Source organism: Nerophis ophidion, linkage group LG03 (assembly GCF_033978795.1).
Source record: "Nerophis ophidion isolate RoL-2023_Sa linkage group LG03, RoL_Noph_v1.0, whole genome shotgun sequence".
Taxonomy (NCBI): domain Eukaryota; kingdom Metazoa; phylum Chordata; class Actinopteri; order Syngnathiformes; family Syngnathidae; genus Nerophis; species Nerophis ophidion.
Window position 1 is genome coordinate 73662147 of NC_084613.1, and position 72089 is coordinate 73734235.

Sequence of the window (72089 nt, forward strand, 5' to 3'; positions counted from 1 at the left end):
GTGACATCATCGTTTGCGACTTCCGGTAAAGGCAACGCTTTTTTCATCAGCAGCAAAAGTTGCGAACTTTATCGTCGATGTTCTCTACTAAAATCCTTTCAGCAAAAACATGGCAATATCACGAAATGATCAAGTATGACACATAAAATGGACCTGCTATCCCCGTTTGAATAAGAAAATCTCATTTCAGTAGGCCTTTAATAATGTTGACAAAATAATAGAATGGAAAATGACACAATATGTTACTGCTTACGTCAGGAGCTAAATTAAAAGTCTTTGTTTGTTTACTAACAAATAAAAGACAAGTTGTCTTGTACTGTATGTTCACTATTTTATTTAAGGACAAACTTGCAATAAGAAACATATGTTTAATGTACCCTAAGATTTTTTGTTAAAATAAAGCCAATAATGGCATTTTTTTTGGTTCTCTTTATTTAGAAAAGTACCGAAAAGTATCGAAATCCAAATCCAAAATTGGCATCGAGACAACACTAATTTACACGCAAATAAACAAGTGCAGTTACAAGATATTATTAGTGGTTGTCTTGCCAAAGGTTGTAATTCAGCAGCGATAATTTGCTTCCTCAGGCCTCGAATGATCAGACGTGTTCGCCGCTCCGACCCTTTTTATAATGTAGCGTACAATTTCCCTGAGCGGGGAGAGTGGGCAGGGGAGGATGGGTGTTTGTCAAGCGGTGCAATGGAAGTGAAAACATACACGCGCAACAAAAAAAAGGAGGGTGAAAATAGAACGTTTGAAGGCGGCTGACTCTGGTGACATTAGCCGGGATGTAATGATTAGGTAGGAGCGTCCGTCGTCATTGAGCTTTTCAGGAGTGAATGGAGGTGCGCCCGTCATTACACGCGCTCCGTAGCTGTCCACTTCCTGCTGGGAAGAGGTCCCCTCTGCTTTCACATTAAGCGGAGTAGTTCAGCAAATAACAGCATAGCAAGAGTTTGTCTCCCCCCAACCACCCTCACTTCTCTTTTGACATGGAGCGCCTCTGGAAAAAGGACACGCCTCCATTTCAACTTAAAAGCGGGCATGTGATGCTCGCTGCTAACAAGGGAAGTCATAATAGCGGCGCTAAAAGACAGAAAGGCGGAGGGGAAAAAAAAAAAAAAAAAAAAAAAAGGGTGTCATCATACATGAAAAATGCACAATTACGTGAATTCGATCTTTGGCGAAAATAAGCTCAAGGTTTGCATGAACTAACGGGATGTTACGCACGATGTTGACCGAAGCTGAAGTAAGTCGGAAATTGAGCAACAGTATAACCTTTTCCGGAAAAATGGCACAACGTAAGAAAACGTTTGGCAAATCCATCCATTAATTTATAATAGTAATAATAATGGATTAGATTCTACACGTACAGACACTTGTGGAAATCACACGGGAATACCTTAAGAGAAGAAAACGCGCGATTGCAGCTATTTCAGATGCAACACATCTCAGACGGCAAGAGAACTGTGATTCTACTTAGTGGAAAAACTTTGTCCATTTGTCGAAGGAGAGACGACGAGAATGCGTGCTCTCGTGAATTTGATAACAAAGGTAGTGTTTGCTTTGTATTACCTGGCCTACGAGGGAAAACTACGGAAAACACGGAATGCATTTGGACTGGCAAAGCAGACTATCAGTTATTGACCGCCACGTATGTCGTCCATTCAACGTCTAAGTCCAGAGTATATAAAGTCACCAAAAAAGAATGGACAATGAAGGTGAAGGCAAAAGAGTGAGGAGTGTGCTGACCAGATATCTAGACCCCTAGATTGATTGATGTAAAATGTTTTTTATCACATGGTTTATGTGTCTAATGAAGATTTGATTAACTTATGATGGCTCAGGTGTGATTCACTACAATAGGGCCCCACAGCACACTGGTTTCCAGTTAAGTGAAATATCACAACACCGGATATTGTTCAGATAAGTTACATTTAAAAACTTGCACACAAAGCAACACTGGAGGTGACTATGACGTGCGCATTTTTTGCGCATGCATACTAGGTCGCATTGTGTCGGCGAACGGAGGGGTAGAGAGGGTCTTAAACGGTGGCATTGTTGTGTGTGGACATGGATAAGGTTAGGTGCGATTTACCCTGAATAACCTTATCCGGCTTAGTGTAAACGGGGCCTTAGGGGCAATGAAGGTGTCAAAGAACAATGTGTTCGAAGCAAAGGACCTAACACTGCAGGTTTCGCATATCATTTGTTCGAGGGGAGGAGCCACTGCCACACGTTACCACAGCTATATGCACTTTACTGCGTACCTCTTGCATGGCCCCAAAAGAGTTGTTAGTGCGACACCCAGTGGACACATTTATTTCTTTAAACAATTTCAGCTCAATTTTATACGTGGCATGCCGCATAAAACCTGTCCGCGGGCCTGATCCGGCCCACGGGCCGTAGGTTTTACACCACCGGTCATACTGGCCAACCCTCCCGGTTTTCCTGGGAGACTCCCGAATTTCAGTGCCCCTCCTGAATATCTCCCGGGGCAACCATAATCCCGAATTTCTCCCGATTTCCCCCCAGACAATAATATTTGGGGCGTGCCTTAAAGGCACTGCCTTTAGCGTCCTCTCTCACCTGAAAAGGAGACTGTTATATATGTCTCCGTTATCAATAGGTTTATCTATAACCCATAAAGTAACCGGCACGTTAATACACTGACACACAACATCCGGATTCCCATCATGCATTGGTTCAAAACTAAGGCAAGTAGTAATGTCCAAAAACATAACATAGACGAAGCAGAAGAATGAAGAAGAGACAGCCATGCGACGACGAGTAAGAAGAAGTACGCTTGCAAATGATTGGAAAAAAAACAATTCAGTTCATCCAAGACAGCTTGAAGGAGAAGGGGTATGTTTGCTGCCTGCAAATTATGTAAATCAGACTTCTGCATTGAACACGGTGGTGGAACGGATATACTCATTCATGAACGGATTTTATATATATATTAGAGATGCGCTGTTTGCGGTCTCATCCGCGGAGTCCGCGGATAAACCGCGGGTCGGGCGGGTGACATGACGAAAAATTTGATTTTAAATAGATTCGGGCGGGTGGCTGTTGAACCATTCGGAATTATTTGATATTCATGGTTCAGGGATCAGCAACCTTTAACACTTAAAGGGCTATTTTGACCCGTATCACAAAGTAAAAAAACAACAGGAGCTACAAACAATCTTGCGAATATCTGCTTGCAGTCACCCATTTAACAAGAATTAGGGCGTGCTATAAAGTCATTGCCTTTTTGACGCCTTCTACAATATGTATAAACTGTATGCCAGCCCAGCAACATGTTATGTGTGGCTTCCGCGGACACACGTACACGACTTAGAGGCATACTGGGTGACGCAGAGTACACTGATGGTTGTGATATAAACCATTTTAACACTCTTACAAATATGAGCCACGCTGTGAAGCCACACCAAACAAGAATGACAAACACATTTCGGGAGAACATCCTCACTGTAACACAACATAAATGCAACACAACAAATACCCAGAATCCTTTGCATCCATGAGTATTCCTGACTATATTATACACCCCGCTAGCACCAAACCCCGCCCCTCCCCCCACCTCCCCGTGCGTTGGTAAGGTGGGCGGGGTTTGGTGCTAGCGGGGTGTATAATATAGTCAGGAAGACTCATGGATGCAAAGGATTCTGGGTATTTGTTGTGTTAAAATTGTTTATATCACAACCGTCACCCAGTATGCCTTTCAATCTTGTACGTGTGTCTGCGGAAGCTGCACACAACATGTTAATGGACTGGCAAACAGTTTGTACATGTTGAAAAAGGTGTCAAAGTCAATGGCTTCATAGCACGCCTTTAATCTTGTTATCTGAATAAGCACCAACAAACAGTCGTGAAATTGTTTGCGGTTCTCACTATCTTTTATTCTCTTTGAAACGGGTCAATATAGATCTATGAATGGTAAAAGCTGCCGACCCCTGATATATAACAACGGGCGAGTGGCGGGCGGTTGCGGTGTTGATAAAATGTTTGTTCGGGTGGATAACGACTTTAGTGATGCGGTTGTGGATTATATAATTGCATATCCGCGCATCTCTAATATATATATATATATATATATATATATGCAAGTATGTACTACAAACCAACGTCTTTGGCTCTCTGTGACCTTGTTTCAGGCTTCCCAGCTCATCATCCATTTGTATTTTTTCTTCTCATCAAGGGTCTTACTCACTTCAGAGGCTGAACAGATTAGCGATCCACTCGGGGTGCGATGGCTTCACGTCCAATTTCGAGTGTCTCAGAGCGTACTTGTCGTGAGTGTTTACTCCCGACCGTTTTTCAGCCGGCCGGCTAGACTGAGCGAGCGTGACACTAAAGACAAATAAAAACCGCATCAGCCGCGTTGATCTTTTCTAAAGCTGCGCCAGAAACCTGGGGCCGACATTTAATCTTGGCCGACAGCGGTTTGCCAAAGTTATGGATGGACCGCCTCGCTGACACTATTATTTACAAAATGGCTCAAATGTCATCGCTCCTTTGTAGCTCTCGGCTTTTTCCGACCCGCTACTCCGTGCCGTGAAAGGGTGCACTTTGTGGAGGTGAGCCGGCGGAGAAAATATTTCTATCGCATTCGCCGTCGGATCAATAGAGATGTGTTTACTTGTCGAACGGCACAATGTTCACTCAGTAATGATGATTATTAAACAGCCTGTTGACTGAGAGCTTTTGTCTGCTCGCCACTGGAGGGTCTCACACACACACACACATACACACACACACACAAACACACACACACACAAACACACACATACACACACACACACACACTTCAACTGTCAGGTAAGCGGTCAAAGTGGAGGCTGAGCCCCTCCTATCCCCTTTTTCTGGCGGACAAAAAGGGACAAGGCGGGTCAATGAGATTCACAGTAATTAAACTGAAAGGGGTCATTTTCCGAGCAAACCCAGAAGCCCCCTCGGGTTAAGGGGCTAAGTTAGAGCGGTTTGGCCCCGAGAGGTGACGGGAAAAGCTCATGTTTATGACAGGGGACATTTAAAAAAATATATATATATTCGGGGGTCATGTTTGAAATAAGAAGATTTTTTTCCCGATGCTTTTAAAGCGTGTGGCGACAATAGCAATAGATTGCAATACCACATGACCTCTGAACTTGTTTCAGAATAGAATAGAAAGTTCTTTATTGATCCCTGGGGGAAATTCAGCACCACAGTTCGCTCACAATAAACAATAATAATAATAAATAATATATGACGTATATAATATTTGAATGATATAAATATATTCTACATATATTCTACGGTTTAGCTCAGTTGGTAGAGTGGCCGTGCCAGCAACTTGAGGGTTGCAGGTTCAATTCTCGCTTCTGCCAACCTAGTCACTGCCGTTGTGTCCTTGGGCAAGACACTTTACCCACCTGCTTCCAGTGCCACCCACACTGGTTTGATTGTAACTTAGATATTGGGTTTCACTATGTAAAGTGCTTTGAGTCACTAGAGAAAAAGCGCTATATAAATATAATTCACTTCACTTCACATTTAAGTGCAGTCAAGAAGGAACATATGCATTATAATTTTGCATACTTTCTACATATTCACAGGGGTTTTAAAGTAGGGATGGCTTATTTGCCGGTATCCGATATTCCATGGCAGTTTTATTAGAGTAAGCCAGCGTTTGTGGGTGTTATTGCTGCTTCAGGTACAAATACAGAAAGGTAAGATACACTCACAATACTTGATTCATTTTGTTAAAAGAAAATGGGACCAAATATCATTCAATATTGTTTGTCATGACAGTTAGGGAGGTAGTTGAATACATTGTTTTGACGACAGTGGTACCTCAGGATTAGGGTAGCAAAGGGGTGGAAACTTTCCGGAAATATACCACGGGAAGTCAAAGGGGAACATTATCACAATTTCAAAAGGGTTAAAAACAATACAAATCAGTTTCCAGTGGGTTGTTTTATTTTTCCAAGTTTTTTTCTAAATTTTACACCTCCCGGAATATCCCTAAAAAAAGATCTAAAGTTCTATTTGCGATGCGACTGTCCATTTCCCTTTGACGTCATACAGGGCTGCCAATACAAACAACATGGCGGTTACCACAGCAAGATATAGCGACATTAGCTCGGATTCAGACTCGGATTTCAGCGGCTTAAGCGATTCAACAGATTACGCATGTATTGAAACAGATGGTTGGAGTATGGAGGCAGATAGCGAAAACGAAATTGAAGAAGAAATTAAAGCTATTGAGCGAATAGCTATTGACGCTATTCGGCCATAGCATGGGTGTACCTAATGAAATGGTCCATAGCATGGCTGCCTTATTAGCATCGCTGGTAAAATGTGCAGACCAAACGATCAGGACTTTCGCATCTCGTGACACTGGAGCAACTTAAATCCGTCAATTGGTAAGTGTTTGTTTCGCATTAAATGTGGGTATGTAGTTTCAAATGTACATACAGCTAGCGTAAATAGCATGTTAACATCGATTAGCGTAGCATGTTAGCATTGATTAGCTGGCTGTCATGCCGTGACCAAATATGTCTGATTAGCACATAAGTCAACAACATCAACAAAACTCACCTTTGTGATTTCGTTGACTTAATCGTTGCAAATGCACCTGCAGGTTATCCATACATCTCTGTGCCATGTCTGTCTTAGCATCGCCGGTCAAATGTGAAGACACTTTGGTACATTCACTGGGGGTCTGGCGGCAGATTTTTTGCCAGTGGTGCAACTTGAATCCCTCCCTGTTAGTGTTGTTACACCCTCCGACAACACACCGACGAGGCATGATGTCTCCAATGTTCCAAAAAATAGTCGAAAAAACGGAAAATAACAGAGCTGAGAACCGGTGTTTGTAATGTGAAAATTAGAATGGCGGCTGTGTTACCTCGGTGACGTCACGTTCTGACGTCATCGCTAAAAGACCGATGAACAGAAAGGCGTTTAATTTGCCAAAATTCACCCATTTAGAGTTCGGAAATCGGTTAAAAAAATACATGGTCTTTTTTCTGTAACATCAAGGTATATATTGACGCTTGCATAGGTTTGGTGATAATGTTTCCCTTTAATGACAAATTTGTCATATACTTTTTGGACCAATTTGTCAAACCATGATATCATTATGATAACATTTTGACGAAAGCAAATTACTCCCTTCATTTTCCTGTTATTCTAATGTGCAACCTTAATCAACAATGGTTAGAACTGCTCATATGAATTTAAGTTAAAAAAAAAAGAAGAAATAAAAAAACTCCAAAAGTATCTATGCCTCACCTGGTGTACAGTTCACCACACGTCACTGACGTTATCATCTTTAACAATTTACAATGAAAAACACGGATGAAAACGGTCTGTAAAATGTTGGAATGTACATTCTAAGCACCTTTCCGTGGCAGAACAAAACATGCAGCATTTGCTTTAGTTAACACCTTAGAACAGGGGTCGGGAACCTTTTTGGCTGAGAGAGCCATGAAAGCCAAATATTTCAAAATGTGAGAGCCATATCATATTTTTTAACACTGAATACAGCTAAATGCGTGCGTTTTTACGTAAGACCAACATTTTTAGAGTATAATAAGTCTCCTATTCTTTTTAATAACATTGTTATTCTAAAGCTAACCAATAATAGATATAATACTTCTTCCCATTATTGCAACTTCTTGAATAGGTGGGATAGAAAATGGATGGTTGGATTAAAATGAATGACAATGTTATATAATTTGAACGTAATTTTTAACACTGTGACTACCAGCGGAATTATTCATTACTTATTGTGTTAAGCAATGTCAGCTAAGATTTATCTGAGAGCCAGATGCAGTCATCAAAAGAGCCACATCTGGTTCTAGAGCCATAGGTTCCCTGCCCCTGCCTTAGAAAATAAAATAAAACCAGAAACCTGCGGGCAACAATCAGACAATGTCGGTATCCGGTCTTTCTTTGGCTTACGCCCAAACACAGAGAATAACACTCGTTACCTACGCACGTAATCACACACACACACACACACGCACAAACTTAAAGTTAGAGGACAACACATGTAAACATATTCACTTATTAATTAAAGACCTAATTTCTAAAGAAAAACTAACAAAATTTCGGTCAGATCGTCCGACCGAGACTCACAGGACTACAGGAGCTCAGGAGGGACAAAAAGATATCAAACCGCCCTCTCACAGGCGAGTTTGAAGACAAAATTCACATCCAAAATATAATAAATAACAAAGACGAATCAAAACTCTGTAACGCCTACATAAAAGAAACTTGGTTTTATTTATATTTTCTACCGCTTGTCCCACTCGGGGTTGCGGGGGGTGGTGGAGCTTATCTCAGCTGAATTACCATGAATTGATGAACATGGACCCTGACTTAAACATGTTGAAAAACTTATTCGGGTGTTACCATTTAGTGGTCAATTGTACGGAATATGTACTGAACTGTGCAATCTACTAATACAAGTTTCAATCAATCAATCAATCAATCAATCAATCAATCAATCAATCAATCCAATCAATCAATCAATCAATCAATTCGGGTGGTAGGCGGGGCACACCTGACCCTATAGGTTAATTGGCAACACTAAATTGGCCCTGGTGTGTGAACGCGAGTGTGAATGTTGTCTGGTTTTATCCAAGCATTTAATAAAAGTCAAACACAAATAAGGCAACAAGAGAAGTATCCCACACTTGTATTTTGTAAAGTAAAATTTGTACAGCAGATCCTTCTTCTCTCTGGCACTCATCGAGGGTGGACGCTCCCCTTTCCTCTCCCTTATCTCTCCTGCTTGCTTCTTTGTTTGGTCTGGTCTTAACTTTCTTGTTGCCTCTTTTTGCACTGCTCTCCAAATCTAAACATTGGAACTATTTAACTGGCCTCAACAAAATTGACAAGATCTTGGGTTTGGGGGAACCTGCTGTCGTGACGAAGCGGTTGTTGCGGGACACACGACGAACTCTTGGGAGAAGAAGGAGTGCCGTGTGCCTGGTGACCCTTTTCTGTCGAGGACGTGAAGATACCCACCTATTCGGAAACATGACAACAGGAAATCTGCTGATTGGAGTAAACGTTGCTCTGGTTTGTCGACAGATTGGAAATTGCTGGCAGTCTTCAAAGTACCCCAAAGATGCCACGAATGATTGGAGGATGCGGGAAGAACTGTGGATTACATCGGACTGTCTACCCCGCAGTTTTTGAGGACCAGTCATACTGTAGACAATTTAGAGTGAAAAGCAAATTTTATTTTCACCTGCATACAAAACTTTCCAACTTGGATTGTTTCCCTGGCTTCGAGACTCTCCCGAAGGACAGTGCACCGAAGACGCGACAAACTCCCTATTTGTCTCTCATGGACACACACCTGTTGTTGTTGACTTTGGACTAGCGACTGCAATACATCAAGGTCGCGGAACAGAGACACACTACGGGCTTACACACACACACGACCACAAAAATATACATCACACATACACACCCCATCGCCCCCAACCCAACACCCTCGACGCAAATCCCATAGGGGTGATGAATGGATGGTCAGCGCCTGAGAGCTGCAGCCTACCACCATGACCTTGAACTACCTTCCCTCTGTTGCTAGATATCTCGAGATGTATGTTGTAATATGTATATGTGCTTTGCTATGGAGGTTTTTTCCCACTCCAGTCTGGGCCCCCTTAGGAGCCCAGTCTAGATTGTATTTTTTTACTCATCCTTCCCCAGCGTTTACCTTTTTCCCATCTTTTACGTGGCGCCTTATGGCGACCCATCAACGTTCTCGCTGATGGGTCTGTACACTGTTTGTACACTGTTTGTTTGTCTAATCTTGAACAGGTTTGTGCTGAAAACAAAGTTTCGTTGTACTTGTGCAATGACAATAAATACCTATGCTATCCTAGATATAGATAATCTACATCAACAATATGATTTGACTGAGTGGCTAGACAGAACAGATTAAAAAAATATATGTATATATATATTTTTTCTTTTAGCATCCCGTTTATTTATATATATAAAAAAAAAAAAGGTTTTTAAAGAAATCAATACAGTGTAAAAATGAGGAAGTCGGGATGAATGGTTTTGTAGTGCACAACTTTTCAAAGCGGGGTTTGAAAGCACGGAACTGCATAATACTGATTAAGCACAGCCCCCAAGATTACATCGCGCCCCCCAAGGGGCCCCGATTTAAGAATAAGTGAATTAAGGACACATGTCTAGCTTGTGTGCTATTGTGTGCTTAGCTGTTGTGTAGCTGCTTACATCCGAGTAGCCTATTGCGTGTTTACCTTTAATAAATAACTCCAACAAATACAAAAAATGATTAACCTTGTGTGCTTGTTGGAGGAAATTTAGATGTTACTTTGCGCAAGAATCGAAGCTTATATCAGAGATTTTTGATTAAAGCCGATATTATCCGACAGCGATTTATTTTCTGAAATTGGACTGATATTCAATATCGATATCTGCTCAAGACACCCCTAAAAAATACAAGGAACAATATCACAAACACGTAATAATAAACAGACTAGTTTTTTTATGCGCAGACAAGATACAAAAATCATACTTTTGGGGAAAAAACATGGTCATACCAAATCATACGAAAAGCGTGGCGTACAAAACTGAGGTTTACTTATAAAAGTATTTGTATTTACTGATAATTTTACCCATAATCGATCAAGGAAATATAGCTTTTAGTGTGTTTTTGTCGCGTTTGGAACGCATTGCTGCAGCGGACCAGGACAAGGCAGGATTGCAGGTAGGAGCTTGTTTAATACCACCCATCCATCCATTTTTTACCGCTTATTCCCTTTTGGGGTCGAGGGGGGTGCTGGCGCCTATCTCAGCTACAATCGGGCGAAAGGCGGGGTACACCCTGGACAAGTCGCCACCTCATCGCAGGGCCAACACAGATAGACAGACAACATTCACACTCACATTCACACACTAGGGCCAATTTAGTGTTGCCAATCAACCTATCCCCAGGTGCATGTCTTTGGAAGTGGGAGGAAGCCAGAGTACCCGGAGAGAACCCACGCAGTCACGGGGAGAACATGCAAGCTCCACACAGAAAGATCCCGAGTCTGGGATTGAACCTTAATACAAAAAGGTAAAATAACACTGCAACAAAAGGAAAAGAAACGGCGTGCCCACGCACAGGAAGCTAATGCTAAACCTTAGCATGCAGTTACCAGAGTCCGAGAGTTGTGTGCAGAATGCACGGAAGCTAAGGCGGAACTTAGCAAGCAGTACAAAAAAATAGCGTGTCGAGCGCACGGAAGCTAAGACGTGACTTAGCAAGGTAAATACAAATCTGAGAAACAAACATTACTTTTGCTTGTAGCAAACAAACCATCCCAGACAGAACTAAGGTAGCAGGCAGGTTTAAATACTCAGGCAGACAATAACTAACAGGTGTGCGTAGAAACAATAGCAGGTGGGACAAATCAGAAACCATGGCGACAAGATAAACAAAGAAGTGCACAAACTAAGGGATCAGAAGAGTCCAAAAATAATCTAGACTCAAGAACAAAAACTATGTCAGATCCGGGAGGCGGATCGTGACAGTTTTAATGATATAGAAGGCCAAATGCCTTGTAGTTAGAGCAGGGGTCGAGAACCTTATTGGCTGAGAGAGCCAAGAAGCCAAATATTTTAAAATGTATTTCCGTAAGAGCCATATAATATTTTTTAACACTGAACACAACTAAACGCGTGCATTTTTTTTGTAAGATTAACATTTCTAGATTATAAAAGGTCTCTTATAAACGCCGTTTCTTTGCTTTCTGTCAAGTGTTCTTTTTCGTCGTTTTTATATTAAAACAAGTTCTTACCTGCTATCCTGCCTTGTCCGAGTCCTGCAGCATCTTGGGCTGTCAACTCGCGCATTCAAAATGTGTCCCAAACGTAACATATATATTTTTGCAAAAGTAAAACAAAGAACCAATATAATATAACACATCAGTGTACCCAAGACAAACAATAAGTGACGGAAAAGTACCATCCATCCATTTTCTACTGCTTGTCCCATAATCAATAAAATAGTCAATAAAAAAAAAAAAAAAATCATGACATTAAGTACAATCTAGAATAATCTCTTCCCGCAATACCTCTCCTCTGTCTGTTCTTAAAACCACTCTGCTGGTGATTGATAGCAGATATTGTGGAAGTCGATTCCAGTAAGTGATTGCCCTGTACATAACCCCGTTTTGGGTTTAAGGGGCGGTATAGCTCGGTTGGTAGAGTGGCCGTGCCAGCAACTTGAGGGTTCCAGGTTCGATCCCCGCTTCCGCCATCCTAGTCACTGCCGTTGTGTCCTTGGGCAAGCAAGACACTCTACCCACCTGCTCCAAGTGCCACCCACACTGGTTTAAATGTAAATTAAATATTCGGTTTCTATAAAAAAGCGCTATATAAATATAATTCACTTTACTTCAAGATGGGTGAAAGTACCTCTTAGGGCTAGCCGAGTCCCATAGTTGTGATTGTCACCAGCAGGCAATACCTGAGAATATAGATAATAAGAGATTGTATTAACAATATTCTCCATAAGTAATAAAAATATAAAAAATAATTGGTGAAGTAAGTTATATTTCATATGGTGAGATGACTGAGATTATCTAGAAAATTAATGAATGGCTGAAATAAATTCAGAATGTTTATCATGTTTTTTTCTTTTTTGTACTTTGTAAACACTCTAAGTTGGAAGAGTTTCTTAAACTGGATTATATTAGTACATTGTTTGATTTCTTTGCTTAATCCATTCCATGATTTAATTCCACATATATATAAATATATACTAAAGGTCATAAAGACCTACTGAAATGAGATTTTCTTATTTAAACGGGAATAGCAGGTCCATTCTATGTGTCATACTTGATAATTTTGCGATATTGCCATATTTTTGCTGAAAGGATTTAGTAGAGAACATCCACGATAAAGTTCGCAACTTTTGGTGCTGATAAAAAAGCCTTGCCTTCACCGAATGTCGCAGAGAATGACGTCACAAGGGTGAGGGCTCCTCACGTCCTCACATTGTTTATAATGGGAGCCTCCAGCAGCAAGAGGTATTTGGACCGAGAAAACGACAATTTCCCCATTAATTTGGGCAAGGATGAAAGATTTGTGGATGATGATATTGATAGCGAAGGACTAGAAAAAAATATATATATATAAAAAATAAGTTAAAAAAATGTTTCAGATGTTTTTAGACACATTTACTAGGATAATTCTGGGGAATCCCTTATCTTTCTATTGTGTTGCTAGTGTTTTAGTGAGATTAAATGGTACCTGATAGTCGGAGGGGTTTTTACAACGGGTGTCTTGACGCCAGTCTCTGAGGGAAGTCAACGGCAGCTGCATGGACGGTGCAAGCTCAGCTGATCTCCGGTAAAAGGCGACTTTTTACCACAATTTTTTCACCGAAACCTGCCGGTTGACAAGTGGTCGGGAACCATGTTTGTTTGACCTCTCTGATCCATAGTAAAGCTTCACCTCCGGGAATTTTAAACAAGGAATCACCGTGTGTTTGTGTGGCTAAAGGCTAAAGCTTCCCAACTCCATCTTTCTACTTTGATTTCTCCATTATTAATTGAAATAATTGCAAAAGATTCAGCAACAAAGATGTCCAGAATACTCTTTAATTAAGAGACGACTTTTAGCCGCAAATGGTGCCGCGCTAATATGTCCCCTGCAACCAGGGACGTCCCGCGCACGCGTCATCATTCCGCTACGTTTTTAACAAGAAACTCCGCGGGAAATTTAAAATTGTAATTTAGTCAACTAAACCGGCCGTATTGGCATGTGTTGCAATGTTGATATTTCATCATTGATATATAAACTATCAGACTGCGTGGTCGGTTGAGTGGGTTTCAGTAGGCCTTTAAGTGTTAAGTTCTCCTCTTTTGTTGTGATCTGTTTTAGTATGGAAGCCTATAGTGGACTTGTCTGCCTCTCCCTTCTGCTGGGTGGATGACAGCAGAACTGAGATGCTGAGCGGGAGAAAGCCTTATATTTCAAAGTTGTCGGCGTCTCAAATCCGCACAAACTACTGGTGTGTATTTTTCCCATTCTTTCAGGTGAATGAACAGCGGCCTTTAGCTTTAATGGATTTGGTGGCTGTGAGTGACAGGGTTTGAATGGGCTGCAGCAAATGGGGAGGTAAAATGGGGGCATTAGGAGTCGCCAAAGAGAGGGGGGTTGGCTCAACGACTGACACCCTCTTCTGAATGTGACAGATGCACTACACGCGCGCACCCACATTTGCAACGACATCGCAAGCGTGTGTTTATATTTCTCAACACCCATGGCCTAAAAAAAGCCTGTTTCGTTTTTTTTTTTGTTTTCAAGGTCCACCACGACCAAAACATCTGCAAAAATTGTTGAATCTCAGTAATCCGGTAGGACTAAGACAAGGAAAAACATTTTAACACTCTCTCAAACTAGATTCCTGGCAAAGAACAGATTTGAAACATGTTGAATTTGATCATTTAAAAGAAAAAAAAAAGTCACATTTTAACAAAACATTTGATAAAGTATGTTTTTTGTTTTTTTCATTCGAATAGATTTATGACTGACTAATACTGACTACATGGACAAAGATAATACCTTCTAGGGGAAAGTTCTGTGGTCAGATGAAACAAAAATTGAGCTTTTTGGCCACAATACCCAGCAATATGTTTGGAGGAGAAAAGGTGGGGCCTTTAATCCCAGGAACACCACACCTACCGTCAAGCATGGTGGTGGTAGTATTATGCTCTGGGCCTGTTTTGCTGTAAATGGAACTGGTGATTTACAGAGAGTAAATGGGACAATAAAAAAGGATGATTACCTCCAAATTCTTCAGGACAACCTAAAATCATCAGCCGGGACGTTGGGTCTTGGGCGCAGTTGGGTGTTCCAACAGGACAATGACCCCAAACTAGAGATGAACGATAATGGCTTTTTTGCTGATATTCCAATATTGTCCAACTCTTAATTACCGATTCCGATATCAACCGATACCGATACATACAGTCGTGCAATTAACACATTATTATGCCTAATTTTGTTGTAATGCCCCGCTGGAACAATGTAACCAGGTTTTCCGAAATAAATCAATTTAAGTTACGGAAAACAATGCCAACATGGCACTGCCATATTTGTTATTGAAGTCACAAAGTGCATTATTTTTAAAAAAATGCTTCAAAAGAGCAGCTTGGAATTTGGGACATGCTCTCACTGAGAGAGCTTGAGGATGTTGAGGTGGGCGGGGTTGGTGGAAGGCGGGGGATGTATATTTTAGTGCAAGGGGTTCTGGGTATTTGTTGTTGTGTTTATGTTGTGTTACGGTGCAGATGTTCTCCCGAAATGTGTTTGTCATTCTTGTTTGGTGTGGGTTCACAGTGTGGCGCATATTTGTAACAGTGTTAAAGTTGTATATACGTTAGGGGTGTAACGGTACACAAACATTTTGGTTCGGTACGTACCTCGGTTTAGAGGTCACGGTTCGGTTCATTTTCGGTACAGTAAGAAAACAACAAAATATAAATGTTTTGGTTATTTATTTACCAAATTTGTAAACAATGGCTTTGGGAAGACTATAATAATTCCTCCTACGTTAATCCACATTAAACTGCCTCAAGTTGTTGCTTTGATTAAATAAAATGACAAAACCTTTCATCTACATATAAAAAGTGCAACATTAAACAGTTTCAAGTCAACTCATCATGCTTAATTTATTACAGCATTTGTAGTTGACTTTTATCACACACACACACACACACACACACACACACACACACACACACACACACACACACACACACACACACACACACACACACACACACACACACACACACACACACACACACACACACAGCAAAATGAGCTAACCTAACGCTAAAAGCTAATTAGCCTTCACCTCAACCCAGAACTATGAGAGAGCTGAGCTGCGGTTTAAGTTTCTAGAAGGTCAACGGGCTCATAGTGATGTTTGTAATAGTTGTGACTGGGAAGTGTTTTTTAATAATTTGGGGAGTGTACGATGTCAGCTGCTCACCTGCTAAACACATATCTGCTCATCTCGACGCCGGAGCACTGACTCCATGCTTTCTGAATACACACTGCTGATTGGCTGTTACATCGCTCTGAATACGCCCTGCTGATTGGCTTTGTATGTAACCAATCAGATGGTTGTGTGGGCGGGACAAAGCTGGGTGCTCACTGCTCAGACAGAGGCAGAAAGCAGAGCAGCTTGTTAAGACTTTAGATTACAAACTCGTTCGACACACCCTCGTACCGAACCGAAACCCCCGTACCGAAACGGTTCAATACAAATACACGTACCGTAACACCCCTATTATACGGCCACCGTAAGTGTGACTTTGCTGTTGACCAATATTAAGTGATTGGGCCAGCACGCAAAGGCAGTACCTTTAAGGTTTATTGGCACTCTGTACTTCTCCCTACGTCCGTGTACCACTCCGTACAGCTGCGTGTTAAAAAGACATACATTTTACTTTTTTAAAACTGATACCGATAATTTCCGATACTACATTTTAAAGCATTTATCGTCTGATAATATCGGCAGTCCGATATTTTCGGACATTTCTACCCCAAACACACATCAAAAGTGGTAAAGAAATGGATAAATCAGGCTAGAATTAAAGTTTTAGAATGGCCCTCTCAAAGTCCAGACTTAAATGTGTGGACAATGCTGAAGAAACAAGTCCATGTCAGAAAACCAACAAATTTAGCTGAACTGCACCAATGTTGTCCAGAGGAGTGGTCAAAAATTCAACCAGAAGCTTGTGCATGGCTATCAAAAGTGCCTTACTGCAGTGAAACTTGCCAAGGGACATGTAACCAAATATGTATGTATACTTTTGACACATTCTCAGTAGACCCATAATAAATTTATTAAAGAACTAAACTTCATGAATGTTTTTTGGGACCAACAAGTATGTGCTCCAATCACTCTATCACAAAAAAACAAGAGTTTTAGAAATTATTGGACACTCAAGACAGCCATGACATTATGTTTTTTACAAGGGTATGTAAACTTTTGACTTAATCAAGGGTGAGTTGGATGGTGGAGCCTATCCCAGCTGCACTTGGGTGGAAGGCAAGGAACACCCCTGGACAAGACGCCACCTCATCTCAGGGCTAACACAAGCTTTATCTCCATTTAAAAAAAAAAAAAACATTTCACGTCGTATGCACAAGTGTTTAGGACCAGGCAGACGTCTGGATCCCTAAACGCTAAACAGACAGGCCGGGATAAGCGAAAGGCCTTCCATTGTTATTATGATGCAATTATTAATTTGTTAATTCACGTTTGTTTGCTTCCTGGCTGGATTATCACGCTGAACACACAAATCCAAATTCCAGGGTAAACATTTGCAGTTAATCTCCCTCGCCGGCTCAAACAACCGTTTTACATAAAGCTGATCAAATTAAGATGCTTGCGTCCGCCCGATCCTGTCGTCACTTGGTGTGGTAATACGGCATAGGAGGTGATGATGATGATGAAGTGATGGTTATAGTAACTAACCATCATCACCATGAGGGTTTATTTAATCCTCTTGCATGTCTGGGCTCTGAACTGGAATGAGTGTGCACAACAGCAAACAGCCAGTATACGACAATAATCCTTTAATTGCGCCATGGTTAGAAGAAAAAAAAAAGTCCATACCATATTAAGCGATTCAATACAGCCAGTTAATGGGAAAGCAGAAGGGGTATCAGGTTTTGCATAAAACCCTTAAAGCCACTGCTATGCCAAATGTGCTCTGGTTTGATCACAGTGACATAGTCACATCCGGGATAATCCCCCTACCTTTTCCTGGGCTTGCAGTCGGGATCATTGCAACAAAAAAAGGCTGGTCTGCAAACTAATTCTGTCACAATCCTATTTCTTGCCAGACTAATGCTACTTTTGCTGTAGTTGTTTGTTTATCCCAAACAAATCCTTTAAATTACCAACTCGATGCATCGTAACTTCTTTCTAAGGGAGTTTTCCTGGCCTCTGTCACCAAAGTTCTTGATTATGTTGGTATTCTTTAAAGCGCAGCTACACTTTTTAAAATTCCATCCCCATCCAGTCCATCCAATTTCTACCGCTTATTCCCTTTGGGGTCGCGGAGGGTGCTGGTGCCTATCTCAGCTAAAATCGGGCGGAAGGCGGGATACACCCAGGACAAGTAAACAAAACAATACACAACAATACCATAATATTGCAATTGCAATTCCAAAACTGAACCCGACCCAGTAACATTCAGATTAGCAAGAAACAGAGCAATTGAGGAGACACATAAACATGACACAAAACAATCCAAAAACAGTCAAACAAAAATGAATACTATCAACAACAAAATTCAGAATAGCAGTCGACAGAGCAATTGAGGAGACACACAAAAATGACACAAAACAATACAAAAACAGTAAAACAAAAATTAATAATATCAACAACATCATCAATATTAATAATAATTCGAGCATAGCAGTGATTAGAAATCCCACATTGACATTATCCTCACAGCCATTCATAAACAAAAAAAAAAAAAACAAAAAAAAAAACAATAGTATATATTTTTTTACTCCGTCCCCATCAATCTGGATGGGAATTTATACGATATTTCCGTTTTTTTAAAATTAATCAATTCAACAAAACAATACACAACAATACCACAGTATTGCAATTGCAATTCCAAAACCGAACCCGACCCAGCAACATTCAGAATACCAGTCAACAGAGCAATTGAGGAGACACACAAACATGACACAAAACAATCCAAAAACAGTCAAACAAAAATGAATATTATCAACAACAATATTCAGAATAGCAGTCAACAGAGCAATTGAGGAGACACACAAAAATGACACAAAACAATCCAAAACAGTAAAAGAAATTAATATCAACAACATTATCAATATTAATAATAATTCCAGCGTAGCAGTGATTAGAAATCCCTCATTGACATTATCCTCACATCCATTCATAAACAAAACAAAAAAAACAAAAAACAAAAATAAACAATAGTATATATTTTTTTATTCTGTCCCCATCCATCGAGATGGGAATTTATACCATTTTTTCATTTATTTTTTATTTTTTATTAATCAATTCAACAAAACAATACACAGCAATACCATAATATTGCAGTTCCAATTCCAAAACGGAACCCGACCCAGCAACATTCAGAATACCAGTCAACAGAGCAATTGAGGAGACACACAAACATGACAAAAAAAACTATCCAAAAACAGTCAAACAAAAATGAATATTATCAACAACAATATTCAGAATAGCAGTCAACAGAGCAATTGAGGAGACACAGAAACATGACACAAAACAATACAAAAACAGTCAAACAAAAATGAATGTTATCAACAACAATATTCATAATAGCAGTCAACAGAGCAATTGAGGAGACACAAAAATGACACAAAACAATCCAAAAACAGTCAAACAAAAATTTATAATATCAACAACAGTATCAATGTTAATAATTATTCCAACATAGCAGTGATTAAAAATCCCTCATTGACATTATCCTCACAGCCATTCATAAACAAACAAAAAACAAATGAAAAAAAAAACAATAGTATATCATTTTTCATTCTGTCCCCATCAATCGGGATGGAAATGTATAAAATTTTTCCGGTTCTTTTTATTTTATTTTATTTTTTTAATTAATCAATCCACCAAAACAATACACAACATTACCATAATATTGCAATTCCAATTCCAATTCCAAAACCGAACCCGACCCAGCAACATTCAGAATAGGAAGAAACATAGCAATTGAGGGGACACACAAACATGACACAAAACAATTAAAAAACATTATTGTAGTGAACAGGTTCAAAGAACAATGAAATTGGAGCAGATCCCCTGGGATGGGAATTTATACAATTTTTCAGATTCTTTTTTTAGTTTTTTTATTAATAAATCCAACAAAACAATACACAACAATACCATAATATTGCAATTCCAATTCCAAAACCGAACCCGACCCAGCAACATTCAGAATAGCAAGAAACAGAACAATTGAGGGGACACACAAACATGACACAAAACAATCCAAAAGTAGTCACATACAAATGAATGGCGTGAAATAAGGGGATGGGTCAAATGCAGAAAGTAATTTCACCACACCTAGTGTGTGTGTGACAAACATTGGTACTTTAACTTTAATAAGACACGGGCATCCCTGCGATGAGGTGGCGACTTGTCCAAGGTGTACCCCGCCTTCCGCCCGATTGTAGCTGAGATAGGCGCCAGCGCCCCCCGCGACCCCAAAAGGGAATAAGCGGTCGGAAATGGATGGATGGAAGACACGGGCACAGGGAAAGCGCAGAGAGAGCAAGTACGTAGAGGGAAGCCAGAGACGGGATGCTTGCTACGAAGAGTGAACTACATTCCGGCACTGGATCATCTTGTCCGCTGTTCTTTATGATGTTTCCTCTTATTGGTCCAGGTGCGCTGATTGATGATTGCCTGTAGCCATGCGGGAAGAGCGAGCAGGGGCGTGTCCCGGTGCACTTCTAGCGGAAGTGCCGGCTGCGCTTGTAGCTGATGACATGCGGGATTGCGCATGCGCCGTGACAGCTGGCTTGTGTTGCTAATAATCTTGTTGGTGACCTGCCATAAAATAAAGAAGGAGCTTGAGTTAAGAAAAGTTAATGCTAGGATATACAATAAATGTATATTGTTTGGACCCTTTTTAATCATGTTTCACCTTTTCCTGGACTTCCTTCCTCCACTCATCTTATTGTACTATTTTTTTTTTTGCTCGTAACTTATAAAAAATTTTGATAGACATCCACCGGATTTTCTACCACGTCAGTCTGACTAGTGATAGCCTACCTAAGGGACTTTTGGCAATTTAGAAACCCTGGTTGCTACTGCCCTTACTGGGCTCTTTTGTTTTTCCATTGAGGGTTACTGACAAAAAACATGAATCTACTGTATGAAGATTTTATTTTCTTTTTTCAATAAAAACATCTTACCCGCATCTGCATAGCTGTCATAATGAAAGATTGGACAACATTCAAAGAAGAAATGATGGAAAGCGGTAAAGCGTGTGTGACTGTTTGAAGACGGGTGTGCTGGTCCTCTCCTGGGAGAAGGCTGCTGTCATGGTGGACCTTCATTCACAGGCAAATAAATTGGCCCGGAATATTTTGCAACTATCTTTTGTTTTTAAACGTATGCTCATGCGATGCATAATGAGCTCCAATTAAAGAGGACCTCGCCTCACATTGCTATATAAAAAACTACTAGAGTTGGTACAACTGCGATACGTACTAAATTTTATTTGCAAAACTTTACAGTATGAAATTCATACCTAAAATCCAGTACTGGCTTATTGACCATTGTCAAGGTGACCAGCCTGCATTGATCTTCAGTCAAACTTGGCCTTGTCAATGGAAGTCCTGCAGGTTAGTGAGGGTCACTGCTATGGGCGAAGTGGTCCTAAGCCAAGGTCAGTGTGTCTCACTTAGGGGGTTTCTACCCTTAAAGGCCTACTGAAACCCACTACTACCGACCACGCAGTCTGATAGTTTATATATCAATGATGAAATATTAACATTGCAACACATGCCAATACGGCCGGTTTAGTTTACTAAATTGCAATTTTAAATTTCCCGCGGAGTTTCTTGTTGAAAACGTGTGCGCGTGACGTCACGGACTGTCAGGACATATAAACGCAGCACCGTTTGCGGCTAAAATTCGTCTCTTTTCATCGCGCAATTAAACAGTATCTTTTGCAATTTGTTCAATTAATAATGGAGAAGTCAAAGTAGAAAGATGGAGTTGGGAAGCTTTAGCCTTTAGCCACACAAACACACGGTGATTCCTTGTTGAAAATTCCCGGAGGTGAAGCTTTACTATGGATCAGAGCGGTCAAGCGAACATGGATCCCGACCACTTGTCAACCGGCAGGTTTCGGTGAGAAATTTGTGGTAAAAAGTCGCCTCTTACCGGAGATCAGCTGAGCTTGCGCCGTCCATGCAGCTGCCGTCGACTTCCTTCAGAGACTGGCCTCGAGACTGTCACAATTATTTGTTGATGAACCCCAAGATGCAGAGACGGAGGCAGGCATTGGATAAGAAGACATGATTTAATATAAATAATAGAACAAGAACAAACAAAAAGCACGCACGTGGGCGGAATAACAAACTAAGGGAGCTAGCACTGGAAGCTAGAAAACAAAAAGGAACTTTAGCATGGAAGCTAGTGGATAGCAAACAGAAAAATTTGAAATAACTAACGGCTAACAAAAACAGCTTACCGCTACGGCGACCAGTACAAAATGTAGCACGACAGGTAATAGCTGAAAAGAATCACATCGACACGACAAGAACAAATGGCAACGACAAGTCCGGATGACAATACAATGATCCAGCAACTGACACAAGACGAAGAGGGTACAAATAGGAGCGGGCTGATTGGCAACGGGTGTGGCCAGGTGCCAATCAGCCGCAGCGGAGGAGGAAGACAGCACTCAGGGAACAAGACAGGAAGCTGACAAAATAAGAGCACTAGACAGGAACTAAAGACAGGAGATACTAAACACAGAGGAAACAGACAAATGCAGAGGAAAACTAAAACATAGACAAACTGTCAGGGGAAAGCCTGACAAAGACACTCGTGGACACACCCCTCCGACTATCAGGTACTATTTAATCTCACTAAAACACTAGCAACACAATAGAAAGATAAGGGATTTCCCAGAATTATCCTAGTAAATGTGTCTAAAAACATCTGAATCCGTCCCAATGCAATCGCCTTTTTTGTTTTTTTAACTTTATTTATTTATTTTTTTCTAGTCCTTCGCTATCAATATCATCATCCACGAGTCTTTCATCCTCGCTCAAATTAATGGGGAAATTTTCGTTTTCTCGGTCCGAATAGCTCTTGCTGCTGGAGGCTCCCATTAAAAACAATGTGAGGACGTGAGGAGCCCTCACACTTGTGACGTCATCGTCTGCGACTTCCGGTAAAGGCAAGGCTTTATTTATCATACAAAAAGTTGCAAACTTTATCGTGGATGTTCTCTATTAAATCCTTTCAGCAAACATATGGCAATATCGCGAAATGATCAAGTATGACGCAGAGAATGGACCTGCTATCCCTGTTTAAATAAGAAAATCTCATTTCAGTAGGCCTTTAACTAAAGGTTGCAAATGCAGAGACTCATGGGTCGGATTGTTGTCTGCTCTTTTTTTCCCTTTTGGGATTTCAAATCAGCCAAAAATGTTTTTCAGCAAAGTCGTGCGAGGGTCATAATATCCGATTTAAGTAAATGGAATTATTTGGAGTTGAATATTGAGTGACCGTATCTTAGAGCAGTACTTTGCTGCGACCAGCAGAGGCGCTGTTGATCAAGTCTAAACCAGTTTGCTGTCTAAAGAAGTAGAGAATGACGTCAGCTGCATTCTGTCAGTTCTGCAGAATTTCTATGTGTAAAAGGGATTTTGACCCAATTTAATAGGACGTTAGCCGCAAAATAAGCAGGAGAAACATTAATGCGAGAAAGATCAATTGTCTGTGTTTTCAGTCGCTCAAACAGAGAAACAATTACTGATTGGTTAAAGGGGAACATTATCACCAGACCTATATAAGCGTCAATATATACCTTGATGGTGCAGAAAAAAGACCATATCATTTTTTTACCGATTTCCGAACTCTAAATGGGTGAATTTTGGCGAATTAAACGCCTTTCTTTTTATTGCTCTGGTTGCGATGAGGTCAGAACGTGACGTCACCGAGGTAATACAGCCGCCATTTTCATGTTCTACACATTACAAACACCGGGTCTCAGCTCTGTTATTTTCCGTTTTTTCGACATTTTTTTGGAACCTTGGAGACATCACGCCTCGTCGGTGTGTTGTCGGAGGGTGTAACAACACTAACAGGGAGGGATTCAAGTTGCACCACTGGCCCGAAGACATTTTTCCGGCGATTACAGACAAGACACAGAGATGTATGGATAACCTGCAGATGCATTTGCAACGATAAAGTCAACTAAATCACAAAGGTCAGTTTTGTTGTTGACTTATGTGCTAATCAGACATATTTAGTTGCGGTGTGACTGCCAGCTAATCGATGCTAACATGCTACGCTAATCGATGCTAACATGCTATTTACCGGCAATGACAGACATGACACAGAGATGTATGGATAATCTGCAGATGCGTTTGTAACGATAAAGTCAACAAAATCACAAAGGTGAGTTTTGTTGATGTTGACTTATGTGCTAATCAGACATATTTGGTCGCGGCGTGACTGCCAGCTAATCGATGCTAACATGCTATGCTAATAGATGCTAACATGCTATTTACCGGTGTTGCTAAAGCAGACATGGCACGGAGATGTATGGATAACCTGCAGATGCGTTTGCGACTTTTATATTACGTTTCCTGCCACCCACATTTAATGCGAAAAAAACACTTACCAATTTACGGATTTAAGTTGCTCCAGTGTCAATAGATCCGAAAGTCTTGATCGTTTGATCCGCACATTTTACCGGCAATGCTAGCGCAGCTATTCGGCCATGCTATGGCTATGAATAGCGTCAATAGCTATTCACTCAATAGCTTCAGTTTCTTCTTCAATACTTTCATACTCCAACCATCCGTTTCAATACATGCGTAATCTGTTGAATCTCTTTAGCCGCTGAAATCCGAGTCTGAATCCGAGCTAATGTCGCTATATATTGCTGTGGTATTCCCATTGTTTGTTTACATTGGCAGCACTGTATGACGTCACAGGAAAATGGATTGTGGTTTCGAAGATAGCGAAAATAAGGCACTTTAAACCTTTATTTAGGGATATTCCGGGACCGGTAAAAATTTGAAAAAAAAATCAAAAAATACAGCAAGCCACTGAGAACAAATTTTTATTTTTTTTTAACCCTTTTGAAATTGTGATAAAGTTCCCCTTTAACAATTGCCTGGATTGTGGGGAGTTGATGGATTAATTGCAAATTTAATCAATTGCACAATTGTGTACAGTTCACACTTTCCATTGGTTTTTGTTTCTTATACATTTCCATGATCAGAAAGGAGCAGATGGAAGAATAATATTTCTATATTTATCTGCCCCCTTTTTTTAACACAAATGATTTTAAATGACTTCATCACTGTTCCCTCCACCAACACCCGAACGCCAACATATTTCGTACAAGCATTTTCGCAATGACACGTCCAATCAAAATCAAAAATCAGTTTGATATAATTTCAGTTGTCTCATTTTGTAACTCTTTTTAAATTCAAAAATATTCTTGAAACTTTTTAAGTCTTTCTTTGGAGAATTCCACACTTTCAACAACAGGCAAGCACATTTGTTTAAAATGTGTTTATGCTCTTGGATGTTTGAAGTCATACGGCCTTCTGTGGTTCTCGTCTTCAGACGTGAACATGAATAACTTTTGTAAGTCCTACGGAATAACTTTATTTCTTGCTTTGCACATCACTAATAATGGACTCTGACAGAAAACAAGCACCTAAATTCAACCTCAACACTACTACGCAACAAAGGACGACTAAAAAAGAAGACCTAGATTCAGGACTGCATCCATCTACACTTATGGAAATTATTGAAATGACATCAAAGATTGTTGAGCAAGGAAATATGGAACAACAAAACTTCTGCAACAAAGAGCACAAAAACCAGGATTTGGAAAACGATATAGATCCAGATCCCACATTAGTAATAATTGTCTTTATTACACAGATGAGCAATACAATAGCATCATTAAAAGTGACAACAAATTGCCAATTATTCATTTTAATAGCAGAAGCTCGTATGCAAACTACAACAACATTAAGAACTTTTTGGAACACATCAACGAACCCTTCAAAGTGATCGCAGTGAAATTGCAAACAGCTAAAATTATACACAAAGCAAACTACAATCTGCTTCCCAAGAATATACAACAATTCTTCTCAACAAAAGAAGAGAAATATAATCTTAGAGAAAAATGTAATTTAAAACATTTGTACGCACGTACAACACTTAAGACCTTCAGTATGTCAGTATGTGGAATTAAATTATGGAATGGATTAAGCAAAGCAATCAAACAATGTACTAATATGATCCACTTCGAGAAACTCTTCAAACTTGAAGTGTTTACAAAGTACAAAAAAGAAGAACCATGATAAACATTCTGATTTTATTCACCCATTCATTCTCAAAATAATCTTACTTATCTATTTGTATGGAATAAAACTTACTTCACCAATTATTTATTTATTTATTTTTATTGTGATTACTTATTACTTATGGAGTATACGTTGTGAATACATTGAGAACAGGATGTGAACAAAAGTTTTAGCAACTGTTATGTAAAAGAAAAGGGGTAGGATTAAATAAGCTCTGCTTCTTCCTACTCCTTTTCGAACATGTTGAAAAGAGAAACTGGAAATTGTGATGACTAATGTTGTATGCTTGCATGTTCCAAATAAACTCAAACTCAAACTAATAGGGTATGCAATTCTTGTAATATCTTTTATTTTAAATAATCCTGCCCTAATTAAGAGTGGATTTGTGTGGTCTCTGTATTCTACCTAAAAAATAATACAAATTGCTCTTTTCTGTAAATGAAATAAAGGCATTATGTTGCTGTGATATTGTTTCCCCAAATTTCTGCACAATAATTGAAATAAGGTAGAATAATTGAGCAATATAACATTCTCATTGTGTTATGCGGGAAACTGTATTTAACCTTGTTCAAAATAAATAAGCTTTTAGATTCCTTATTTTTCACATGCAATATATGAGCTTTCCATGTCAACTTTTCATCTAGGATGATGTTGTGTGGTGTTGTCCTCTAATCTAATTTATAAATCATCAAGCGGGCACAATGCGTTTTTTTTTTTTATTCATGTTTTTATCAGGCTTCACGGTGGCAGAGGGGTTAGTGCGTCTGCCTCACAATACGAAGTTCCTGCAGTTCTGGGTTCAAATCCAGGCTCGGGATCTTTCTGTGTGGAGTTTGCATGTTCTCCCCGTGAATGCGTGGGTTCCCTCCGGGTACTCCGGCTTCCTCCCACTTCCACAGACATGCACCTGGGGATAGGTTGATTGGCAACACTAAATTGGCCCTAGTGTGTGAATGTGAGTGTGAATGTTGTCTGTCTATCTGTGTTGGCCCTGCGATGAGGTGGCGACTTGTCCAGGGTGTACCCTGCCTTCCGCCCGATTGTAGCTGAGATAGGCGCCGGCGCCCCCCGCAACCCCGAAAGGGAATAAGCGGTAGAAAATGGATGGATGTTTTTATCATAGTAGTGTTTTCTGTTTTAATATACACTTTATAATATAGCGAGTAGGTGTCGGTCACGGAGAGGAATATCATTTCTTATTTGAGGTGAATACATGTTTATTTTGCATAATGAGCCAATTTTATTTAAAAAAAAACAGACCCCATATAATCTCCACTGCAGATAACTCTGGTTATCAGAAGGATGGAGCAACTTTTTGCTCTGAGCAAAACTCCAATAAGGAACAACGAAGAACAGTTAGTGATGCTACCTCAGTAGAAGCATTTAAGTCCCATCTTAAAACTCATTTGTATACTATAGCCTTTAAATAAACCCCATTTTTAGACCATTTGATCTGCTGTTTCTTTTATTTTCTGCTCTGCCCCCCTCTCCCTTGTGGAGAGGGGGGCAGAGTCGGGACCCGGAGTGTCCAGAGTCGGGACCCGGAGTGGACCGCTCGTCTGTGCATCGGTTTGGGACATCTCTGCGCTGCTGAGCTGTCTCCGCTCAGGATGATCTCCTGCTGGCCTCGTTATGGACTGGACTCTCACTATTATGAGGACCAACACCCACCCTGGGGGTGGGGGTTGGTCCTCTCCAAACTTTTTCATTGTCATCCCACTGGGTTGAGTTTTTCCTTGGCCTGATGTGGGATCTGTGTTATGATCCGCTGCCCGGATCATATCACGTTCTGGTTTTGATTCGTTTTTGTATTGTATTCTTTTAGTGTTTGACTTCCTTAGTTCCTGGTTTGTTCTGTTTCCATAGTCACTCATTAGATTCACCTGCCTCTGACTTTTAACGCGCACCTGCCTCTTGATTACTGTCTTTATTTAAGCCTGCCTTTTCTGTTCATTCAGTCTTGCCTCCTAGTTTGTGTTTTCACAACAGTGACGACCCTGATTCCCGATTCTGGTAACCAGTTTTGTACTCGCTAGCTTTTGCGCTATGCTTTTGTTTTTTTCTAGCTCCCATGCTAGGTTTGTTTGCGTTGCCTTTTAATTTAGTTTATTAAGGATCCCCATTAGTCTACACCGCAGTGGAGACTATTCTTCCTGGGGTCCAGGCAAAAAACATCACACAACCACAAAACAAAAGATTAAAATGCAGTACAACATGATCCAATAATAAATTGTCATAATACAAAAATAGCAACAACAAAGAACCAAAAAATACTAATAACTTTTGTTAAATAATAATTTTCATACCAAAGATAAGAATAGCAATATAAAAATAGATATACTGTATACATTTTTGCAAAAATAAAACAAAGAACCAATGGCCTAAAATATACACATTAGTGTACCAAAGACAAACAATAAGTGACATAAAAAGTATCATCCATCCATTTTCTACTGCTTATCCCATAATCAATAGAATACTCAATAGTCAATAAAAACAGTCATGACATTAGGTACAATCTAGAATAATCTCTTTACGCAATACTTCTCCTTTTAGTCTATTCTTAAAGCCCACTATGCTGGTGATTGATAGCAGATATTGTGGAAGTCGATTCCAGTAAGTGATTGGCCGATACATTAGTCTTTTTCAAAACATCACTTTTGGTTTGTGCCTAGTACCAGTTTTTCTGTTTCATAGTCTGTTTTATTTATTAAATAAATATTTGGTTATCTTCAAGCTGTGTCAGTAGCTTAAATGCATCAAGAAAGAACGAACCCGCCTCACGATGCCCCGCATTCATCACAATCTGAACGGAGGATGTCGTCGTGGCTTGTGCAGCCCTTTGAGACACTTGCGATTTAGGGTTATATGAATAAAAATTGATTTATGATTGATTGAAGGCCACGAGGACAATGCGTACAGGTGATGGTGTGCCGTAGCTGGCGACTGTGCTCAGGCTGGACAATGAGCAAGATTCATTGGGTCATTTTTTTACTTGCGTCTGTCAGGACCTGGAATGAAATGTTGAATGTTTGATGGGCGGAGAAAAGGGCAGAATTTGTCTTTGTGTCCGCCGTTGAAGTCCAAGGAGCCTCAGAAAGACCCCCAACAAGGGAAATTAGAGAACAAACTGAGAGCAAGACGGTCTTTGACGGGAAGGAATGAGTCAAAAAGAAAATAAGAAAAAACAGAGACGGCATGGCTGGGTATGTTTTTAGGGGCTGTCTGATGGATGAGGGGTGTAGTGGGCTGGTGGGGGCGGCGTCTCCTGAATGATGATGGCCTAATATCATCATCCCCCTGTCAGGCCTAATAGGCTTTCCTTGGTAGGAATCACTCACACAGAGCCGCCATAATGCCCGGACCCCCTGACAGCATCATCCATCCGCTCAAGCCAAGCCAAGTCTCCAAACTAATAAGGAAATACATGCTTCAAGGAGATGTGAAAAATTAAACAGGTAGCTCACGGACAATTTATTTCTCCGGGATCTTTATTATATTTACCCCGTGTCTTCTCTTTCTTCCCATTGGAGACAATAGAAGGTGATTTGCTGACACGGCAGCTCTGCAACGTACGCGATAAACACTCTCCTCTCTTTCACATAGTCGTACTTTCGTAACTCCATTCAGACCAACCTAGAGTATGACCGTAAATAACATTAGTAACGCCACCTATGGGTTGTGTTCCAAGTGCCTTGGAAGACGTGATAGCATCTGAGTACAGTAGATCCTGCAATTAGCGGAGGTTATACTTTTCGAGGATACTCGGCAATGTCCACCAAAATGTCTATTTTTGGCACACGGCTCCCTCGTACCCTCCAAACCCTTCTGCTAGCTCGACGTTGACTCTCTCCTCTCACTTCAGCTCAAAATAGTGACATTTTAATCATTAGAACAGAGTTAGCGCTAGGCCGCTCATTGTCACTCTTCAATTGCCACTATTAACTGATGATGAAGAATGCTAACAAGCTAAAGCTACATGCATTGAATCCAAGTTGAAGCCCTATTATATGTTTAATCAGCTTCAGTTGACATCTACAATATAAGTACAGTAGAGTAGCAAAAAACATTAAATGTGTAAAAATAAAGAAATAAAATATTTGAACTCAATTTGTAGAACCCTTTCGACGCCGTATAAGCAAATGATTCGAGTGGAAATTGCAGGTATTTCCCCATTTCATCGCCGACATCGTCTCACAAGATGTAATTTCGCTTTAAATATCCTTCTTGAAAATGGCCTTGCAAATATATGTGTTGTCTTGCAGACAAGTTTTTAAAGTTTACTCCACAGCGTGCTCATCAATAACATCCAGCTGGCTACATTCAACAACCTAAACGGGGGCTACTGCGCATGCTCTTCACTACTGTGGCATGCTGGGTAATGGAGTTCTTATTTTACCTACATACCCTGTTTCCATATGAGTTGGGAAATTGTGTTAGATGTAAATATAAACGGAATACAATGATGGGCATATCATTTTCAACCCATATTCAGTTGAATATGCTACAAAGACAACATATTTGATGTTCAAACTGATAACATTTTTTTTTTGCAAATAATCATTAACTTTAGAATTTGATGCCAGCAACACGTGACAAAGAAGTTGGGAAAGGTGGCAATAAATACTGATAAAGTTGAGGAATGCTCATCAAACACTTAATTGGAACATCCCGCAGGTGTGCAGGCTATTTGGGAACAGGTGGGTGACATGATTGGGTATAAAAGCAGCTTCCATGAAATGCTAAGTAATTCACAAACAAGGATGGGGTGAGGGGGACCACTTTGTAAGCAAATTGTCGAACAGTTTTAGAACAGCATTTGTCAATGAGCTATTGCAAGGAATTTAGGGATTTTACCGTCTACGGTCCGTAGAATCATCAAACATTTCAGAAAATCTTGAGAAATCACTGCACTTAAGCGATGATATTACGGATTTTTTATTCCTCAGGCGGTACTGCATCAAAAAACCGACATCAGTGTGTGAGGGATATCACCACATGGGCTCAGGAACACTTCATAAAACCACTGTCAGTAACTACAGTTGGTAGCTACATCGGTAAGTGCAAGTTAAAACTCTACTATGCAAAGCCAAACCCATTTATAAACAATATCCTGAAACGCCGCCGGCTTGGCTGGGCCCGAGCTCACCTAAGATGGACTGATGCAAAGTGGAAAGGTGTTCTGTGGTCTGACGAGTCCACATTTCAAATTATATTTGGAAACAAAGGGCGTGGTGTCCCCCAGAACAAAGAGGAAAATAACCATCTGGATTGTTATAGGCGCAAAGTTCAAAAGCCAGCATCTGTGATGGTATGGGGGTGTATTAGTGCCCAAGGCATGGGTAACTTACACATCTGTGAAGGCACCATTAATGTTAAATCGTTCATACAGGATTTGGAGCAACATATCTTGTCATCCAAGCAATGTTATCATGGACGCCCCTGCTTATTTCAGCAAGACAATTGTTACAACAGCGTGGCTGCGTAAAAAAAGAGTGCAGGGACTTTCCTGGCCCGCCTGGGACCTCACGGTAGGCTTTGTAAGGTCATGTCACCTCTAAACTAAACAATTAATTCCAATTCTCCTTTTTTTTTTTTTTTTAAATTGAAATGATCCGTTGTGGTGAAGAAGGAGCTGAGCCGGAAGGCAAAGCTCTCAATTCACCGGTCGATCTACATTCCCATCCTCACCTATGGTCATGAGCTTTGGGTTATGACCGAAAGGACAAGATCACGGGTACAAGCGGGCAAAATGAGTTTCCTCCGCCGGGTGGCGGAGCTCTCCCTTAGAGATAGGGTGAGAAGCTCTGTCATCCGGGAGGAGCTCAAAGTAAAGCCGTTGGTCCTCTACTTTGAGCCAGATGAGGTTTTTCGGGCATTTGGTCAGGAGGCCAAACGTACGCCTCCCTAGGGAGGTGTTTCGGGCACATCCGACCGGTAGGAATCCACGGGGAAGACCCAGGACACGTTGGGAAGACTATGTCTCCCGGCTAGCCTGGGAACGCCTCGGGATTCCCCGGGAGGAGCTGGACCAAGTGGCTGGGGAGAGGGAAGTCTGGGCTTCTCTATTTAGGCTTCTGCCCCCACGACCTGAACCTCGGATAAGCGGAAGAAGATGGATAGATGGATGGAAGAGAACCGTTACGGAACAAAATCGTCAAGCAGACTTGAATGTTGAATCAAAACACGAAAAATCGTATTAATTCCCATCCCAAAATCGCATCGCAGTCAAAATGGCATCACATGTGAGAGATGACGACAGCTGTGTAAGTTGGATAGTAAATGTTTCTATGAATTAAAAGCCTACTGAAATGAGATTTTCTTTTTTAAACGGGGATAGAAGGTCCATTCTATGTGTCATATTTGATCATTTTGCGATATTGCCATAGTTTTGCTGAAAGGATTTAGTAGAGAACATCGACGATAAAGTTTGCAACTTTGGGTCGCTAATAAAAAAGCCTTGCCTTTACCGGAAGTAGCAGACGATGTGTGCGTGACGTCACGGGTTGTAGAGCTCCTCACATCTGAACATTGTTTATAATCATAGCCTCCAGAAGCAAGAGCTATTCGGACCGAGAAAGCGACGATTTCCCCATTAATTTAAGCGAGGATGAAAGATTTGTGGATGAGGAAAGTTAGAGTGAGGCACTAAAAAAAAAAAAAAAAAGGTGACGGCTCTAGGCGGCGGCAGTGTGAGCGTTTCAGATGTAATTAGACTCTCGCTGCTGTGTTGGATCCGCTTTGGACTGGACTCTCGCGGCTGTGTTGGATCCATTATGGATTGAACTTTCACAGTATCATGTTAGACCCGCTCGACATTCATTGCTTTCCTCCTCTCCAAGGTTCTCATAGTCATCATTGTCACCGACGTCCCACTGGGTGTGAGTTTTCCTTGCCCTTATGTGGGCCTACCGAGGATGTCGTAGTGATTTGTGTTGTGGTTTGTGCAGCCCTTTGAGACACTAGTGATTTAGGGCTATATAAGTAAACATTGCTTGATTGATTGATATACTAGGATAATTCTGGAAGATCCCAGATCTGCTTATTGTTTTAATAGTTTTTTAGTGAGATTGTAAAGTCATACCTGGAAGTCGGATGGCTGCGGTGAACGCCAGTGTCTCTGAGAGAATCCAATGGAGGAGCCAAGATCACAGCTGCCTTTTTGAGCTGTAGGATGAGGTAGCATAATCCACTGAAGTCTCCGGTAAGAGCCGACTTAATATCACAATTTTCCCATCCAAAAATTTGCTGGTTGTCGTAGAGAAACATGTTCGCTTGATCGCTGTTTGTTAAAGCTTCACAACAAACAAATAAACAAAGGCTGTGTCTCGGTGCTAAAGGCAGCTGCAATCCACCGCTTTCCACCAACAGCATTCTTATTTATAGTCTCCATTATTAATTGACCAAATTGCAAAAGATTCAGCAACAGAGACGTCCAAAATACTGTGTAATTATGCGATGAAAAGAGGCGACTTTTAGCCGTAAGTGGTGCAGGGCTAATATGTCCGCTACAACCCGAGACGTCACAAACACTTGTCATTATACCGCGACGTTTTCAACAAGAAACTCCGCGGGAAATTTAAAATTGTAATTTAGTAAACTAAAAAGGCCGTATTGGCATGTGTTGCAATGTTAATATTTCATCATTGATTTATAAACTATCAGACTGCGTGGTGGGTAGTAGTGGGTTTCAGTAGGCCTTTAAAGGTTCACAGAAGATTCCATAGGAACTGGTTGAGGTTACGTTCGACCCCACTTGTGCAAGAGTGGGTAGTGATACAGGAACTGCAATTTTCTAAAATTACTGAAAAAAATTATAAAAATGCAAATGGCCTCATGTCACAAACATGTTTTATGAGGAATACCTGGAATATACAAATATTACTCTTTTTTTTTTTTTTTTCAACATTTTGAAGAATAACGACCCAGTTTATTGCAAAAGGCGTGGATTTTATTGGGGTCATCTTTGCACTGACCCTGCAGCCGTGTGCGTCTGTGTCAGAGAGCACGTCCTTCCCACTCATGCGACATAAAACACAAAACAGTGCCGGCAAAACAGTGAGAAATGTTGATGAGTCGCATTGCACGTGCGGAATGATTATGTTTGCGCTTTCTCCATCCAGTATTGTCATCGTTCTGTTGATCAGCATACATTTTGGAGACGGAGGCGCAAAATGGTTTGCATGCCTTATTCTGCTCACTTAACAGATGCAATCCATTTTGCACATGTTTAGTACAGGGGTCGGCAACCCAAAATGATGAAAATACACAAACAAATCTAGTTGGAGCTGCAAAAAGTTAAAAGCCTTATATAAGTCTTATAATGAAGGCAACACATGATGTAAGTGTCTATACCAGGGGTAGGGAACCTATGGCTCTCGAGACAGATGTGGCTCTTTTGATGACCGCATCTGGCTCTCAGATAAATCTTACCTGACGTTGCTTAACACGATAAGTAATGAATAATTCCGCTGGTAATCACAGTGTTAAAAATAACGTTCAAAATATAAAACAGTCTCATGCATTTTAATCCATCCGTCCGTTTCTATCGCACCTGTTCATGAAGTCGCATTAATGTTCAAAAGTATTTTATTTGTTATTGGTTACCTTCAGAATAACAATGTTATTAAAAAGAATAAGAGTTGCACGCATTTAGTTGTTGTATTTAGGGAAATTCCAAATAAAAGAGGAGGTATAGAATTCTCTTGTCAGAGCATGGGACGACACTATACAAGAGTACAGGTCTACACGTTTCTCCTCATTGAACTAAATTTAATTCAGTCTCTGTTTAATTCCTTGCTTCTAGTCTGTTTAATAGATGTCATCGGGGTTTGAACCTGACAGTTGTATTCAGTGTTAAAAATATTATACGGCTCTCACGGAAATACATTTTAAAATAATTGGCTTTCATGGCTCTTTCAGCCAAAAAGGTTCCCGACCGGGCTTCACGGTGGCAGAGGGGTTAGTGCGTCTGCCTCACAATACGAAGTTCCTGTAGTCCTGGGTTCAAATCCAGGCTCGGGATCTTTCTGTGTGGAGTTTGCATGTTCTCCCCGTGAATGCGTGGGTTCCCTCCGGGTACTCCGGCTTCCTCCCACTTCCAAAGACATGCACCTGGGGATAGGTTCATTGGCAACACTAAATTGGCCCTAGTGTGTGAATGTGAGTGTGAATGTTGTCTGTCTATCTGTGTCGGCCCTGCGATGAGGTGGCGACTTGTCCAGGGTGTACCCCGCCTTCCGCCCGATTGAAGCTGAGATAGGCGCCAGCGCCCCCCGCGACCCCGTAAGGGACAAGCGGTAGAAAATGGATGGATGGATGGAAGGTTCCCGACCCCTGGTCTATACCATGGGTGTCGAACTCTGGCCCACGGCCCATATTTGGCCCGCCGTGTAATTTACTTTGGCCTTTGGGGCAATATCAAATTAACATTACAGCTGGCAGTGCCGCTGTAACACCGCATTCACCGCTTATACTTCCCGGTAGACTCCTGAAGTTCGGTGCCTCTCCCGAAAATCTGGCGGGGCAACCATTCTTCCCAAATTTCTCCAGATTTCCACTTGGACAACAATATCGGGGGCGTGCCTCAAAGGCACTGCCTTTAGCGTCCTCTACAACCTGTCGTCACGTCCGCTTTTCCTCCATACAAACTGCGTGCCGGCAAAGCCACGTAATATATGCAGCTTTTACACACACATAATTGAATGCAACGCATACTTAGTCAACAGCAATACAGGTCACACTGAGGGTGGCCGTATAAACAACTTTAACACTGTTACCAATATGCGCCACACTGTGAACCCACACCAAACAGGACTGACAGACACATTCGCACCGAACACAACATACAGAATAAATACCCGGAATCCCTTGCATCACTAACTCTTCGGGGACGCTACAATATACACACCCCGCCCCCCCAACCCTGCCCACCTCATTGTTATTTTATTTTTTAAATTTATTAGCCTGTGAAAACATTAATGTTGATGATATTTACCTCAGAGGGCTGCAAATGGAAAAGAGGCATTATTTTATTTATTTTATTTAATGTACCATTGATGTTTTTTCGTTTGTTTAATGATGGTTGCTTTTGCATGATTAAGTTATGTAATCGTTGCTTGTTCCATATTCAGTGTTAAAGCAAATCAGTGTAGAAAACTGAGCAATAATTAACGTTTTATTCATGCACTTTCTCTTGCTACTTCAAGGCTTGATTGTTTAAATCGTTGTTATTTCATTTTCAAATTTATTATGAGCCTGTGGAAAAAGTTTATTTTTGGTATGTACCTCCGAAGGCTGCAAATAGAAAAGAAACACAACATTTTTATTTAAATTTTGTTTGATATGCCATTGATATTTTTAAATTATTATTATTATTTGAGACTCGATGTTGCATGTCACTATAAAGTTATATAAGCCTTGCTTGTTCAATATTCAACGCAAAACTTGTTTGGGTCCCAATTAATAATTTGTCCAACCTTGGCCCGCGGCTTTGTTCACTTTTAAATTTTGTCCCACTCTGTATTTGAGTTTGACACCCCTGTTTTACGGTAATGTGTTAATAATTTCACACATAAATCGCACCCCCGGCCAGACTATGAAAAAAACTGCGACTTATAGTCCGAAAAATACGGTAGGTTTGCCTTTCCGGCCGTGTGTGTGTGTGTGTGTTGAACATACTGTAGCAACTAAATGGCCATAAATTATTGACCGTTTGTCTAATGACTATCAAACATGTACGCCAGCATGGCTCCCGCTCTTTTTCTGTCCCCCCCCATGTGGATTAGCAGCATATACAAGCAGAGGAAGGGGGAGGGTCATCATCATCATCATCATCATCAGGATTAAAAATAGATGATCTAACGGGCGCGCCTTCTTCTTCTAACGTATTCTAATTTTAGTGCCGTTAGGAGTCGCCCCATCGCTGTTTTCCTTTCCCCGCGCCCATCTACAATACACCTGTCACTGCTTTCTCCGGCGCAATGGCTGATCACAGCACACTTTAAACATGCTTACTCTCCTCTTATCTCTTCCCATACCCTGCTCGATCCCGCTATCTCCCATCGTCGCTTTAATCATGTGACACCTTCTAAACCAAACCCCCCCTGTCCGCCTCCCTGCCTCCACACACACACACACACACACACACACACACACACACACACACACACACACACACACACACACACACACACACACACACACACACACACACACACACACACACGCACAAAACAATATAACTGCCTCCATCAATATCTCTGACAACATTTTCTGCTTTCAAAAGCCTCCGTCCCGTCGAAATTGTCATATTTCATTAAGTATCGTGTACGGCGCACATTAGGCCATCGCTGTGTTTCTGCTTTTAAAAGCTACTTTAAATAAATACACAGACATAAGAAGCCAGCCATGCATTTCCATCACATGCCCCGCTCTGTCTTTTCTTATGCATATACAGTAATTACTAGAGTAGCCAGCAGTCAGTCTTTCAGACAGTCCATATTTGAAGTGGGGATGGAGAAATATGTTGCCATGCAGAAACATATGCATTTATTCAAATATGCTTTGCAAATACTGCAGGGATATATGTTGCGCACCATTGAAGGAAAAATACAGATGTGTGTTATTTCTACTTGGCTTGACTTTAAATCGTTCACAATTATGTCATTTTTTTTGACTAGATATTTCATTAATGGTGTCTTGAAGCAATTTAGAATTAGAAATCAGAATCAGAAATACTTTATTAATCCCGAGAGGAACTATAGTGCACTATTTGGCTGCATCCTGCAGAAGCACTATTGATTCAGCTTAAAAAAAATGTGTGGTGTAAGTCAGTGGTTCTCAACCTATTTTCAGTGATGTGAACATTTTTTTTTAATTCAAGTACCCCCTAATCAGAGCAAATCATTTTTGGTTGGAAAAAAAGGGATAAAAAAGTTAAAAAAAAGCACTATGTCATCAGTTTCTCCCCCTCCAAAAAAACCGAAGCTGCTTTCCCGGAAGTGAAGAAGCAGTGGTAGAACCGGTGCTTCAACAACCTTTTGGGTTTTGCTAGTTTTCTTTTTATAACTTCACATGGCTTACCCAGGATACGGCGGGTATGGCAGCCCAATGCTACCCTATGGAGCGCCTGGAGGACCAGTGGGGCCCACATGCCCAGTCAAATGGGTGGACCAATGGGAGGTATGCCACTCCGGGTTGGTGGATATGCCCCTTACGGGGTAGGCTATCCCAACACATATGGTGCTCCATCCCCAGCTGCCAATGACCCAATGTGGGGTTATTTTACAGCCATTGCTGGTCAGGATGGTGAGGTGGATGCAGAGGAGCTCCAAAGATGTCTAACTCAAGCTGGCTTCACTGGAACCTACAGCCCATTCAGCCTGGAGACATGCAGAATAATGATTGCAATGCTTGATAGGGACTTCACAGGAAAGATGGGCTTCAATGAGTTCAAGGAGTTGTTTATGGCTCTGAATGGCTGGAAGCAGAACTTCATGATGTTTGACCGAAACAGGAGTGGGACTGTGGAGTCTCATGAGATGAACCAGGTAATCAGCTCAATGGGATACCGCATCAGTCCTCAGGCTCTGAACGCCATCCTCAAGCGCTACAACAAAGGTGGACGCATCTTCTTCGACGACTATGTGGCCTGCTGTGTCAAACTTCGAGCGCTGACAAAGAATTTTAAGAGGAGAGACACAATGCAGCGAGGTTCCGTCAACTTCCTTTATGATGATTTCATCATGTGCACCATGGCCCTTTAAGTGCTGCCAGTGGACACGCCCATGGGACCACACATGCTGACCAGCCAATCCTTGATGGATCACGACCCGGTTCTACCTTGGCCAGTCTTATTTGACAAGGGAACTAAGTGCCTGAAAAGTCTGTCAAATATTAACACCATTGCTTATGAATAAATGAACACATGCTATACATATTTAGAAATTGTATACAGCCAAAAATAGTTAGAATATTAACTTTTGTTTGAAAATAACACTTTTGTGCCAGTTTATACATACATAAACCTATAGCTCGGTTGGTAGAGCGGCCGTACCAGCAACTTGAGGGTTGCAGGTTCGATTCCCGCTTCCGCCATCCTAGTCCTTGCCGTTGTGTCCTTGGACAAGACACTTTACCCACCTGCTCCCAGTGCCACCCACACTGGTTTAAATGTAACTTAGATATTGGGTTTCACTATGTAAAGTGCTTTGAGTCACTAGAAAAAAAGTGCTATATAAATATAATTCACTTCACTTCACAGTTTCTGATTTATGAAATTGTATAACGGTGCAAAATATTGCTCATTTGTAGTGGTCTTTCTTGAACTATTTGGGAAAAAAATATGTAAAAATAACTAAAAACTTGTTGAAAAATAAACAAGTGATTCAATTATAAATAAAGATTTCTACACATTAAAGTAATCATCAACTTAAAGTGCCCTCTTTGGGGATTGTAATAGAGATCCATCTGGATTCATGAACTTCATTCTAAATATTTCTTCACAAAAAAATTAATCTTTAACATGAAAATTTATGGAACATGTCCACAAAAACAATCCAGCTGTCAACACCGAATATTGCATTGTTGCATTTCTTTTCACAGTTTATGAAATTACATTCATATTTTGTTGAAGTATTATTCAATAAATATATTATAAAGGATTTTTGAATTGTTTCTATTAATAGAATATTAAAAAAAAAAAAATCTCACGTACCCCTTGGCATACCTTCAAGTACCCCCAGGGGTACGCGTACCCCCATTTGAGAACCACTGGTCTAAATAAGTTTAGCTGTGAGAAGTTAAACTGCTGTTCAATGCTCTATTGACATCGAAATGGCAGATTATATAAACCCGTTAAAAATAATGATAAATAAAACAAAAAATGTTTGATCATTTTCCGAATAGTCAATAAAGAAGCATTTTCCTATACTCAAATCCATAATAATTAATTTCAGTTTATTTTCGGCATTGGCCATATAATAAACTTCAAAGAAAGGGTCATTAGAATAATACACAAACAGTTTGTCACACCTATGGATCATGTTTTGTTTTGTCATGTTATGTTTTTGATTTTGGACATTTAGTCACGTTTTGCAATTCCTGGTTTTGTTTGTTTTCATGCCAACGCATTAGTTGCCACCCTGTCACGCCCCTGCCCTCAGTCCCGCACCTGTTCCTGATTATCACAGCCAGTATTTAAGTAATTTTCTTTCTGTTCATCATTCTGGGATCTTCTTTCTCCCACATGCGCACGCACCCAACCCATGCTGCACCTCCTTCATGTCCTTGTCCATAGTTGCATGCCGTGTAAGTTTTTGTATTAATGCCATTGTGCTAGTTTTGTTTATAGTTTATTATTATTCATAGCCAATTGTTTTTGTGCAAAGTCCTTTAGTTTATGTCCATCATGTCATGCCATCGAGCAGGTGTTTTTGTTTTACGTTTCTACTGTTTAGCCAAGTTTCTTCCTCCATTGTGAGCGCTTTTTGTTGTTTATTTGTTTATTAAATAAACAACCATGTACTTACATTCATGCCTGACTCATCCCACATCATCCTTGCATCGAGGAAGCACAAACATCCACAGCCCAAGCCTGACACACTGCTACTATGAACATTCCAATCCATTATTTATAAGTTTTAATGTGCTAAAATGTTCAGATATTGTGTTTTTAAAAGCAATGGAAATTATGTTTCGAGTAAAGAAAAACAGCCTTCCAGCTTGTATTCTTAGGTTATTTAAATTAAGAGGAAAACAATATAATTTACGGGGATATTGACTGTGGTGAGGCGGATACCTGTCCAGGGTGTACACCGCCTTCCGCCCGATTGTAGCGAAGTTCCAGCGCCCCCCGCGACCTCGAAGGGAATAAGCGGTAGGAAATGGATGGATGAATTGATTTTGGAAATAGGTAAAGTAAGAACGAATATAAAGTATAAATGTATTTCAGTTATAGGAGTTAAATGGTGGAATAAAAACCTCAGTGATGAGTTGAAGACATGTAGTTATTTGTTAAGGTTTGAGAAAGCCGTGAAAGGTGAAATAATTGAAAATTATAAAATATAGTAACAATTACCATCCCATTGATTTTTTTGAACGTTGATGATCCAGGTAATCTTATTTTCAGTGAGGGTATAGGATAGGCAAATATAAGCTTTGGCTTCAGCCTTTTCATTTTTCAGTAATTCTTTTTATTTTATTTTTGTGCGTAAATGTGTATGTTTGTTAAATATGTATACTCTGTACTGTTAAACTGACCACACAAAATGGTTGCTGGTTGATTATATAATATTATATATGTAAAACTTAATTTTAATTTAATTTCATATTTGCTCACAAAAGTCTAAAATAAGCCAAAATCAACATTGCATGCTTCACTATAAGGCAGTGATCTCATTAAGCCAATCAAAAGCCATCTCCACCGCAGTGCCGTTGATGAAGAGTGGAGTGTGGCTGGACTGGTGCCTCCTGAATTCGACCAAGAAGATCATCATCGACTTCAGGAGGCAACAGTCCATCCCACACCACTCTTCATCAACGGCACAGAAGTGGAGATGGTATGCAGCACCAAGTTCCTGGGGGTGCAGATAACCAGATGTGGGTAGAGTAGCCAGAAATTGTACTCAAGTAAGAGTACTGTTACTTTAGAGATTTATTACTCAAGTAAAAGTAAGGAGTAGTCACCCAAATATTTACTTGAGTAAAAGTAAAAAGTATGTTGTGGAAAAACTACTCAAGTACTGAATAACTGATGAGTAACCTGATTACAGCAACAAATAATGCACAAAATCATAAAAATAGCAATGAGCAAATTCAGAGCCAGGAATATCTCTTAAGCAACTAAAACAATAATATATATTAAATAATAGTACATTAAAATTAAATTAAAAAAATGGCACATTGAGCCACAATAACTTAACAGCACCATAGCCTCAGTAGGCATTCATTGATTTGATTGATTGATTGATTAAAACTTGTATTAGTAGATTGCACAGTACAGTACATATTCTGTACAATTGACCACTAAATGGTAACACCCGAATAAGTTTTTCAACGTTTATCAATTACTTAATAAATGACCAAGTCGAGGTGATCTACCTCATATATACATACACACACATATCATATATATATATATATATATATATATATATATATATATATATATATATATATATATATATATATATATATATATATATATATATATACAGTATATAATTTATATTTATTTATTTTGCCGTTTTTGTTCACATGTTAAAGGTGTTTTAATGAATATACATGCATGTTTAACATATAGATTCCTATCTTTCATGAAGACAAGAATATACGTTGGTGTATTACCTGATTCTGATGACGTGCATTGATTGGAATCAGACGTCCACGTTTTCAAATGTCTAATACCACATGAAAGTCGTTGGTTTTTGGCATCTTATTTGTCCAGCTTCCATATTCGTTTTTATACACTTTACAAGAAATACATTGGCGGCAATCTCCGTAGCTTGCTAGCTTGTTTGAGCTGGCTTTCAGAGACTCTTATTTTGTTAACGCAGGCGCGATGGGGCGGCGCTTTTATTGTGAAGACAGGAACTGTGCAATCAGTCTTTAGGCTTTTGACGGGAAGTACGGTTGAAATAAAAAGTGTCTTTTTTCCTTCACACTTTTGATTGATTTATTGAAACTTTTGTTATTAGATTGCACAGTACAGTACATATTCCGTACAATTGACCACTAAATGGTAACACCCGAATAAGTTTGTCAACAAGTTTAAGTCGGGTTTTACGTATCATGGTCATGTGACCGCCTGGCTCTGTTTGATTGGTCCAACGTCACCAGTGACTGCATGTGATTGGTGAAACTCAGGCATGCGTAGATTATACTTTGAAGCTCTGTCATTAACCAAAACAAACATTAATAGATCGATAAAAAAAAGTAGCGAGTAGCGAGCTGAATGTAGATAAATGGAACGGAGTAAAAGTAGCGTTTCTTCTCTATAAATATACTCAAGTAAAAGTATGTTGCATAAAAACTACTCGTAGAAGTACAATTTATCCCAAAAGTTACTCATGTAAATGTAACGGAGTAAATCTAGCGCGTTACTACCCACCTCTGCAGATAACTGACAATATGACCTGGTCCCTAAACACCGGAGCTCTTGTAAAAAGAGCTCAGCAGCACATATAGTTTTCGTGTCGAATGATAATCGCACAGCTCCCTCCCCCCGTTCTCACCAAATTCTACAGAGGCACTATAGAGAGCCTACTGACCAACAGCATCTCTGTCTGGACTGGAGCCCGCAGTGCCTCGGACTGGAAGTCTCTGCAAAGAGTGGTGAGGATGACAGAAAAAATCATCAGGACTCCTCTTCCTCCTAACCGGGAAATCGCAGAAAGCCGCTGCCTGACCAGGGCTCCGAAAACCTGTAAAGACTCCTCCCACTCCCACCAAGGACTGTTTTCACTGCTGGACTCTAGAAAGAGGTTCCGCAGCCTCTGTAGCAGACCCTCCAGGTTCTGTAACAGCTTCTTCCCTCAGGCAATAAAACTCTTGAACGCATCATAATAATCCCCTCAATTTCTCCCCCAAAACTGATTAACTCGCTGGAATATAAAGACAATATAGCATACATCCATAAACGTGGATGCAGATGCAAAACTGCAATCATCTATGTATTCATATTTGCACCTTATTGCTCTTTCATCCTGCACTACAATGAGCTAATGCAACATTTTGTTCTTACCTGTACTGTAAAGTTCAAATTTGAATGACAATGAAAGGAAGTCTAAGTCTAAAAAAAGTTATCATTCGAATGCATAACGATTATATACTGTACATAATACATACAAAAACATTGAAGTACGTAAAAAAGTGTTAAACAAATGTGGTTTAATATGATCATATGGGTAAATTACATAAACTGATTTGAATATAATACTCTGTCTATGAATGTTCTCATTCATCCAGGTCGTTGTAATCTCAGGGCATTCAATCGATAGCAACTGGACTGGTTGGTTTGTCTTAGAAGGCGTTTTGCCTCTCATCCAAGGAGGCTTTAAGGTTCATGGTCATAGACTTAGATTGGTCAGGTCTAGTCTCAGACTTTGATTTGTCAGATCTTGTCTAGCGTCTTGTGCAAATACCTCAGTAGACTTCATCAGTTTGTGCTAATAGGCTTAGATTGCTAAAACTCAAAATATTTGTACTCCAAAAATCAGGAGGGTGTGCCTGGGCAAGGATGGTTTCTACGGTCAAAACTTTGATTTCACCTCGTTAGCAGCGAAGTATTGTATGGCAGAACATTCGCTGTGGATCGACTACTACCAGTCCAAAATATAATCACCCACATTAGCATTCGATTCAGTTGTATACAAAAGGCACAAATGGCATTCTGGTTACTTTCTTTGACCAGAATGTTTCTTACTCCTGTTATTTGTTGGAGGCCCGATTGCAGAGTCTTTTAGGAATGGTTGAAAGGACAGTGTTGTATGTGGTAGACAGGTGGTGTCGCAGACCACCTACTCTGTTCAGGGATGGTTTTTCAACCTTGATATAGACGGCTTTGCTCACTCCTCTTTTGTGCCACACGTTAAGGGTACAGCAACAAGTTATAAGTACCGAAATGCGGATGACACATGCGAGAATACCAGAAACCAAGAAGTGCAAGCCTTCACCGAGCATATTAAAGGGGAACATTATCAGCAAACTTATGCAAGCGTCAATATATACCTTGATGTTGCAGAAAAAAAGACCATGTATTTTTTTAACCGATTTCCGAACTCTAAATGGGTGAATTTGGGCAAATTAAACGCCTTTCTGTTTATCAGTCTTTTAGCGATGACGTCAGAACGTGACGTCACCGAGGTAACACACCCACCATATTCATTTTCACATTACAAACACCGGGTCTCAGCTCTGTTATTTTCCGTTTTTTCGACTATTTTTTGGAACCTTGGAGACATCATGCCTCGTCGGTGTGTTGTCGGAGGGTGTAACAACACTAACAGGGAGGGATTCAAGTTGCACCACTGGCAAGAAATCTGCCGCCAGACCCCCATTGAATGTACCAGAGTGTCTTCACATTTGACATGCGATGCTAAGACTGACATGGCACAGAGATGTATGGATAACCTGCAGATGCATTTGCAACGATTAAGTCAACGAAATCACAAAGGTGAGTTTTGTTGATGTTGTTGACTTATGTGCTAATCAGACATATTTGGTCACGGCATGACTGCCAGCTAATCGATGCTAACATGCTATGCTAATCGATGCTAACATGCTATTTACGCTAGCTGTATGTACATTTGAAACTAGATACCCACATTTAATGCGAAACAAACACTTACCAATCGACGGATTTAAGTTGCTCCAGTGTCACAAGATGCGAAAGTCCTGATCGTTTGGTCCGCACATTTTACTGCCGATGCTAATAAGGCAGCCATGCTATGGGCCACTTTATTAGGTACACCCACGCTGTGGCCGTATAGCGTCAATAGCTATTCGCTCAATAGCTTCAATTTCTGCTTCAATTTTGTTTTCGCTATCTGCCTCCATACTCCGACCATCTGTTTCAATACATGCGTAATCTGTTGAATGGCTTAAGCCGCTGAAATCCGAGTCTGAATCCGAGCTAATGTCGCTATATCTTGCTGTGGTAACCGCCATGTTGTTTGTATTGGCAGCCCTGTATGACGTCACAGGGAAATGGATAGTGGTTTCGAAGATAGCGAAAATAAGGCACTTTAAAGTTTTATTTAGGGATATTCCGGGACCGGTAAAATTTTGAAAAAAACTTCAAAAAATACAACAAGCCACTGGGAACTGATTTTTATTGTTTTTAACCCTTTAGAAATTGTGATAATGTTCCCCTTTAACTCAATGGACAAAAACATCACATTCACACTTGAGGATGTCAGAGACGGAAAGTTTACTTTTTTGGACTGTGATGTCTACATTGGATTAAATAAGGGCCTCCATGACGGTCACACATACCGATCAATACCTATGTTTTGACCCGAATCACCCACTGGAACACAAACTGGGCATTATCAGATCCCTACAACACATTGATCATGTTCCTACCAGCCCATAGGCCAAAGAGAAAGAGCACAGCATTTGAGGGAAGCCCTCGAAACCCGTGGTCACCCCAGCTTGTTATTTGTAAAAAGTGCATTCAGTTCCAGAAATAACAAGAACAGAGTGGATGAGGAGGAAAAAGGTGACGGACGCAAAAATATTGTCATTCCATGTGTATCAGGTCTATCTGGGAAACCCAGAAGAATGTTTAACCATTTACTTCGAACCAGGCTTTGATTGATTGATTGAAACTTTTTTTGGTAGGTTGCACAGTACAGTACATATTCCGTACAATTGACCACTAAATGGTAACACCAGAATACGTTTTTCGATTTGTTTCAGTAGGGGTCCACGTTAATCAATTCATGGTACAAATATATACTATCAGCATAACATTCATCACACAAGTTATTCATCAGAGTACATACATTGAATTATTTACATTATTTACATTCTGGGCTGCGATGAGGTGGCGTCTTGTCCAGGGTGTACCCTACCTTCTGCCCGATTGTAGCTGAGATAGGCACCAGCGCCCCCTGTGACCCCAAAGGGAATAAGCGGTAGAAAAATGGATGGATGGATGGACAATCTTGGGGTTGGGATTTGGTTGATATCAGCACTTCAGTCATCAAGAATTGCATCATCTGAGAAATGGAGATTGAAACAGTGCAGGTGTGACTTTGCAGGATATCAACAGCAAGTGGTGGATCTCAGGCAACACCCGGAGACAGAGATTGTGCATCCTAAAAACCGTACACCCCACGCCCACAGAAACAACCTGGTGTATGGCATCCAGTGTAATGATGAATGCACTGATTCATGTATCGGGGAAACAAAACAACCTTCCCGAAAAAAACATCCCTAAACAAAGGAGGTGGTCTGCGACGTCACACCACCTGTCTCCCACACACAACACTGTCCTTTCAACCATTCTTAAAATACTCTGCAATGTAGCCTCCAACAAATAACAGGAATTAAAAACAGAAGGTGTCAAGGATGCCATGTGTTTACAACTGAATAGAATGGCAACGTGGGTGATTCTGACTATTTTGAACTGGTAGTCGATCCACACAATACTTCAATGCTAACGAGAGGAACTCACACTTTAACGATTGTTGTTAGCTTTGACAGTGGAATTGTTTGTCTGAATTTCAACAGTTATTTTTATCACCACGATAGGGTGAAACCATCCTTGCCCAGGCACACTCCTGGCTTTTGGAGTATTAATATTTTGGTTATTGGCACCAGCAGCTATACTAGATATGACCAATCTAAGTCTGTGAGCACATATATACATATAAATTCACTGTACAAACAAACATACATATACTGTACATATATATTTACTGTACAAACATTCATATACACATTCTGTTCATATACAAGTACATATACATACATACGCTCATGCACATAATCATGTTTCATCAAACATAAATCAATGCTGTTGCCCTAGAGTAAACTGGGTAACACAAGGCATATTGACAGAGCTTAAACCATTGTTACTATAACAATCTACAAGATTAATATAGGTTGCCTCTCTCTCTTCCCTTTCATCTTTCGGTATTCCTTCTTCCTTTTTTTTAATTTTTATTTAATTTAATGTATTTATTTATTTTTATTTTTATTTATTTATCATCTTTCTAGCTATCATTATGTATACGTATTGTTGCATTTGAACAACTTTATTGTTGATAATAGAGGTAATCTATTGGTTTTGTTCATGATCAATAGCGCTTTTTCTATTGGTATTTGTATTGCTCCAGTTTTAGTGTAAAAATGCTCATTGTCATTACTATATTATTTATTTCACTAACTGCTTATTTGTTATCACTTTTACGATCATATTTGTACATATTATGTATGTGCTGGTGTTGTTCTATTGTTGTTGTTGTTATTGTTGTATTTGCTGTTGTTGTTTATGTCTCTCTGTCTAATCCCCCTCTTATCCCCACAATTTCCCCCTCTGTCTTCCTTTTTTTCTCTTTCTATCCCCTCCTGCTCCGGCCCGACTGCACCAAATGATAATATAAATACATTTAATAAAGTCACATTCAAATAAGACAACAAGAGAAGTATCTTACACTTCAACTATATGATTTGCCTGAGAAGCTGGACAGGACAAAAAAACAAAAACAAGTCTGTGAGCACGAACTGATGAAACCTACTCAGATGAGAGGCAAAACATTTTCTAAGACAAACCGAATGAATGCCCTGAGAATATAATACTCGACTCAAAATACAATACAATACAATTTTAAAACAAGGAAATAAGTTTCTTTCATGAAAATAAATAGTAAAAATAACACGCATTTCTGTGATAAAATACAATATATTTAAATGATAAATAAATCACAACGTAACAGTAACTACATTTTTGTAATTAATCTAACTAATAATAAATCAACATCCATCCATCCATGTCCTACCACTTATTCCCTTCGGGGGCGCGGGGGGCGCTGTAGCCTATCTCGGCTACAATCGGGCGGAAGGCGGTCTACACCCTGGAGAAGTCGCCACCTCATCGCAGAATAAAACAACATATTTAGTCTAATAACACAGCAAAAATAAAAATAGTAACAATAATGATGATGATAATATCCTAAAAATTAAAACAAAAACTACCACTACTAGTAAAAATAGAATTTTAAAAATAAAGAATAATAATTGTGATAATAGTAATCATTATAGTAATAATAATAAACATGATTAAAAAAGTACAAAATATAAAAAACTATAATAACATTAATAATATACTGTTCAGTATAATACAATGTATTTGCAATACTGTACGTCCAAAAGTGCAATACAAAGGCGACTTTTTATTATTACAATTGGGAAATTTCCCATTTCTTGATCTAAAAATAATAGACTTGAATCCCCCCCAAAAAAATCACAAAAAATATACTGTAAAGATAAAAAAGAAGAAAATTAGGGGCTATTTTATGAAAATCTTACAACAAAATAAAATACATTTTAATGATATATAATATACAATGTTAGAATAATGAACAGGTAAAATTTTGCGTTGCAAAACTTAACATAACATATAATAAATAGCCTTTATAATACAAACAATACTACTCCTACTTCTAATGACATATCAAAATCGTAATAGCAACAATAACATTTATTATTTGTGGGTATTTAGCTACTTTAATGATTAACTGCATTATTATACATGATATGTAATTCTGAATAAATGTCTTTTCTAAAAAAATACACACACACACACTTCAGCAGGGGACGCTGGAGCCTATCTCAGCTACAATCGGGCGGAATGCGGGCTACACCCTGGACAAGTCGCCACCTCATCGCAGAATAAAACAACATATTTAGTCTAATAAAACAGCAAAAATTTAAATAGTAATAATAATGATGATGATAACATGAAAATATATCAAAAACCAACACTACTACTAAAAACATAAAAACAAAAAAATAAAGAATAATATTTGTGATAATAGTAATCGTTATATTGATAATGATAAGCATTATTAAAAAAGTACACAATATAAAACACTATAATGAAAATAATAATGTACTGTTCAGTATAATACAATGTATTTGCAATACTGTACATACAAAAGTGCAATACAAAGGTGATTTTTTATTATTACAATGGTAAATTTCCCATATCTTGATCTAAAAATAATAGACTTGAATCTAAAAAAAATCACAAAAAATATACTGTAAAAGATTATAAGGGGCTATTTTATGAACATATCATAATAAAATAAAATACATTTTAATGATATACAATATACAATGTTAGAATAATGAAAAGGTAAAATGTTGCATTGCAAAACTTAACATAACATATAATAGCAATTATAATACAAATAATACAACTTCTACTTATAACGACAATTTTAAAATCGTAATAGCAACAATAAAATGTATTATTCGTGGGTATTTAGCTACTTTAATGATTAACTGCATTATTTTACATGATATGTAATTCTGAATAAATATTTTCTCTAAAAAAATACACACACAATAATAATGGTGATAATCGTAATCATTATAGTAATAATAATACACATTATTAAAAAAGTACACAATATAAAACACTATAATGATATTAATAATGTACTGTTCAGTATAATACAATGTATTTGCAATACTGTACGTACAAAAGTGCAATACAAAGGTGATTTGTTATTATTACAATTGGTAAATTTCCCTTTTCTTGATCCAAAAATAATAGATTTGAATTAAATAAAAAAATGACAAAAAATATACTGTAAAGATCAAAAACAAGAAAATTAGGGGCTATTTTATGAAAATATTGCAATAAAATAAAATACATTTTAATGATGTATATTTTTACAATGTTAGAATAATGAAAAAGTACAATTTCAATTTGTAATTCTGAACAAATATTTTTTCCAAAAGTCAAATGTTCTTATAGTATATTTAATATTAAAACCTAATAATAAAAGTTCAAATGAACTCTCATGTTGTTTTAGGTGCATCATCTCCTTTTTGTCTAGCTTTCACATACACACACACACACACACACACACACACACACACACACACACACACACACACACACACACACACACACACACACACACACACACACACACACACACACACATGCACACACTCAAACATCAACACTAACGTGTGCATGCCGCATGATTCGCGTGCCTCTCCATCAGGAGGCGGACCCCGCAAGATGCAGAGCGTGTGGTAATAAGCGAGTTGTCCATGAGGTGTGCTGCCAGACCATTGTGGTCTCCACGCTTGGTGCTTCTCTTTGTGCCGCCACACACTAGCAGCCAGAGGCAGAAAGGAGCTGTCTGTCGTCAGGACGGCTGCTGACACCCGGGGGTGGCGGCCATGGAGAATAGAGGGGAGGCAGCTGGTAGGCCGAACAGGAAGTGCAGCGGTAACCGTATCAACACAAACCCCAACGGCCTGCAACAGGGGATATGAAAAGTGATGTTTGCTTTCTTACTGTATCTTTGTGTGATGTTGCCGTGCCAAACCAACACCTTTTGTGTGGCCTCTCATTAGAGCTTTAGACGGCGAGCTCTGCCAATTCACAGGTGACGACAACAACGGCCGCCAGAGCGCGTCGAGTAAACAGTCCAAAAACAACAGCTGAGGCCACTCCGAGGCGTCTATTGTGGCCTTTTGAAATGTAAGAGGCATAGTTTAGTTTCAGCTGCAGCCGTGCGTTTAATGCTATCCACTTTCAATGTTGTTTTGAGGGTTTCTGCTATAAGTAAAGAAAATATATATACCGTATTTCCTTGAATTGCCGCCGGGTCGCTAATTCATTTAAAACCTCTTCTCACTCCCGCGCTTACCAAAGGCATGCGGTAAAAGTTAGCATGTGCTAATTATTTTAAAACCTCTTCTCACTCCGGCACTTACCAAAGGCATGCATTAAAAATGTGAGTGTGATGTAAGGTTGGACCTTAAATCCTACTGAATAGCTGTTAATATTCTTTCCGTTATGCGATTTCAAATTACCGGTATTGAAATCAGCCTCTTCCATTTTGAAAATGATGACAGGGGAAGTGTCACTCGTGACTTCACGAGTTTGACCAGGCGGTAATTCAAGGCATGCGCATACTATATGCCCTGCGGCAATTCAAGGAAATACGGTATATATAATTGCTCAATATAGTTGTTTTTCATTTTATTTCGGAGCAGACTTCAAACAAGTATTTTGTAGGATTTTCTAAAAAAAAAAAAAAAAAAGTCCCAAATTGGTATAAAGCAGTCACTTTTAATTAATAACATTTGTATTTAATGGCCTACTGAAACCCACTACTACCGACCACGCAGTCTGATAGTTTATATATCAATGATGAAATATTAACATTGCAACACATGCCAATACGGCCTTTTTAGTTTACTAAATTGCAGTTTTAAATTTCCCGCAAAGTATCCTGTTGAAAATGTCACGGAATGATGCACGTGACGTCACGGACTGTCAGGAAATATTAGCTCAGCACCAGTTACGGCTAAAAGTCCTCTCTTTTCATTGCATAATTACACAGTAATTTGGACATCTGTGGTGCTGAATCTTTTGCATTTTGTTTATTTAATAATGGAGACTATAAAGAACAATGCTGTTGGTGGAAAGCGGTTTATTGCAGCTGTCTTTAGCACCGAGACACAGCCAGTGTTTCTTTGTTTTAACACAGAGCGCTCAAGCGAACATGTTTCTCTACACCAACCAGCATGTTTTTGGATGGGAAAATTGTGATATATATCTTACCGGAGACATCATTGGATTATTCGTCCACCTGCAGTAGCTGTTTGAAAGGCAGCTGTGAGCTTGGCTCCTTGGCTTCTCTCCGAGACACTGCGTGTTCACCGCAGCCATCCGACCTCGACGTATGTCTTTACAATCTCACTAAAACACTATTAAAACAATAAGCGGATAAGGGATCTTCCAAAATTATCCTAGTAAATGTGTCTAATTACATCTGAAACGCTCACAAGGAGCCGTCGCTTTTTATTTCATTTTATTACAATTTTTTTTTTCCAAGAATCTTTCATCCTCGCTCAAATTAATGGGGAAATTGTCGTTTTCTCGGTCCGAATAGCTCTTGCTGCTGGAGGCTCCCATTAAAAACAATGTGAGGACGTGAGGAGCCCTCACCCTTGTGACGTCATTGTCTGCGACTTCCGGTAAAGGCCAGGCTTTTTTATCAGCACCAAAAGTTGCGAACTTTATCCTCGATGTTCTCTACTAAATCCCTTCAGCAAAAATATGGCAATATCGCGAAATGATCAAGTATGACACATAGAATGGAGCTGCTATCCCTGTTTGAATAAGAAAATCTCATTTCAGTAAGCCTTGTGTCAAATCAAATTAAAATAAAAAAACAAGGCTTAACTGACTACAATTACTGGAATACTAAAAACCTTGTTTGTTTTAAACTGTGTTGATTGTTTTTAGGACTGCCTTATTTGAAAACATTTATTTTGATTCTAATATTTAGATTAAATATTCATACATTTAAAGTTCACTTTTCATTGTTTGCTTCCAAATATTCATAAATAACGGAATGCTGATTACTGATAAGGCTGGCATGTTTTCCACTACCTGTGGCCGTTACAGCGACCTCAAGACCAGGTCGAGATGTCGCCCCCCCCTGTCCCCTCCACAAGTCAATAAATCACCGTGTCACCTCTGCTGTCCGATGCCGTCTTGCTATCACTAACTTTGAGTGTCCTCTGCATTCTTCCACTTCCCGTGCTCTCTGCCTGACCTCTCAGCCCAAACAAACCTCCTGTCAGCGCTGCAGCGACAGGTAGGACAGCTTTGGCTAATGTGAGGAGTGATGTCCCTCCCCTGTCCTCGACTTTGTGTCTCCCGTGGCGTCATTTGTCCTTTTTAGGGGGCTAGAAGCTTCCCCCAAAACACCCTCAAACCCCTCTGAATGATTTGGTGTTTTTCTTTCATAATTTTTTATTTTTTTTTTACAAAATAGTGCCAACAAATTACATTTAAAGTAGCCATTAAAGCAGGGGTCTTCAACCTTTTCCTAGACAAGGCATGTGTTTTTAATAGAAAAAATCCAGAAGCACACCGCCAGCAGAAAATGTAAAAAAAAAATGAAACTCAGCGGCCGATATTGACAGTAAAAAAGTCGCTCTCGCAATTGTTGGATATGAATTCAAACCATAACCAAGCATGCATCAATATAGCTCTTGTTTTGGTATTTTCCTGCAGCAGTTTCATGTCTTCCTTGAACGCTATTCCCCGCACCTGCGTTGTTTTAGCAATCAACACTATCCATCCATCCATTTTCTACCGCTTATTCCCTTTTAGGGTGGCGCCTATCTCAGCTACAATCGGGCGGAAGGCGGGGTACACCCTGGACAAGTCGCCACCTCATCGCAGGGCCAACACAGATAGACAGACAACATTCACACTCACATTCACACACTAGGGCCAAATTAGTGTTGCTTATCAACCTATCCCCAGGTGCATGTCTTTGGAGGTGGTAGGAAGCCGGAGTACCCGGAGGGAACCCACGCATTCACGGGGAGAACATGCAAACTCCACACAGAAAGATCCCGAGCCTGGATTTCAACCCAGGACTGCAGGAACTTCGTATTGTGAGGCAGACGCACTAACCCCTCTGCCACCGTGAAGCCCTTCGCCCAGTGTGGCGAGTCAGAGTACTGCTGAGGCATTGAACTGCAAGTTGACAATATATAGCCCCCTACCTTGAGGCAGAGGTACTTGCTGCCTCAAGACTATTTAAGTTGTTTTTTTTATCCTTCTTGGTGGGGACATTGTTGACTGTCATATCATATAAGGATGTACTTTGTGGACGCCGTCTGCTCCACGTGCTGTAAGTCTTTGCTGTCGTCCAGCATTCTGTTTTGGTTTACTTTGCAGTCAGCTCAATTTTAGTTTCGTTTAGCTTAACCTTCCCTAAGCTTCAATGCCTTTTCTTAGCTGCACTCATCTTTTCTTATTTTTGGTTTAAGCATTAGATACCTAATGCTTAAAAGCCTACTGAAACCCACTACTACCGACCACGCAGTCTGATAGTTTATATATCAATGATGAAATATTAACATTGCAACACTAAAATACGGACTGTTTAGTTTACTAAATTGCAATTTTAAATTTCCGGCGAAGTATCCTGTTGAAAACGTCACGGAATGATGACGCGTGCGTGTGACGTCACGGACTGTAAGGAAATATTAGCTCAGCACCAGTTACGGCTAAAAGTCGTCTCTTTTCATCGCATAATTACACAGTATTTTTGGACATCTGTGTTGCTGAATCTTATGCAATTTGTTCAATTAATATTGAAGAAGTCAAACTAGAAAGATGGAGGTGGGAGCCTTTAGCCTTTAGCCACACAAACACACCGTGTTTCATTGTTTAAAATTCCCGGAGGTGAAGCTTTACTATGGATCAGAGCGGTCAAGCGAACATGGATCCCGACCACTTGTCAACCGGCAGGGTTCGGTGAGAAAATTGTGGTAGAAAGTCGCCTCTTACCAGAGATCAGCGGAACTTCTGTCGTGCTGCTGCTGCCGTGACAAATTCCCTCAGAGACTGGCGTCAAGACACCCGTGGACACACCCCTCCAACTATCAGGTACTATTTAACTCACTAAAACACTAGCAACACAATAGAAAGATAAGGGATTTCACAGAATTATTCTAGTAAATTTGTCTAAAAACATCTGAATCGCTCACAATGCAATCGCCTTTTTTTTTTTTTTTAAACTTTATTTTATTTTTTTCTAGTCCTTCGCTATCAATATCCTCAGCCACGAATCTTTCAGCCTGGCTCAAATTAATGGGGAAATTGTCGTTTTCTCGGTCCGAATAGCTCTTTTTGTTGGAGGCTCCCATTAAAAACAATGTGAGGACGTGAGGAGCCCTCACACGGGTGACGTCATCTTCTGCGACTTCCGGTAAAGGCAAGGCTTTTTTATTAGCGACCAAAAGTTGCGAACTTTATCGTCGATGTTCTCTACTAAATCCTTTCAGCAAAAATATGGCAATATCGCAAAATGATCAAGTATGACACATAGAATGGACCTGCTATCCCCGTTTAAATAAGAAAATTACATCTCAGTAGGCCTTTCAAGAGCATTAGGTATCTAATGCAGCATGGTGGACAAGGGGTTAAGTGCATGTGCCTCACAATACAAAGGTCTTGAGCAGTCCTGAGTTCAATCCCGGGCTCGGGATTTTTTTGTGTGGAGTTTGCATGTTCTCCCCGTGATTGCAGTTTTTTATTAAAATCCGTAGACGTTGTAACGTGGTTGGTCAGGAAAGCGGACGTAAAAACAGGCTGTCCCCACTCATGTCCGCATGGAACTGGAGGGGGCTTGAATTTCGGGAGATTTTCGGGAGAACATTTCTTCCGGGTTTTGCGATCCGTGACTCGGATCTTCACATGTTTATTTTTCCATCTTTGTTTCATTCTCTTCTGACCCACTCACTTCCTGTTTAGTCCGTTACCATGGTTACACATTGCTTTCACCTGCTCCTCGTTTTCTACACACACCTGGTTCTCCTTGATGACTCCCTATATAAGCCTCCCTCTTTTCTTTGTTCAGTCTGGGTCCATAAATTTGCTCTCATGCAACAGGTGACGACTGCTACTTCTCTATGCTCATATTCACGCTAGCTTCTCACGCTAAGCCACTTGTTTATTCCGGTTTACATACTGATGATTTGTTTGATCTTTTTGTGCCTACGTGCCATTTTAGTTGTCTATTTGTACTTCCTAGTTTTCATACTACCGTTTTTGGTTTGCCTTTTTATTAGTTACAGTGTTTCTGTTCAGAGCTCCTTTTGTTATTTAGAAAAAATGTTATTATATCTTATCTCTTGCCGGCATTACTATGCCAATCAGTCTTCACACCGGGAGGTTTTAGGCAGAGGCACTGAATTTCGGGAGTCCCCCCGGAAATTCCCGGAGGGTTGGCAAGTATGTCTCAGCAGCATAGTCTACACCAGGGGTGCCCATTACGTCGATCGCAGGCTACCAGTCGACCGCGGGGGGTGTGTCAGTCGATCTCGAGCCAGGCTTTTAAAAAAAATAGACCTAAAAATTAGTGATCATCAATCTTCACCAAGACGTCACTTAAATGACATTCACGGTACCGGAGGGTCTTGTGAGATGACGCTGGCTGCTGCAAGATCATTATTATTAAAATATGACCGAGAGGAAGGCGAGAAACATTTTTTATTTCAACAGACTCTCGCGCCGTACCTTCCGTCAAAACTCTAAAGGCCGACTGCACATTTCCTATCTTCACAATAAAAGCCCTGCTTCATGCTGCCTGCGCTAACTAAATACAGAGTCTCGGAAAACTAGCGTGCACAAGTGATCCCTCAGAAAGCTGGCGTGCACATCACTTGTGCACGCCAGCTTTCCGAGACTCTTATTTTGTTAGCACAGGCAGCATGAAGCAGGGCTTTTATTGTGAAGATAGGAAATGTGCAGTCGGCCTTTAGAGTTTTGACGGAAGGGACGGTGCGAAAGTCTGTTGAAATAAAAAGTGTTTCTCGCCTTCCTCTCTGTCATTTTTTCATAATAATGAACTGGCAGCAGCCAGCGTCATCTCACAAGACCCTCGGGTGCCGTAAATGTCAATCAAGCAAGCTACGGAATTTGCCGCCAATGTTTTTCTTGTAAAGTGTATGGAAGCTGGATGAATTAGATGCCAAAAACCAACCACTTTCATGTGGTATTGTACAGAAAGGACAACTTTTTTTCTCCTCCATTTGAAAATGTGGGCGTTATCATCATTACTGTCTGATTCCAATCAATGCAAGTCATCAGAATCAGGTAATACACCAACTTATATTCTTGTCTTCGTGAAAGAAAGACATCTATATGTGTTACACATGCTTGTATTATCATTAAACACATTTAACTTGTTTACAAAAATGTCTCTTTCATAAATAAATAAATATAAATGATATATATAAATGAGGTAGATCCCCTCGAGTTGGTCAATTGAAAAGTAGCTCGCCTGCAGAAAAAGTGTGGGCACCCCTGGTCTACACTATCTTCCCTAAAGTTCCTTTAATTCACCCTTATACGGATCCTTGTCGGACATCCATTTGTGAATCTCCCGTCATTATCTACCATTTGCCAGCTTTAATACCTCCCCCGTGATTGCTCGGCATTAGGGCTTATTCCTGGGACGTGTAAAAAAGGCGGACAATCCACAACCTCAACGCCAGCGACTCATCGAGGTCATCTTGCCCGCCAGTTTACATTCTTAGTCGTCATTAGACGAATAAATATCAATGAGATTACATTGTAAGCCCCGCCATAAAACCCGCTCCCTAGCCGTATCGTCTCAGACATGAAGCGAGTATTAAAAAGGCTATTTCAGTTAGCATGTCAAATCCCTCGCTGTGAAATAGCCTTTACTTTTTTTTTTTTTTTTAAGACCGGCTGAATCATCGACATCTTTTTCATGTTCCGAGGCGCGGAAGGCAAAAAAAAAAAAAAAAAAGGAAGAAATGTTTCTGTGATAAACGCAAAGAAGGCCAAAAGACTTTCAATGACCTTAAATACCTTATCTGCACCTTTGAAGCCAGAGCCAGGTGATTGGCAGTTCAATTTGTGATTGTATCGCTCCATGTACTTGGCGCCCGTAATGCTCTTTGCGCCAGATAAATCGGCCTAATACGAAAACTGTCATAATTCATCCCGTGTACATTTTTCTCCCCGTAATCATCAATCCGGTCACCTGTCTGAAAGAGATGTGTCAGGCTTCCTCCGTCCCGACGTCCGCCCCTTCTGTGATTTCACTTTATGGAGATGATCCCTCACTACGAAGCAGTTAGGATTAGTCCTCTGTGAGCCGAATCAAAGTTAGCGGAACGCAGCGTGGATGTTCTCCTTGCTTTGTCCACTCCCCCCGTCACCCCGTCACCCCACAGTTTCCTGTGCACATTAACAGGCTCGGTAGTGAATTTGATTTCCAATTTCAGCGGCAAAGTAGGGGTGTGCAAATTAGCTATGTTTTTTTAATTAAGGCGCGCTGCGCGGCGCCAAAAAAAAAAAAAGGCCGAGGGGCCATTGTCCCGAGCGGGGCAGGTGCAAATGTAATCTCTGGGGAAGCGCCGCGATGTCCGTCCTCCAGCCGAGTGCCATCTTCCTTTTCAATCAGTCCTCAGCTTGAAATGTGTCCACGTTTTGGCTCCCCCTGCTTGTAAGGCCATCTCAAGAAAAACCCCCCTGTGCCGCCCAAAAAATGAACAGTCAATTCTTTGGAGAAAAATGTTTGATTTTTGGGTCGTGGTCCAAGCTGGTAAATAAAATACATTAAAGGGGAACGTTATCAGCAAACCTATGCAAGCGTCAATATATACCTTGATGTTGCAGAAAAAAGACCATGTATTTTTTTTAACCGATTTCCAAACTCTAAATGGGTGAATTTTGGCAAATTAAACGCCTTTCTGTTTATCTGTCTTTTAGCGATGACGTCAGAACGTGACGTCACCGAGGTAATACACCCGCCATATTCTTGATAAAGTGAAATTACTCTTAGAACAATGAGTAATTGTTATTATTAACCACCTCGTGGCAACAATATTTCTTTAGTTTATGCTCATGACCCGGTAAATTGAATGATGCAATAACATTTGTTACTGGATACTTTCTAATACGCTTCTGCCTCGAAGACATTGTATTTGTAAATAATACGCAACTATATTTTTTTCAATTCTTTTTACATTGACCAATGGGTTTTAGGCTGACATAATATTCAATTAAGGGCACTTATTATGTATGTCTAGCTATTGTGCTATTGTGTGCTTAGCTGTTGAGTAGCTGCGAGCTCCTTGTGTGCTTATTGGAGGACATTTAGATGTTAAAGGGGAACATTATCACCAAACCTATGCAAGCGTCAATATATACCTTGATGTTGCAGAAAAAAGACCATGTATTTTTTTTAACCGATTTCCGAACTCTAAATGGGTGAATTTTGGCAAATGAAACGCCTTTCTGTTTATCGGTCTTTTAGCGATGAAGTCAGAACGTGACGTCACCGAGGTAACACACCCGCCATATTAATTTTCACATTACAAACACCGGGTCTCAGCTCTGTTATTTTCCGTTTTTTCGACCATTTTTTGGAACCTTGGAGACATCATGCCTCGTCGGTGTGTTGTCGGAGGGTGTAACAACACTAACAGGGAGGGATTCAAGTTGCACCACTGGCAAGAAATCTGCCGCCAGACCCCCATTGAATGTACCAAAGTGTCTTCACATTTGACCGGCGATGCTAAGACAGACATGGTACAGAGATGTATGGATAACCTGCAGATGCATTTGCAACGATTAAGTCAACGAAATCACAAAGGTGAGTTTTGTTGATGTTGTTGACTTATGTGCTAATCAGACATATTTGGTCACGGCATGACTGCCAGCTAATCGATGCTAACATGCTATGCTAATCGATGCTAGACTGCTATTTACGCTAGCTGTATGTACATTTGAAACTAGATACCCACATATAATGCGAAACAAACACTTACCAATCGACGGATTTAAGTTGCTCCAGTGTCACAAGATGCGAAAGTCCTGATCGTTTGGTCCGCACATTTTACCGGCGATGCTGATAAGGCAGCCATGCTATGGGCCACTTCATTAGGTACACCCATGCTATGGCCGAATAGCGTCAATAGCTATTCGGTCAATAGCTTCAATTTCTTCTCCAATTTCGTTTTTGCTATCTGCCTCCATACTCCGACCAGAGGAATTAAGCGGTGATGAAGGCGTTGATTTCAAGGGTGGGGATTATGCGTGCGTATATGCCTAATTAACCTGGGAGAGATGATGAATGTTTTTGTATGACTGAGGCCGATAAAGTTCGGCTACAGATGTTGTTGACAAAAAGGAAGGTCAAAAGCGTCTATCCAATGTTTTTGGACCGGACTTTAATTAAAGACCCTCAACTGTAAATTCAGTTTTGGTCCTGACCAATGTAAGAGACTCGCATTTAGACCAATTGAATCAACATAAACTCATGGTCAAAAACAAACATTATCAATTTACGACAACAAGCGTGAATTAATAAAAACATTTGAGCCGTTAACATAATGTTTTATGATCTTTTGCAGATTTCTATGGTATTTGCATTCACTTAATAAATAAAAAAACACGTTAAGATAGGAATACTTTTGGAATGTTTCCTGCCTGTGCTTGATTGACGGCCAAATCTCCCAATAGCTCGATAAAAGAACAACATGAGAAAGATCATACATTCTTTGATCCTCGACAGCATAAACAAAAGCTTCCTTCCACGGTAAGAAATATACTTGAATGGCCATCCAAGATCTACGCCTCATTTAGGAAAATTCTCTTTTTTTGGGTTGACATAGGCAATCGCATCTAGTCTTTGGCTTCCTCAGTGGGAGCTCGAATCAGACCGGGACTCGTCACTAGATAATGAGGCTCCTTTAATCATGGGAGACAGTACTTTCAAATGCTTTGCATGATATTTGCAGAGACGAAAAAGGGTGGGGGGTGGGGGGGGGGGGTTCTAATTACCCTACTAGAGGGTGAAGAAGAGAGAAAAAAAAAAAATCACGTCGCTTGCTGTCCATCGGAAACGTTGAGTCCTAACCAACCTCGACAGGAAGTGACAACAAAGGATCTCGCTGTTCTGTAACACGCCTCAACAAACAAGAGTAGAAAGACAACAAAACTGGAGACATGCGATCCGGAAGATTTGGAATTTATGACATCTGTGTATTCCTGAAATTACAGACCAAATTGGATGTGTGTGGCGTACTGTCGACAGGACACTTCCACTGAAGTTGTTCCCGAAATTATGTGAACTTCCAATGCATATCGGTGACAGATCAGGGATGAAATTGTGTCAATCAGAAAAGAACATTGACTTTAAGTCCAAGAAGGCTGGACTTGACAGGAGTTTTTTCCAGTCTAAACATGCTGGACATTGGTTGAGTAGCACTGAGTACTTTTTGGTGCGTCGTCCAGGGTTGTAAATGTACATGTAGGAATGGGTATCGAACAGAGATGTCCGATAATGGCTTTTTTTACCGATATCCGATATTCCGATATTGTCCGACTCTTAATTACCGATATCGATATCTGCAGTCGTGGAATTAACACATTATTATGCCTAATTTTGTTGTGATGCATTAAACAATGTAACAAGGTTTTCCAAAATAAATCAACTCAAGTTATGAAAAAAAAATGCCAACATGGCACTGCCATATTTATTATTGAAGTCCCAAAGCGCATTATTTTTTTTTTAAACATGCCTCAAAACAGCAGCTTGGAATTTGGACATTCTCTCCCTGAGAGAAACTATGAGGAGGTTGAGGTGGGCGGGATTGGGGGGAGTTGAGGTGGGGAGTGAGGTAGGGGGTTGTGGGGGGAGGTGTTTATTGTAGCGTCCCGGAATAGTTAGTGCTGCAAGGGAAACTGGGTATTTTGTCTGCTGTGTTTATGTTGTGTTACAGTGCAGATGTTCTCCCGCAATGTCTTTGTGATTGTTGTTTGGTGTGGGTTAACAGTGTGGCGCATATTTTTAACAGTGTTAAAGTTGTCTATACAGCCACCCTCAGTGTGACCTGTATGGCTGTTGAACAAATATGCATTGCATTCACTTGTGTGTGTGAAAAGCCGTAGATATAATGTGACTGGGCCGGCACGCAAAAGAAGTGTTTTTAAGGTTTAATTGCCGCTATGTAGTTCTCCCTACGTCTGTGTACATAGTGGAGTTTTAAAAGTCATAATTTTACTCTTTGAAACCGATACCAATAACTATGAAACCGAAACTGATAATTTCCAATATTACATTTTAAAGCATTTATCGGCCAATAATATCCCTAGTATTGGTAAGGAAATCAGTCCTGGAGCAGGTGCTGGTCTGGGAACCAATTCTGGAGCAGGTGCTGGCCTGGGAACCAGTCCTGGAGCAGGTGCTGGTCAGAGAACCAGCCCTTGAGCTTTCCAGTCCGGGTGCTGGTCTTAGAACCAGTTGTGGAGTCGGTGCTGGTCTGGGAACTAGTCTTTGAGCGGGTGCTGGTCTGGGAACCAGTCCTGGAATGGTGCTGGCTTGGGGACTAGCTTTGGAGCGGGTGCTGGCCCGGGGACCAGCCTTGGAGCGGGTGCTGGCTCGGGGACCAGCTTTGGAGCAGGTGTGGGTAATCTGGTTGGTGGGTGCAGCCAGGCAAACCGAAAGACAGGTGGTAGTGGTCTTGCTGGCCACAGCTGTGCTGCCCCACCAGCACAACCGTCAGTACTATCCCCCCTCGGACATCGGATGCCAGACGCTTCCTGTAGACTGAAACACAGTCACCGAGGGTGGACAGAGGGTGTCCAGGCGGGGGGTAAATTCCTCCTTCCAAATATCACCTCTAAACATTCCCCTCCAAGATAGACGTTCTGGACGAACGTTTTCCAGGGTGGAGTGAAAAGAAAAATACATCGGGACAAAAAAGTCACTTAGCCCTTAGGAAAAACTGCGTCGTCAGGTCCTTATGATTGATTTGGCCGGAGCGTACTGTCATGTTTTGCAGTCGGAGTTGTGACACAGAGCCACAAGGGGGTGGTAAAGCACTATGATATGTATATATATATATATATATATATATATATATATATATATATATATATATATATATATATATATAAAATAACCAAACATAATAATACAAATAATAACTAAGGGAGGAATGGTGTGTGACAAAATCCAAAAGGGTGTATGTGTGTGTGACTATGTGTGTAATGAATTGTTGTGTATTACCGTGAAGTGTTGGGCGAGAGGAGGGACAAGGCAAGAAGGCAGTCCGTGGGAAGGCAGATAGTCAGGGCAAATGGAGAAGCGTCAGGGGTCCGTGTCCAAGCGGGAGGTCGAGATCCAAAAGGGGCAGCCAGAGAATCAGAGGGTAACAACAGGAAGGAAGAGAGGAGGCAGGAGTACACAACAGAAGACTACCTTAAGGGACGGATCCTTGGGTTTACTGATCTTTATACGGCTCGCCCTCATCAATCCCAGGTGTGCTGATTGCTGATCGACCACAGCGTGATGCGGCCAGTGCGAACTGGGGCGCGTACCGGCTTGCTGCCAACGGAGGTGCTGGCAACCCTACCTGATGACAAGCGGGATCGAGCCCACGCTGTGACAGTCATAGCCATGAACGCAATGGTAATAATCATAACCGGCATTATATTTTTCAGTTTTCAGCCTGGGTTTTTTTCAGTTTTCGGTTATCGGCCAATAATTTCCCTTTCTGTGCATCCCTGATTTAAAACATATCTCTAAGTTGTTTACACAAAAGCTAGGCAGTAGTACGTACTGTCAAAAAAAAAAAAAAAAGTAAAACCGAGTCACGTCCCAATGTACCAACATTACTAATTGGTCACAATATTCATCCCACAAAATCTACATTTTTAGAAGATTTGGCCAACATTTGCATTGGTTTAATGCAGTAATCTTGATGCCTCCTCACTACCACCACGTACATTCCATTATAGCTGCACAAGATAAGCCTATACTATTTCATCCATATCCATAAGCAGCAAAAAGAAAGAAAGATTTGTCCTCTATTTGCATCTAAAACGATATTGGACATTTGCTATCCCATCAATCAATACCATCTTTGCCGTTCTGCGAATGTATAATCTCACAACCCGCATGCAAAAAAAAAACAAAAAAACGCTCAAACAATAACACGTTATGTTATACAAGACGCCATATATCATCCCCGCACGCATTTACATCGTGTTAACAATTTCTCAGGGCAGATTAGAGGGCGCTGAGGCAGCAGCTCAGATCCCATGAGAGGTGGGCTTTGGCTTGCTGATAAGGCCAGCCATAGCGAGGCAGGATTAATACGTATGGCCGGAACACATGGCGGCCCCCTCCTTGATTAAATGGCCCCCATCCCGTCGGGCCCCCGCATGATTAAACACAGCCATAGTGCGGACAGCACGGCGGCAAAGGGACGTGGAGATAACTGGTATTTATATATGCAAGCCGGGATCGCCGGGCAAGGATTGTTCATGCTACGGCGGAGAGGGATCACAGCAGGGGGGCCTCGGCACTGAATATATTGCATGATCCCAAATTTATTCATGGTTTATTAAAAAGGTTGACCAAAATCTAGCTTTGATGCTGGAATTTAGACTGTTTAAAACAGGGGTGTCAAACTCATTTTTGATCGGGGGCCACATGGGCAAAAGTCTACTTCCAAGTAAAATTACAGCATGATAACTTAAAAATAAAGACAACTTCATATTGTTTTCTTTGTTTAGAAATAGAACCAGCACATTCTGAAAATGTACACACCATAATGTTGTTGGGGGTTTTTACACTTACATGTTGCTGTTAATATCAATCAATCAATCAATCAATCAATCAATCAATCAATGTTTATTTATATAGCCCTAAATCACAAATGTCTCAAAGGACTCTACAAACCACTACGACATCCTCGGAAGAACCCACATAAGGACAAGGAAAACTCACACCCAGTGGGCAAGGAGAATTCACACCCAGTGGGACGCCAGTGACAATGATGACTATGAGAACCTTGGAGAGGACCTCAAATGTGGGCACCCCCGCCAGGGGACCGAAAGCAATGGATGTCGAGCGGGTCTAACATGATACTGTGAAAGTTCAATCCATGGTGGCTCCAACACAGCCGCCTAGAGTTCAGTTCAAAGCAGATCCAAGACAGCAGCGAGAGTCCCATCCACAGGAAACCATCCCAAGCAGAGTTGGATCAGCATCGTAGAGATGTCCCCAACTGATAATATTCTATCTTTATTTGTCTTTATTTATACTTTGTGAAAAAATGATGTGATAATTTTCAAACCCATCCATCCATCCATTTTCTACCGCTTATTCCCTTCTGGGGTTGCTGGCGCCTATCTCAGCTACAATCGGGCAGAAGGCGGGGTTCACCATCAAGATAAAAAAAATATATATGAAAATGAAATTACAGGATGTTATTCATGTATTTTGCTCATTTTCCTCGACTGGTGCACTAACATCATGTGGTTTATTTTTATTTTTTTACACATGTAAAAAATTGCTATTGCGACATCTAGTGGACACATTTAGAATAGCAGTTTCTTACATTCAAAAATGTCGGCTAATTTTTATACTTGGCAAACTCATCCCACAGGCTGGATAAAACCTGTTTGCGGGCCGTACGTCTGACACCCCTGGTTTTATTTATTTATTTATTTATTTATTTGTTTATTTATTTATTTATTTATTTATTTACAGACAAAGACTAAGAGCAGGAATGTGAACATAACATGTTGTATGTAAGCAAACAAAAGCAACTAATAGCTCTCTGATTAGTGCCCAGGAGCAGGTGAGCGTCCCGAACACTAAACAGAGGCAGGTGAATACAATCTGCCGTCACGACAACTAAAACAAAAAACAGGGGTGCTGAAACCGAACTTAAAAAACAAATGAATCAACACGTACACTAGACTGACCATACGTCCTCTTTTCCCCAGACATGTCCTCTTTTGCGGGACTGTCCGGGCTGTCTGGGCGGGGTTTCTTAAATGTCTCAAATGTCCGGCGTTTTGAGTCAAGGTTGCGTGTATTTTCAATGTACAGCCAGGGTTAAGAAGGGTTAATAACCAAACAAATTGTGAAGGTTGGTGCACGTAGCAACATTCTTGAGGGAGGGGCAGAGACAGAGAGAGCGAGGTAGTGGATGGATTGTCAATTAAGGCATACTTGATCAACAGCCATACAGGTCACACTGAGGGTGGCCGTATGAACAACTTTAACACTGTTACAAATATGTGCCACACTGTGAACCCACACCAAACAAGAATGACAAACACAGAACATCCGCACCGTAACACAACATAAACACAACAGAACAAATACCCAGAACCCCTGGCAACACTGACTCTGCCTCCTAGCCCCCCCACCTCAACCCCGATTACGTCACATTAAAATATTCCACTTTGAAAAATATTTTTGGTGGAATATTTTGCATATTTTGTGTGTTTGCCATAAAAGAACACAGTTTTGTTTGACAAAAAAAGCGCAGAAAAAACAAAAAAAACAACACAAAAAAAAATTAAAACATTTTGAAATGAGGAATAGATCTGAATTTGATGTAGACTCCAGAGCAGGCCTGGGCAATTATTTTGACTTGGGGGCCAATGTATTTTTAGGAACGCTAATACAAAACTTCACAATAACGTCTGATTGAATGCTAATAAACGTTATGACGGACCGCCTTAAAAGACAAAATGGAATTTTACATGTTTCTATGAAGGATAAAACACTGAATATTGACAACATTTGGACACCACACGCCAATTCGGTCGACATATTTTACACTCAACGCAATAAACAGTGAAATATGAACACGAAGGGTACAAAATAAACCCACCTTAAATCTGATACATCTGGTATTTGCTGAATTTCTCCCAGGGATCAATAGCGTACTTTCTATGTTATTCTATTCTACTCTATTCTATATAGCACTAAGCTTTAGAACTTTGTTGCGAAAATCTCCTTCCGCGTCTGTGGAAACGCTTCCCGCCCACACTGCTTGGTGCCTTGTCTGTGATGTAGATTACCATAGAAACTAGCTAGATTACCATAGTAACCAATTAGATGACCATAGTAACTAATTAGATGACCATAACAACTAATTAGATGACCATATCAACTAATTAGATTACCATAGTAACTGGTATATCATCCATAAGCGCAGATTCCAACAAGACGTAAGGTCATTAGAAAACATCACCCCACATCATAATGGCAAATACACTTTCCATCTTAAAGATCTAAAAAAATTGTTTGGGAATGTCCGGCGGGCCAGATTTTAATTTGCCCAGGTCTGCTCCAGGGATTTAACCGTTAAATATAAAATGTATGTATGCCCAGAGGACGACTTGTCCAGGATGTACCACGCCTTCCGCCCGATTGTAGCTGAGATGGGCGCCAGCGCCCCCCGCGACTCCAAAAGGGAATAAGCAGTAGAAAATGGACGGATGGATGTATGCCTTTACACACCATTATCATTATTCAATGACCCAAGCAAAACACTTTTTACACTTTTATGCTGAAATAAATACACCTACAACTTATTAAATAAAAACATGGAAAAAACTACCAGCAGCGCTAAAGTTTCGATCTATGAAGGAAAGAGGAAATTGAATGAATGTTTATAACTGAATACATTTACCTATGCATACACATTTGTCTTCTTTTTATATTATTTCTTTGAATGAGTTAAGTATCATTTTCCAAAACACAATATATAATGTGAGCTGTAACAGGAATATGCATACGTTTATCATTTGTTTTCAAAACGCTTCCAAAAAAGTGGGACCCCAAAAATGTACTGTGGGACCCCATTTTTATGACTTGATGGGTCCATTTTGAAAATTCCCAGCGCCAACACTGCTGTCAACCTCGGAGAAATTTGTATTTATTTAAATGAATATATTATTTATAAAGCAAGTCGAAGTATCATTGGCAAATTTGCATATATGCTTGCTGCCCGCCTTGGCACGCATATATGTGTCCTCTTTTTGGGATTTCAGAATATGGTCAGCCAAACGTACACAAACTCTGATCCGGGCAACGAATCATAACACAAATGTTAGCAAAACTAGCATTAGATTGTGAGTTACATTGCTAAAATTACAAAGAACATAAATGTTAGCAACAGCAGAATAGCTATGCGAGCTACAGTGCTAAAATTACCGGTTATCATGCAAATTTTAAAGGGGAACATTATTACAATTTCAAAAGGGTTAAAAACAATAAAAATCAGTTCCCAGTGGCCTGTTGTATTTTTTTAATTTTTTTTCAAAATTTTACCGGTCCCCAAATATCCCTAAAAAAAGCTATAAACTGCTTGATTTTCGCTATTTGCGACGCCACTATCCATTTCCCTGTGATGTCACACAGTGCTGCCAATGTAAACAAACAACGGCGAATACCACAGCAAGATGTAGCGACATTAGCTCGGATTCAGACTCGGATCTCAGCGACCTAAGCGATTCAACAGATTACGCATGTATTGAAACGGATGGTTGGAGTATGAAAGTATTGAAGAAGAAACTGAAGCTATTGAGTGAATAGCTATTGACGCTAATCATAGCCATAGCATGGCCGAATAGCTACGTTAGCATCGCCGGTAAAATGTGCGGACCAAACGATCGGGACTTTTGCATCTCGTGAAACTGGAGCAACTTAAATCCTTCGATTGGTAAGTGTTTTTTTCGCATTAAATGTGGGTGGAAGTAAACGCAATATAGTTGCAAATGCATCTGCAGGTTATCCATACATCTCTGTGCCATTTCTGCTTTAGCACCGCCGGTAAATAGCGTGTTAGCATCGATTAGCGTAAAATGTTAGCATCGATTAGCTGGCAGTCAACATCAACAAAACTCACCTTTGTGATTTAGTTGACTTTATAGTTTCAAATGCATCTGCAGGTTATCCATACATCTCTGTGCCATGTCTGCTTTAGCACCGCCGGTAAATAGCATGTTAGCGTCGATTAGCGTAGCATGTTAGCATCTATTAGCTGGCAGTTTTGCCGCTACCAACTATGTCTGATTAGCACATAAGTCAACATCAACAAAACTCACCTTTGTGATTTCGTTGAATTTATCGTTGCAAATGCATCTGCAGGTTATCCATACATCTCTGTGCCATGTATGTCATCGCCGGTAAAATGTGGAGACACTCTGGTACATTCAATGGGTGTCTGGCGGCAGACACTTTCGCATCTTCGGGCCAGTGGTGCAACTTGAATCCCTCCCTGTTAGTGTTGTTACACCCTCCGACAACACACCGACGAGGCATGATGTCTCCAAGGTTCCAAAAAATAGTCGAAAAAACGGAAAATAACAGAGCTGAGACCCGGTGTTTGTAATGTGTTGAAAATGAAAATGGCGGCTGTATTACCTCGGAGACGTCACATTCTGACGTCATCGCAAAAAGAGCGATGAACAGAAAGGCGTTTAATTCACCAAAATTCACCCATTTAGAGTTCGGAAATCGGTTAAAAAAATATATGGTATTTTCTGCACCATCAAGGTATATATTGACGCTTACATAGGTCTGGTGATAATGTTCCCCTTTAAGGGGTGGGACAGGTGGGCACACAAGTTAGCAACACTAGCATAGTTTTGTGAGCTACAGTGCTAACATCACTCACATTTTAACAGCGACATCATGCTAGGTTAGCTTTTTTGCCTATGTGCTGCATATGTTTACATCTTCGTCCGGTGACCCGTAACAGGAAGTTCAGTGCGTTTTAGCAGTAATTTTAGTTCACATTAGATTCTGTATGCAAGCCTCTGTGGGGAGCGAAGATTATCTAATTAACTCCCTTCACAAAAACATCTCGTTATAGATTGAATTCCTTTTGGTAGTTAGGAGAGCGGGGCTTAATTAATTAATTGTGCTAATGACCTATTAATGGCGGTGCACCAGGAATTCTAATGAGCCGCCTTTAATTAAATATTATCTCACTGTTTAATCAATGAGTTTTAATTATTCACATTATATTTTTTTCGGAGGGTGAGGGGGAATTCATTTAGTCCTGGAACACAATGCTAGTGAGCTTCCTGATGTAAAATACCAGATACATTTAATTGTAAAGGAATATAAGTTATATTTTGGTGGGGATGAGGAAAAGGGAGGGGGTCCAGACCGAGACCAAGGAGAAAAAAACTCATAGCCATAGGACACATACCCATGTGTGTAGGAGGCAACAAAAAAAACCCACAAAGGACATTACAAACATTAAAAAAAGCAGAGCTGATGTAACCAGACACTTTAATACACAATGCATTGCGAAATTATGTGTCCTTTCAAGCCCTATCAAGCCTTTTCTGTTTTATAATCTACAGTGAAAGTATGGGATCGGGACTCAAAATTGGATCTGATATCCTGCCAAAAAATTGGATTGGGATTGGGGGCGAAAAAAAACCTGTGCTTTAGGGTATTAAGCTTGACAACCACAACATTTGATACACACCTTTAAAGGGGAACATTATCACCAGACCTATGTAAGTGTCAATATATACCTTGATGGTGCAGAAAAAAAATCATCAATTTTTTTAACCGATTTCCGAACACTAAATGGGTGAATTTTGGCGAATTAAACGCCTTTCTGTTTATCGCGCTGGAGATGATGACGTCAGAATGTGACGTCGCCGAGGTAACACACCCGCCAATTTCATTTTCAACACATTACAAACACTGGGTCTCAGCTCTGTTATTTTTCGTTTTTTTTGACTATTTTTGGGAACCTTGGAGACATCATGCCTCGTCGGTGTGTTGTCGGAGGGTGTAACAACACTAACAGGGAGGGATTCAAGTTGCACCACTGGCCCGAAGATGCGAAAGTGTCTGCCGCCAGACACCCATTGAATGTGTCTCCACATTTTACCGGCGATGCTAAGGCAGACTTGGCACAGAGATGTATGGATAACCTGCAAATGCATTTACAACAATAGTCAACAAAATCACAAAGGTGAGTTTTGTTGATGTTGACTGCCAGCTAATCGATGCTAACATGCTATGTTAATCGATGCTAACATGCTATTTACCGGCGGTGCTGAAGCAGACATGGCACAGAGATGTATGGATAACCTGCAGATGCATTTGCAACTATATTACGTTTCCTTCCACCCACATTTAATGCGAAAAAAACACTTACCGATCGACGTATTTAAGTTGCTCCAGTGTCAAAAGATGCGAAAGTCCTGATCGTTTGGTCCGCACATTTTACCGGCGATGCTAACGCAGCTATTCGGCCATGCTATGGCTATGAATAGCGTCAATAGCTATTCGCTCAATTGCTTCAGTTTCTTCTTCAATATTTTCATACTCCAACCATCTGTTTCAATACATGCGTAATCCGTTGAATCGCTTAAGCCCCTGAAATCTGAGTTTGAATCCGAGCTAATGTCACTATATCTTGCTGTGGTATTCCCATTGTTTGTTTACATTGGCAGCACTGTATGACGTCACAGGAAAATGGCCAGTGTCTTCGCAGAGAGCGAAAATAAGGCACTTTAAAGCTTTATTTAGGGATATTCCGAGACCGGTAAAATAAAAAAAAACCTTCAAAAAATACAACAAGCCACTGGGAACTGATTTTTATTGTTTTTAACCCTTTTGAAATTGTGATAATGTTCCCCTTTAAGGGACTGACAAGCACATGTCTGTAAATTCATAGTGAGAGGTAGAAATAATCCTTGGTTCTCTCCCGAACTGTCCAGTCTACGAAAAGAAAGGTATGCTCCATGAGTCAAGGCTAGAAATGCCAAATCCCAGGCTGACTGGATGGGTTTTAACAGCTCAAAAATCACTTTATTTTTGTTGTT

General features: G+C 40.3%; 1 protein-coding gene across 1 annotated transcript; it reads left to right on the forward strand.

Moving 5' to 3' along the window:
• The first annotated feature begins 38129 nt into the window (after positions 1 to 38129).
• Positions 38130 to 39306, forward strand: LOC133548817 (grancalcin-like). The gene is given in 2 exon segments (XM_061893751.1): positions 38130 to 38294; positions 38297 to 39306. Coding segments are annotated over 2 exon segments (690 nt in total). The 5' UTR covers positions 38130 to 38224; the 3' UTR covers positions 38917 to 39306.
• The last annotated feature ends 32783 nt before the right edge of the window (positions 39307 to 72089 follow it).